This window comes from Cupressus sempervirens, chromosome 4 (assembly GCF_028749045.1).
Source record: "Cupressus sempervirens isolate cs-2001-9-10 chromosome 4, ASM2874904v1, whole genome shotgun sequence".
In the NCBI taxonomy this organism is placed as follows: Eukaryota; Viridiplantae; Streptophyta; class Pinopsida; order Cupressales; family Cupressaceae; genus Cupressus; species Cupressus sempervirens.
Window position 1 is genome coordinate 750070898 of NC_143121.1, and position 72089 is coordinate 750142986.

General features: G+C 34.9%; 2 pseudogenes; both read right to left on the reverse strand.

Annotated features, from left to right (window-relative positions):
• Positions 1-25872: 25872 nt before the first annotated feature.
• On the reverse strand, positions 25873-33148 carry LOC149563533 (putative inorganic phosphate transporter 1-6; annotated as a pseudogene).
• Positions 33149-70530: 37382 nt separating this feature from the next.
• The window catches only part of LOC149563534 (putative inorganic phosphate transporter 1-8), a 1661-nt pseudogene continuing 102 nt past the window's right edge, over positions 70531-72089 (reverse strand).

A 72089-nucleotide genomic window follows, 5' to 3' on the forward strand; every position in this document is an offset into this window, starting at 1 on the left:
ATTAAGAGTTTAGCGAGTATCACTATATGTTTTAGAGTTTTAGGTCACTTTAAATGCCCTTAGGATAAAATTAAAGTCTAAGGTAACCTCCATAAGGTAATGAAAATATAATTTCATTAAGATGCAATAATGATATTATTGATAATGGAGATAATTGAAATGTAAATAATAAGCCTACTTATTTAGGAAAGTAAATAAGAGACAATGATAAGGAGTAAATAAGGCATCACCTAAACAAGGTGGAATTACATGTCCATCAATAGTCAGTCATCCTCAATCATACAATGAAATGTGTGCCATATGATGAGGATGAGAATGTGATATGTGCCACTTTGAATGCTCTTCACTCTAATGTGAACTCTCTACATGCGATAGGCAAGGGATGAAATATGGTTTTCTTTTGCTGACCATGAGAGACTATATTTGTACTTTCTATCTCTCTTACATATTCTAATTGAAATACCCTCTCTGTGATGTGTATTGAAAGTTTGTAGGGTTCTACCATGTAATTGTAAAATCTTAATACAATGTAGTATTCCATAAAGTTCTAGTGGGCCAATTGAATTTGAATTCTGAGTTGAATTAATTGTTTAGAAGACACAAAAATCTAGGAAATGAAATTCTTGAAATTTTATGAGAAACGGGTGCCAAAAAGAAGTCTAAAAAGTGTCTATAGTCACAAAGTGGGGACCCCTTGGTTAAAAAAATTTCCTGTGAGGCATCTAGTTTGAAGCCTTAGTCATTTTATACACTCCCTTAGGTCTAGCTCAAATCCTGACCTCTAATTGGAAAGGGTTAGGCTAGGCAATCAAATAGAGAAAAAATGTCAAGTTTAGGACTTCATGTGCTTAAAGTGCATGCATGCGTACATGCACAAGTGCACCAAGTGTGCACATGTGCACTTCACCCTTGCTTCGAGGATGTGCATAAGTGCACCATGCATACCTTATCAAGGTGTGGATGTGTGCTAGTGTGCAAATGCACACTTTGCCATCTCCAAGGAAAATTTTCACACCTAACACACTCTAGAAGGTGTGCTAATGCACAAAACTAGCTTTTTGGGGAAAAAAATTCACTGTCTTATCTTTTTTTACTAGTGTTGACGCAATTTTTGATAGTCTAGGTCTTCTAGAGTCCTCTTTAGGGTCTTCCAACATGAGATAACTAATGTTTGTTTCTTGTGTAGATAAAAAAACATCCTTAACTTCTTGAGGACATCACTTTTCACCTAGAGCTTGAAATTCAAAATTGATTACACCAATGGAAAGAAGAACTAAAAATATAATTTCAATCCCTAAAATAGCACACCTTTGGCTACCCAATTTTAGAGACCAATGAAAGTTTCAAATTAAAATTTTGAGCAAAAGGCCTCTCTAAAAGCCTATTAAAAAGATCTAGAAAATCTGCTTAAAAAAGATATGAAAAAGTTTCAAACATTTGATCATTATGAATAATTTGGATAACTTAGTCTTTGACCAGGAAGGATCGCATAGTCAAAGAGAAGAAAAAATCAAGGAATATACTTCACAGTGCATGAAGATGTGCATAAACACAAAGGTGTGGTGCATAACACAAAAGTGCATACATTATCATGACATTTTCATTATTAGCAGCAATAGAGATCTCACCTAAGCTAGTAACCTTCACCTTCAAAGGAGTCACATGTAAGTTTTGATTCATGAATTTGCACTAAAGATCAAAGATACGAAGGTTGGACATATTAACCAAAACAGATTACTTATCTTATGTAACTATTAATGAAAAGATTGAACACAAGTTCCTTGGGGTTTCAAATAGAAGAAGTAGAAGGAGTTAAAATGTATGAAATTCTTTGTCGATAAAGAGGGTATAAATCATCAAAAAGGGAAAAATAAGTGCACTATAGTGCTCCTAGACCTCGTCTAAGAAAAATTCAGAAACTATTTTCAAAACTGAGAACTTTGATTTTTTGGTGAATTGAGCACCATGCACAAATTTCATCAAGATGCACAAGTGTGTAGGTGTGCTATTCATAGAGGTGTGGCAACTGTTAACTGCTAGTTCCTAATTTAGAGGTTTCCATGCATTGAAAATGCATTCTGATGGTAGTCCAACTCTCAGAAACACCTAGAGAAGGTCAAGCTTCCATTTTTAGAGTTTTCAGTAATTCTCAAATCTCATGTAGCTTCCTTCTTATTGTCTACTACTTCTGTCTTACTTTGAAGTCATGTAAAAGCTCATGCACCCATTAATTGATATAAAGAAGGGTTGAGTCCTATTTTACCACCATTTAGAGAGTTAGTTTGTACATAATTATATTGTTTTATTAGTTTTAAGCATATATATACATGAAGAGATCTCTCACTCTCAACACAAATTGAGGAGATGATTTCTTATAAATTGAATAATGTAACTTGTATTCTGGGCTGTTATTTTGATACAATAATATATGTCATTGGTGCTCTCATTTTGAGTGTAGTTATTATTATCAAAGTGTGTTATTTTTGTGGATTCTTGTTCATGATGATAATGGAGCAAATAGTTTTGTTGTGTTGATTTGATAAATATGGTATTTTAGTTCTGGTGTTTGCCACATGTTGACTAATTCCACTAACATACCAAGTTGGAGAGAAGATGACCCTATTGTTCCTACATAGCTTCTTCTCTTGCATGAGTGCACTTTCATGACCTTGTGATTTTCATAAGGAGTGAAACATCTTTTGGTTTTACTAAGTTTCCATTTACAATTGCATTAGTGGATTTGAGGAAGCATTGCTCCTATTTTCATTGGTTTGCTACCCGATCTTTTCAATGATTTAACTCATAGACATGTTGTTACTGTGTTTTCTATCCATTTGGAATTTCCCTTTTATGCTATTTAATTTCATCTCTTGTTACCTTATCTTTGTTATTTTCTTTGCTAACCCTTGGTTGAATTAGGAATTCATATAGTTGGATTATTAGATTGCATTCATTAAAAAAATAGAAAATACCAAAGAAAAACATTTTTATTTTTGTGGTTAATTTTTGAAATAGAAAGCAGATTAATCATCTTATCTAAAACTGGTACAAACCAACAAAGGCCTCTTTGTGAACAAATACATTTATTAGTTAAGCAAATTCTAGTAGGTTGCAAGATCACCTGGAACCTTGGAGTTGATCCCAGATCAACTTTTCATGAGAGGAGTTTGAAAGGATTCCTACCATTAAGCATTGTGCAAAATGACAGCTCAACACTAATCACTAGTGTCCATTCAAATATTTGTTTACCAAAATTAATCTGAAGATTTTTTATTTTAATTATTTGATGATTATTTGATAACAAAAGATAGCACAGCTAAGGTTCAAGTGTCCATAGGGTCAATCTCTATTGTGGTTTGTAATTGAGAGTTGCTAACTTTGACCCTTAGTGAAATAGTTTGGCTTATTGCCTATAGTGCTTACAACCAAGAGTCAATTTTTTAAAAACGTTTGTTCTACAATCGAGGTTCAAGTCTCCACAGGGTTGCTTTCTACTGTGGTTCTTAAATGAGAGTTGCTAACTTTGACCCTTGGTGAAATAGTGGGGCTTATTTCCTATAGTGCTTACAACCAAGAAATTTTAAAAAAATTGGTTAAAAACCATCCTGGACAAACCGATTAAAGTGGAAGGTGAGGATGGGGGAAAGGATGTTCCTAAGAAGGAGGATAGCCATGAGCTTGAAAAGGGTAGCTAGCCCTATGTCTTTTCATTTTTTTCTTGTTTATGATTTCACCTATGAACTTGGTACCCCACGAGGTCTTTATGTTTATGTCATTTAACAGAACTCATAGAAATTTTTTTTGCAAAGGCTACTATTTTATTTTAGAGTCTACTATGGATATTAGTTTAAAGATTGCTAGAATTGTTAAGATGACTATGAACATATACTTTTTTTGAAGTTTAAAGTTGGTATTCGTTAGTTGATAGGGAGATTACCTATGGCTATTTATTCATCCTTTTTGTACTTCGGGGTCAGTTCCCCATCTTGTTCACTACTATTAGTTACTTCAAAAACAAATGATAGCACAAGTAGGTCGTGTATCTAAGTTTCTTCGATGAGTGTGACTATTAACATGTTTTAATCATTTGGAATACATGTCATACTAGCTAATTTATGTTTAGGCCTATTAGACTCTATGTTTTCATCATGACATGATGATCTAGTTTATCTTATGATTCTCTCTACTTTGTTGGGAATGAGATTACAGTTTCGATCTTTTGTTTCTTCATCCTTGTGGCCATCTATTCTATCTTGATTTTTTAATTTCAAAATTTATTAGCTTTTGTCATGATCTATACTTTTATGTCTTTTAGTAAGTCCTCTTTTTCTCACCTTGTTTAGTTTTCCCCCTGTCTTTGGTTATTGGAGGATATAATATTTATTGAAGTTAATTACTCCCATTGTAAAGTTTTGACTAGTAATTAAAGGGTACAACCTTTTTACATTTAATTTCCTATAGACATAATAGGTAATATTGTTCTCATATCCTTTTCTTGAGTCTAAATCAAATAATACTATATTCTTGATATACCCATCATATAATATGGCTTGCAAAGTATACATTTATCTATTCATGCTAATTTTAATGGGATCCAACTCCTAGGTATCAGTCGTAATGTTAACTAAAATCTTGATATCATTAGACTCCTTGTAATATGGATCAAAACCTATGATATCTCCCATCAAATTTCCTAGTCACTTTACTATTTGATTGTAGAATAGTTAAAACTGAACTTTTTTAATAACTACCCATGTTGGGAGTACTAATTTATTCAGACTTTCTATGTCAAATTCAGTATCTATTTTATAAAATTAATGCTATATCCTCTATAAAAAAAATATAGAGTTTCATTGAATAATTTACATATACTTTCTTCATTTTTACAATATAAATAAGCTAAACAATCAAGAGTAGTGATACCTACCTAGCTATCGAAGGCTCTTTGCAATGAATCTATAAATTTTGATTCTTATACCCTAGGTCCATTCTAAAATGAAAATATAACTGATTCTTTACAATTAAACCATCAATCTTCACTCAAGTAGTTCCTAATGGTTAATGTGTCGTTATTTTCATTTGAGGTTGAGGTGCTTGATGGATAATTATCCCTGTTCGAGAAGAATTCCATGCATTATGAAATTGTAGGGATTGGCATTGATTTTGGTGTAATCAAAGAAAGATTTGGTGAGGGCATCATAAAAATGAGTATGGGATGTGGTAGCTAGCATTGGAATTTGATTATTTCCTGAAGAAAAGTTGATAGTGTGAGAGTTTATTGGTATAGCCCATAATTTGGGCAAATCTGGAGGGTTTGGTGGAATGGATTTGTTATTTTTCTTCCCTCAATTGTTGGCCTTTGGCCTTTCATTCAAATCCTGAAATCTTGGTTCACTTAATTTTCACTGTGAAGGTTCCCTGGTCGAGTCTTGGCAGGGATGATTTGCATATTTAGTTTTATGAAAATAGGCTCCCTGCTTAAATATCTTTTTATTAAAACATTTGTTACGTTTAGTATTTTAGTTTCTTTGATAATGGGCTTGAATGATGTAGTCTTCTTTATGTGTATTTTCTTGTGCTCTATGGTTAATAAAGCCCTTTAATTCTTTAACACATATTACATGAGCACAAAGCAATTTTATTACTTCTATAATGATTCTGAGTAATTGACCAGTGTTTCCACACCACCTTCTTGAGAAAGCACAACAAATTGATTACTAATTAAATTTAATGCGGTTCCTCTTTCCCTATACGATCTGGAGCTTGTTTTTAAAAGATCTTCTTTCTTGGCTTTTGGATAGTGATTGTATATTTCTACCCACACAATTCTTGAAACTTCCCTGAGTCTTCTCAGTTTTCTTAACAAATTTTTCAAGCTCTTCTTCTTCTATCATGCATTTGTTCCTCATAACTTTTCTTTTGCTACAGTAGTCTACGGAACCATAATTATTGTTGTCCATGCTATTGTCCGTAAGTCGGGAATCACTATCAAAATCTGAATGGCCAAACCTAAAAGATTACCATAATTTATCCCTTCTATTGAAATAATGTATAACCTGAGATTTTGATTTTGATTCTCTCCCTCCATACTACACATGTCCTCACAAAATCTCATTTGCTCCTATTATTGAGTTCTGAAGTAAGATTACTTATGCTCCTTAGTTTTCTTCTTATATAGCATTAGCTTCCATCCCATCTCCCAAGTCTTAGCCTGATTATTGACCATGTATTTCAAACTAGATGTTTCAGCCATGGGTTTTGATCCATCATTCCTTCCTTTGCCTTTTTTATCTCATTCATATGACGCGGATCTAGGTCTAGTTTGGATTTTTCCTACCGTGGTTGTGGCTTATCATTTAACTCATGAAGTGCAGCTAGTTTTTAAAAGGGTTCAATATTATTTCTAGAGCATGTTTAGTTTTGTGGAAATAGTCAGATTTGGTTTTATGATAATGAGGAAGTGTGTTCGGGTTTCTCTTCTCTTCACTATTCTGCTTAAATTATGACAGTTTTTAAATATTAGACAATTTTATTTTATTTTTAAAATAATAAAATGCATTTAAAATTTTCATTTTTTATGTTTTACAAATTTGGAAAAATTAATCATTTTTAAGGATTGAGTACATAAATATTTTTATAAATAATTTCTAGACTTTATCCATAATCTATGAATTCAATGAAATCAAAGAAAAGTTTAAAACTTATTGCAACCTATTTAGAATTAATTCATTTAAGGGAACTATATGGAGATTGAAGAAATTGAAGTCTCAAATAAATAGATCACATTTTTTTAAAATGGATGAAAACAAAAATAGATTGATGTAGATCAATAAAAATTAGAATAAATAATAACATTAAAAATAATTCAGTGTTCTTTCCTTTGCATTTTTTATCTCATTCATATGATGTAGATCTAGGTCTAGTTTGGATTTTTCCTTCCATAGTTGTGGATTGACATTTTCCTCTTGAAGCATAGCTAGTGTTTAGAAAGGGTTTGATATTGCCTGGGTGTATTTATATTTGTGGAAATAGTAAGGTATTATTTTATGATAATGTGAAAGTATGTTCATGTTTCTCCATTTTTCACTATTTTTCTTAAATTGCACCATTTTTAATATTGGACTAATTTTTTTATTTCAAAACAAAATTGTATTGAAAATTTTTATTATTTATGTTTTACAATTTTTAAAATTTAATTTAAAAAAAATATATTGATTACATAAATATTTTTAAGAATAATATTTTAGATTTTATTTCATGATCTATGATTAGAATGAAATCAAAGAAAAGTGTAAAGCTTATTGCAACTTATTTAGAATTAATGCAAGTGAACTGTATGGAGAGTGAAGAAATTGAAGTCTAAAAAATTAAATCACTTTTATAAGATTTTTTTGGTGACAACAAAACTAGATTATTTTTGAAGTATTAGATAGCAGCCAAAAGAAAGGGAGGCTAACTCCAAAGTACAAAAAGGTTGAAGAATAGTCAAAATTCACCTCCCACTTATCTAACCAATACCAATATTACACTTCAAAAACCAAATAAAGACTAACTCCAAAAAAGAGTGATCCTTATCAGCAGTCCTATCCCTAATAAGCGTGCAATACGGAAAATTATACTAGCAGCATAAAAACTTATCGCTGCTACTATAATCCATGATCTCATAAACATAATAAAAGCCCCATAGTGCACCAAGTTCAAAGGGATCCAAAATATATCAGAAAAACAAAAACAAAATGACACAAGGGCTAATTGCCCAATTTCTCTCCCTGTTCCTCCTCCTTTTCCTCAAGCTCCTCCCTATTCAAATCCAACCCTTCCTCTTTGATGGGTTTATCTAGAAGTGTCTTTAGCCATAGTTTCACTCTCTTTGCCAATATATTTCTCATCCTTCTTCACTTGTAAAAAATAGAGAGTGGTGGCAGGAAACTGCATGACCTTCGTGAGAAATTCCACCAAGGTGCCAAAAGTCATGGGAAATGCCAATATGGAACTTGTCTACAAGCTCCTTAATCAAATTCTCTACCCTCTCCAACTGAGCCTTGCTTTGTCTTTGTCTATGGCTATGTCTCCCTTTCTTCCCCCTGCATTTTAGAAATTTCTTGATGGGGGAGGTGATATCCTCCTCCCTACTTCTATTTGGGAATGGGATGCTTTCTAAGGTCTTTGAGATGTGTCAAGGGCTAGGAACTTCCTTCATCCTAGTATTTGGGTGTTGTTTGTTAATTTTGGTGGGCTTTTTCTCACTCTTAGTGGACTTAGAACTAAAATCTTGTTTAGGGGGGATTTTGAATTTTTCCATTTAGAGCTTTTCACTAACTCTACTAGAAGTTTTCTTGCTCCTCCTCATTTCCATGTCAAACTCAATGATACTTATATTGATCTCACAACCTGGGTTTTTATTGGGGGTTTTTTATAGCCTAAGCTAGAGCTAGGGTCTGTGGAGACTTGGGGAGTAATAGTAGCTAGCAGACTAACAAGAAGAGGTAGATTTATGGCAAGGTGGTATTTGTAAATTTTGTGCATGATTTTTGTAGATAAATAAAGATTTGAATAATATATTTCACCATAAAAAATGTACTTTCATACAAAAATTCCATGATTTTTTTGGATATGATTGTGTAAATATTTTTCTAATAGTGTTTTAGATCATATTCCATGATCCATCATTTGAATGAAGTGGGTCAAAGAAGATAATAATTTACTACATTATTAGCATGAACTGGTCAAAGAAATTTAAGGCTTTTATGAACAACTCACACTTAAAATACTTGGAAATGATAGAAAAACTAGATCTATATAGAGGCAATGTTAAATAACTAATTTCTTTTAACCAAAATATTTCTTTCAAAATTATTTTTCAAAATTTCATGGATATATGATTGTGAAAACATCTTTTAGTTAGAATTTTGGACCATGTTCCATGATACATTAGTAGAACCAATGGAAGTAAACAATAAACTAACTTATTACAAACTATTCATGTTAACTATATCAATGGTAGAACAAATGGAAGTTCTTAAAAGAGAGTTAAGATTTGGAAGACATTCAAATTATTGTAAAGTAAGAATGATGCAGAGGAAACATGGAGTTGAATTACTAATTTTATTAAACTAAATAAAATTTTGTGGTTGTGTAAATAGTTTCTATCATTTCAAATTATATTTCATTATCTATTATCTTAGTGAAATGTGTCAAAAAGTAAGTTACTATAAATTATTTAGAATATGGCATTTTAGACTGAACTATATTAGTGGTCAAAGGAATTAGAGGAAATAAATAACGTTTGTTTACAAAACTTAGAGTAATATTGTGGATAATATCTTAAAAATTCTAACAAGTATTTACAAAACACTAAGATCTTATTTCAACTCACAACCACCATTTTTGAATAGTGAACAAACAAATCCAAGATATATTTGACACTATAATTTCCTAGTCCCTTTTTCTAATTGGGTTATTTTACTCAACCAATGTAGATATCTTTTAGAACATTCCATGAATGTTTTTTATTAAGAAAAATAGGTTTTACAGGGATCTTGAAACCAAAAAGTTCTTAGAATAAAGGGCTGCAAATTATCAAAATAAGCCCAACAATAGAGTGATGGCCAATAGAAAGACCAAAACAAAAAATAGGAAAAAGGCCAAAAAGAAAGAAACATACAAAGACAACAGAAACCAAAGATAGAACTTGAAAATTCTTCACTTACTCCCCTTCCTTCGTATTGAGGTCTTGGATGGTCTCTGCCACTTCATAGGTTCTTTGAATCTCCTCTGCCATGAGCTCCTAGTTCTTCTCATAGCTCTGATCCAAGTGGCTTTGGGTTATGTCCATTATGGTTTCCTCTTCCATCCTATCTTCATCATTGTCTTTCCCATCCTTCTCCATGACAAACCCCCTGGATTTCATGTTACCACCAAGATTGATAATGTTTTCATTGAGAGAATTCAGAATAGTGAACATTTGGTTAGCCATGTTGTGGTTAAATGTTTCCAGGTTCTGCATCCTTTTTTCAACCATCCTGATTCAATCCCCTTGGTCTATTGGGTTCCCTTGCTAAATCTTCTTCCCCTGGCTTTCCAACTATCCTAGTCTTTTACCTCCTCCAACTTGTGAAAAAGCCATTTTATAGATCAAAATTTATCAATCATGTTATTTTTTGGATTTTTGAGAAAATTCATACCCACTTCCCTCACATTGTCTATGATGGCCACTAGCACCAGTTCTATTAGTTCCTCCAATTGGATCTTACCCTCTTTTTCTTCAAGGATTTGGGAATTAATAACTTCTCTCACAATTCCCATTTTTGAGGTTTTGGCATTGAAGTATTTCCATGCCATACGCCTATCTTTTATAATGACCTTATATCTTATAACAACCTCACCACTTCCCTCCTCCATTTTCTCCTTTTCTTTCTCCTATCGGGGAATGGGAAGGGGAGGGAGCACAAAGATCTTTAGACCCATATCATTTTCACCCTCTAGAGGTATGTCCTCCTCTTTATTCCTCTTCTTCTTCTTTTTGGGGTTACTAGCCGGCTCCTCTCTAGTCTCAACATCCTCCCCCTTATTCTCCTCATCCATTTCCATGTCTTCTCCTTCCTCATTGTTGTCTTCTTCCCCATGATCAGTAATTTTGGCCACATGACCCCTAGGGATTTTCCTACAAGGAATTTTACTTGGAGTAGGAGTATCCTTGTCTCTTCCCCTACTCTTCTTCCCCAAAAAATGATATTCTTCCTCCTCCTTTGAGCATAGATATCTCTGGGCCCATATCATTTTTCCCCTCTAGAGGTATGTCCTCCTCTTTATTCCTCTTCTTCTTCTTTTTGGGATTACTAGTCGACTCCTCTCTAGTCTCAACATCCTCCCTCTTATTCTCCTCATCCATGTCCATGTCTTCTCCTTCCTCATTGTAGTCTTCTTCCCCATGACCAGTGATTTTGGGCACAAGACCCCTAGGGCTTTTCCTACAACGAACTTTACTTGGAGTAGGATTATCCTTATCTCTTCCCTTGCTCTTCTTCTCAGAAAAATGATATTCTTCCTCCTCCTTTGAGCTTAAGCTTTGTATTTACTCCGTGTATAAGAAGAAATTGGAGCTCCCCGTCTCCTCAGAAGCAACCACAACATGAGACAGTGCTTTACTCCTAGATTGAGCTTTAAAATATTCATAGAGAAAAAGAAGTAACCCCTCATGTAGGGCAAGGGTAGCACTATGTTTTTTCTTATACCCCGAAATATTCTTGTTCATGGAAGAATATAGGTAAAAAGGAAAATAAACCATAACCCCATAACATAAATGATTGAGCAAAACAAAATGATGGGTTCTAACCCTATCAAACCTTGTATCTAGAGAAATAAACTCAATGATGGTCCTCGACACATACCTCTAGAGCTTCTTAATCGAGTCCATCTCATAGTAAGTCTCACTCTTCACTAGCTCCTTCTTCTCATCTGTGTTCTTGCAAAAATCCTTTACCACATTCGCAAAAACTTTTTTCTATCTGTAGAACTTTAAACCCTCATTAGGGATTTTAGTGACATGGGCGAAGACCTCCACATTAACCTGATGCGACACCCAATCAATCTTAACCCTACCATCCTTCCAAGAATTTACCATGGGATTGGTAATCACTGAGTCATATCCATGAAGCTTGGAAATGTAGTTTTTTTTGCCTCCCTTTTCAAGTTTCTCCTAGACCTTGGTTCTATGTTTCCATTTCTTCACCTCTCCAACTAGTTGTCTTTTGCTCCATTCTCCCACCATCATGGTAACCTACATGATAGCCTTTTGCATAAACATAGTCCTCTCTTCACCTTTCTTTGTCCTCAATTTGCTCTATCCAAAACCTCCTTTTCTTTCAATTCCAATGAATTAGTAAAGAAAATAAACAACCCATAAAGCATGGTGATTAGACATAGAATGCGTCATCTGCCAGTTCCTCCCATATTTTCCATAAATGCATTGGCTTTTACACATATTTGTTTTAGTTTCCATAATTAACTAGGGATTTCACCCATGCATCCCTGGATCCTCTCCTAATCAATTAGGCCTTTTGTGACTGACAGAATATTCCCTCTGGTGTTCCATATCATTGTCATTTCATTCCTAACTACCTCATTGGAAAACCAATCAGCTACCAAGTTAGACTCCCTATACTAATGGCTGACATGAACACTCTCAAATTTGTTGAGGTTTGTATGGATTTCTTCCACTATGTTTGAAATGGTCCAAGCACGTTGAAGAACAACTTTTATGTATTTGATGATATTGTTTGAGTCCCCCTCTAGCCATAAGTTTTTGACTCCCACTTCTAGAGCCAGTTTAGTAGTGCAGAGAGTAGCATTGGCTTCAGCATAGTGATTTGTCTAGAGTCCCAACGGGTTGGAAAGAGCAACAACACCCGCACCATGACTATTTCTAATGATGCCGCTACATCCCAAAGGACTAGGGTTACCTTTGGCTGCTCCATTAAAATTGGCTTTATGGCAACCTTTGAGGGGGCGTTTCCACATCACCCCCTATCTTTTTATCCTCCTATCCTTTTCCTTGTCTTTACTATTACCCCCTTAATCAAGATCTCCACCCTTCCTTATACAAAAATTTTCTCTCATATTTTTGTTGAGTTTATCTATAAGCACATTAGTAGGAGCCTCCCCATCTCTAAAAATTCAATTGTTTCTCTCCTTCCATACTCCCCAGTAGAAGAGGGGCAAAGTCCATGTGCTTATACTATGCAAATGTGTGCCTTTGTACATGCTATCCCACTAACAAAAAAGGTCCAAAACATTTCTTGGCTTGCACCAACAAACCCCATACTTCTTGGTGAGATATTTCCAGACCTCCGTGGAATAAGGGCAATGGATGAAGATGTGATTAATTGTTTCCAAGTGATACTTGTAAAGAATAAATTTGTTAGGGATATACTAACCTCTTTTTTCCAAATTATCTAGAGTAAGAATTTTATCTTGAAGCATCAACTAGAAGAAAATGTTGATTTTAGGGGTAAGGCCAGGCAACCAGGCCTTAGCCTAAAGAGGTTTCTTCTTCAGGCTCGAAAGGGAGTTGTACCCTGAGGCCATTGAGTAGGATCCACTAGGATTGCCCTCCCATATCAAATCATCCCTATTATTATTCAAAATCAAATAATTTAGCATAACCATTATCAGCTTAAGATCATTCAAGATCAAATATAGGTCTCTCCATCCCTAGTCCATTCTATAGTCTCTTACACAACTGGGTGAATCGATTGGGCATGGACATTGTACCTAAAAATTTTATATGCTTGAAATGGAAAGTAATGATGAACTTCCTAAAGTAGTGTGTAACTGCCATCATATTAAGCAAGTGATTTTGGGAATTTAAATAGTGAAACATTAGAAAATGCCTCAATATTATTTCCTTTCTTTTTGTATTTGTAGAAAAAATTATATAGCTATATATAAAGAGAGCCTTCAAAAAAATTGTAAGTTCAAGTACACAAAATATAGTCTTGGTGGTAAAAAGGCCTTTAAGTGCATGGAATATAGCCTTTAAATTTTTTCTTCTATGGTTCCAAGAAAATTTGTATAGGCTCTTGAACATTTGATATAAAGAAAAATTAAAGAGAAATATTGGATTGAAAAAAAATCCAATTAAAAGGAAATATTAAAAGAAAACCTATAATACATATTGGTTGAATACTACACTTCACTAGTCATACGAACCCATATCCGAAGCCTGTAACTCAAGATAGTTTGGCTAGGGTAGATCAAAAACATGAGAAAATTGCCAGAGCTCACAATCATTATGTCCTTATTATAAATATCATAAAATTGTGACATTTCCTTTGTTGGTATTATACAAGAAGTCCATCTCAACAAATATTGAGAGATTTGAAGATAAAGAATCAACAAAAACTCTAATATAAGATCAAATTAAATAATAAGCAACAAAAAATCTAGTCAAATTAGCATAACTTAAACAATGAAAACAACATGTGAGAAGATCTAACAAGATGAGACCAAATTATTTTTCATTTATCAAGCACTTTATACCATTGGCACACCATTTTATACAGCAAACTCTTTAATTTACCTCCACCTCAATCTATGCAAACAAACCTTATGACAAGTAGAAGGACAAGTGGAGGTCTAGATATTATCAATATAAAGAAATACATAATGAGAATTATGAAGCCATGCAAGAAAGAGAGGATCATAGCCTGCCATATACCTTGTTTACAAAATGCCACTTGTAATGTCAATCACATTTTTCTTAATATATTGAAAGAAAAAATAAAAAATGCTATTGGGATAAATGCCAGTAGCCAATAATAAAAAGGAAATTTATATTTCTAGAATGGATGGAATCCCAAAATTTCTTTACCACTATCATTCTTTTCATGATTTTCCATCTTAGATGGTTCCCGAGAATGAAACTAATACTCAAAAAGTAGTTAAAGACTATAGTCTCCTACCTTAATAACATGAACTAACAATTCATTTATAAATGGTATTTTCTTTATAACATTCCGCTTATATCAAGAAGATAGAAACAAACAAAACAACAATTACTACTAATATATTCTTTTACATTTCATAGGCACGTTTAATCTTCATTTTTCTTTTCTTAATTAATTATGATTTATTTAGAGTGACATTATAATTTGGTGATGATATTTGCATTTTAATTGCAAAGAAAAAACTTGGATAGTACATTCAATGATCATATTCACATAATTAGCAATTGTCAGACATTAAACATTCTAATGTGATGTTCGTATTTTTATAGAACACATAGGAAGAAAAAAAATATATAATATAATACAATACATTACTTAAGGTAAGAGTTTGTAACTTTTTCTTGCCTATAAATCCAAGTGGAATGTCCCCTTCTTAAAGAAAGTAGAATATCCCTATTCTGAATAAGGCCCAACTAGAATATCCCAATTCTTAACAATGTCAAACAAAACTTTAGTTTAACTTCTTTCAATATTAGCTAGAAAAACCATTCCTATAAACAATGCTTTTGGACAACTAAATATATGCTCCATTTTTCCCTTTTACACCATATTGACTAGGCTAGGCTTTGATTTTAGCAAGATCCACCTCATTATCTTCCAATGATCTTCCCTTTGTTTTTTATATTAGAAAAGTGGAAAAGAAACCCAAGAAACTTGCCATTGCAAGAATAATCAAGGCTATGTCCACTCCTATACGTATTGGATAAGAGGTTTCACACTCAAAGGGGTTCTTATTCAGATCAGTATGTACCTCTTCTCATTCAATGATGTCCTAATTCAACACACATTAAGAGAAGGAAATTGTATGGCTTATTACTTGGCTACCTGGGGCTTAGCCTATGAAAAATGGCATCATGTTACTACTTTGGATTGTACACATGAACTAAAGGATAGTGTTATAAATGATAAAAGAAATAGTCAAGGGATATGGTAGAGAAAAAAAGGTTTTTCCATTCTAGAAAGATACATCTAGAGATTAAAAAATCTTTAAGTGTTTTACAAAAGGATTTTGTTATATATTTACCTAAATTATAGAAAAAAGTGGTCAAGTGTTAGAATTAATTTTGACCTGAAATTTTGGGTCTAAAATTATTTAAATCTTTTATTCATGGATTTTAGAGATATTCCTTAAAGAAATATTTCCTCTATATAGATGATCATTAAATTTTTAGCTAGCATGAATACTATAATGGTGATAATAAAGCTTAAGTTGGGTAATAGTGCCAAAGTCAAGAAAATATTGATGAAATATTTGAAGTAACTTTTAAAAGTAACAATGTATAAGCTAAGCCTAGTCTTTATTAATTGCATGTGCCCTATCATAAGCCAAAATGTTAGCAAATTAGTTGATAGGTATGCCTCAAAAATGTAGGAGGTGTGTTTTAATGGGGATGATAAATATATAAGTGTCTTAATAATAATTATGCATCACCTCATCTCTAAACTTATTGATTCTCAGCTCTCTACAAGCTTTCTTAATAGAAACCTTATTGTGCTAGTTTTTGTGGGAAGCTTATCATACAAAGAAAAACTATTTATTAAAGTATTATGAAGATTGATACTGACTTATAGGAGAGAAACCAAATATTTGACAAAGCCTAAATTATGGGTGGATATCCAAAAAATTTTGAGCCAAGAATTTGCAAGGAATCAATACAAAACAAAGAAATTTGGAATTACTTCAAAAGAGTAGGGCTGGATAATTGCATTCAAGTGATGAGAGGCCACAAAATTATGCTTTCTTAAAAAGAAATTTATTCTTGGCACAAAGGTCAGGTGGCTATTGGGAGTGCTAAGTTCATGCTGACACTGGAGCTTATTGGAGAATACACTAGTCTCTTGTGTGAAGGGGTGAAAGTGAAAATGAAGGGCTCCATGTATTACAAAAAATTCAAGAACAATTTTTTTGAGGACACTAAAGATACGATTGGGGTTAAGTCAAATAATGGCTATGAGCACTTTTAACTCCCCAATCCTTTTACTAGTGTTTTCATGTGGGTTACGAAGTGTTTTACCTTGGAAGGATGCTTCACCACCTACCATGGGTCTAAGTTTCCTTTTCTCAATATGTTAAGGCATGGTAAGAATATTGATCTTAAGGCTTCTCTAGTTAATAGCACTACCAATGGCACTAATACACTCATTCATAAAGGCCTTATTTTTTCTTGTATCATGATATTTTCTCCAATCACCCTAGTTTGGGTATGTATCTTCTTGGAAATGAAACTCCTCCTCCTAACTTGAGGTCCTCTCTTGTCATTGAAGAAATTGAAGCCAAAAATATTACCAAGAAAGCCCTTCCAGACTCAAAAAAATGTGGTAAAAACTTGAAAAAAACCAAGGTTTCCAAGGCTAAAACCTAAATCCATGAAGATTCGCTATTAATTGTACCTCTTTCTAAAGAAAAGAATGATTCTAGTAAGTTTAGACCTACAAAAACCCCTAAAAGGAGTATAAATTTTGAAGAAATCATTGAATTATATACGAAATATTTAGAATGTAATTTAGATGATGAAGAGGGAGAAAATAAACTTGTGTTTCAAGGTTATAAATTTTATTCTAGTTTAGGGGAGAGAAGATCTACAAGACTGGGAAACAAAAACCTTAAGAACTAGAAAGGAGAAAGCAAAGAGGATATCGAGGAAATTTAGAATGAAAAGGTGATATATGAAACTAAAGTGGAGGAAATCCTAAAAAAGGTGGGGAATAGTGCTACTAAAGAGGAGGACTACAAAGCAGAAGAAGATGTGGAGATAGATGATGGGGAACATGACTCTCAAGAGGCTTATATTGAGGTAGACTTGGGGATTCATGAGGATGTCTCATTGCCTAAGAAGTCTGAGCATGGGGAAATTATAGAAATAGAAATTTCTTTGTCCTTTATAAAAAATAAGATTTATAATTTGGAGAGCTAATTCATGACCAGGATCTTGGAGCTCTATGACAAAGTTGACATTCTAAACAAGAAGTTTGTGAGAGCTAAAAAAAGTATCAAGTTAGACCTAGTAGTTTCTTCCATTTGTACATTTTGGAAGGAAATGATGAGGAAGGATTTATTTGGCTCCATCAAAGGTAAAGGAAAACTCAAGATGGTTTGTCTATTGAAGGATGATGATTGTGAGGAGATCAAGATCCCTAAGGATGTCACCAACTAGATGGAGCATTGGAAATTTTAATAACTTTAGTAAGTGTTACTTTTGATATCAAGTAAAATTTTTTTTGCATATATATTAGAAGAGTTTGTTTTCAAATCATAGATTGAAATGGCATTTGCAACTAAAATGTTGAAAGATAGCAATGCTCAAATTGTGAGGAATCGCCAATGTCATCCAAACATCAAGAACAATGTAAATATTGAGTTTGGGCTGAAGATGATATTGGCACCCTATCGTCAATTCCACTCAAATTTCTAACTATTTAGGATGTAAGATCCTACTATTTGTGCAAAGTAGGAGATATTGGAGATTTTGAAATGAGGGAAACTTATGAGAAGCTATACAACAGTGGAGTATTGAAAGATCGGAACAAAATCATTTCTCAGAAAGGACTTACCTGTGCCCTAGGTTTTAAAAAATATTTCAAGGTAGAGTGGATAAAAATCATATTGAGCCACATCTAGGATATGAAGATATGGTTAGAAGGTGGATCAATCAAAATTAGCAGGGACAGAATACATTGAGTGACTAGTTACCCTACCCTAGATCAACCAAAGAGAATAAGGAGTGTAGTGGGGAATTGGAAGGAGCAAAACAACCTACTAAGGCCGATGAATGAAAAGTAAAAGAATCGAGCCCAAGGCAACCAAGTAGAGGAAAGTAGAAATTATTGATCCAAAGGTGAAAGATGATCTTAAAAATAATGTACAAAAGGTTATCACACCTCAAAAGCCACAAAGAAATATCGTAACAAGATCAAAGACAACCCAAACCCTTGTTGTGAAAGAAAATGGAGGTTCATCTAAGAAGAGACTGACCAACTAACCAATGTAGAATATGTGAGAGAAGTTAAGGAGAAACCTGATCATGGATCAAGAGGAGGAAGAATATGATGAAGAAACTTAGTCTAATGAACCGAGAAAACTACCAATCCTGAAAAGAATCCATCCAATGATTGTGAATCAAGTCTGTGAAACTATTAGAGAATCAACAAATGTTGTAGGACTCAAGGATATTGTATATGATTGTTTGAATAATGATGATCAAGTGAAGCTTGAAGAAGCTATTATTGATATGATGAGATCAAATTTAGATGTACATCCTTGGAACTAGGAGATGGTTTCCTAGTAGGATTGTATAAATGGATAGATACTAAATGGAAGTGGGCATTATCCATAGGGAAGAAAATAAGAGAAACTACATTGGCGCAATATGTGAAATATTAATGGAAGACACATATGTCTATAGTCCTCAAAGATTTTGTAAAGAAATTCATGCCAAGGGATAGGGAATATAAAATTTTGAAAAATAAATCGCATGAAGTTGAGCATGATAGTACTAGAATTTGGAAAGAAGCATTTGGACTACTTACTCCAGTAGTAGAAGTCAAACAAGGTAGAGATGAAATTGAATTTGAAGATGTATATAAGGAAGAAGTTGCTAAACTAATGCAAGAAATTCAGCAACAAGTAGGCCCATGTGAACAACAAAAGGTTGTTACAATCAAAGATGTATCTGACACAATTCCATAGAATCCAAATGTATTAACTGAGGAAGACATGCATAATCTAATGTTGGACATAGCTCTACTTTCTACAAATCCATTTTTATTACAAATTGTAGGTTATCCTAAGATTGATGATGCACAAACTGATAATGTTGAAGTTATATCAGAAACTGAGGATATAGGTGCCAAGAAATAGGAAAAGGATATAATTATGTTTTCACAATTTTCTTGTATGCCTATTCTTCGGACAAAATTGAAGATAGAAGAAGAGAAGACAGGAAAAGAGCAAGAAGCTTCACGAGCTCTTGTACAACTATTGAGTGTAAATCCTTCTGAATCAATGACAAGGAAACTTGAACAATAGGTGACACCTACTCTAGAGAGGTAGGACCAGACATCTAGATTGATTGAGAACAATAAAAATTTGTAACTATCAGTACCTACTAATACAACCCCAAATCTCAACTCATGACTCAATCATAAAACATGGTAGATGAGTTAGTAAGTCTAGATGAGGTAATTATTTGCCCATGTATGACTTGAATAATTTGATAATGGAGCACATGCAAAAAATAAAACCCTCATTGAGCCACAAGGTAATATAAGAAAAACTAAGGAAAGAGCACAAAAAGAAATAGGTATTACACACTGTTAAGGATATTTTTGTGGATGCATTTGGCATAACTAACTTAAATAATTAGTATCAAATTTTGGACCAGTTAGTGTATATAGTTGATAAAGTACAATCAAAAGACATAGTGAGAAATGATAAATTGATGTAGTGGTCTGAGATGAGATTTGAGCATAAAGTATTGGAGAAAGTCTCTTGTGAACTTGTAAATAGACAAGCAGAGATTTCCCATTTAGTCACACAAGTAGAGGCAATTTTGAAGACTATTCATTCATTATACATGAGGCTATGAAATTTTGAGTCTTTTACAATAGAAAATCAATGTTCTATTGACATATTACATGTTGATATGTGGGAATTTATTATTTCATTGGGAAAGGATGAAAGTTCAACCTTACTATCATACAATAAGTTGACATTTGGTCAGTAGAGGTTAGTCGAGCTCACGGCTAGAGATAGTGAAATAAGGAACAAGTTGATATTAATTCAATTCTAGTTGTTACCTCACTTAGAAATAATTCAAAAAATAGTGTCTATAGCACAAAATATTTTGAAGAAAGACACTCATTTTCCAAATCTTGAAGGTCTAATTGATCTAGCTACTGAGCTATAAATTCAATTTCATGTTTTAGAGAAGGTAAAGGACTAGTGGAATAAAGGCTATGCAAAAATTTTGGCAAGCCACAAATAGATTTTCTAGAAGCATAAGCTAACCCCAAATAGCCCCAAGCCATCAGTGACAAAAACAAGGGGGAAATGAGGAAATGAAAAAGAAATCAGATGTAACAAATTCATATTATAGATCTAGATTATAGTCTCAAGGGGAGTTTTTTTATTTATTTTTATTGATATGACTATTCATGACAAAGTAATTTTTCCACTAGTGCCAATGAGAGAGATTGTTGATCTTTATAACAATGATTTCCTATTAGTGTCCAAACACTTAGTCATTTACTAGGAAAGGTTGAATAGTCATCATTACGACTGAGTCATCTAGTAAAGGCCAAGCATATAAGACTTGTTTATTTTGGATCATGCTGAAAAATTTAGTGATTGCCGAGCACCCTAGTTGAGGCCGAGTGTATTTGAAGATAGTTATTGTTGAGAAAATAGTAAGAAACATGAATGTAGAAGCTAAGTGCCAATATGAATGTTATTTATGACTAAGTGTTAGCATATTCAAATGCCGAGTAGACTAGTTTTGAAATATGATTTTTAATTGCACAAACAACTATATAAATTATTTTAGCCAAATTCTATATAATATTTAATGTTTGTAGAGATAGTTGAGATGGATATTATGCATCATTATAGAAGCTAATGATCCCAAGGAATGCAGTTCAATCAATTTAAAAATTAGAAAGAAACAACAAAAGAGGATGAGTTGTAAATCGCGATAATGCTATCAAGATTTAATTGTATGATTTTTGAGTCAAACTCATTGACCCATGTTTCATGAGTAGTGATTCAACATTAATCCATCTCTCATAAGAATAAATGGAACACTTAGCACTCATTGGATCTAGGTGATGCTCACAGGGGTGAAGCACCAGGACTTCTTGGGAGGTCACCTATCCCAGTTCTACTCTAGCCTAAGTGCACTTAACTACAGAGTTTCGTCCATGGTTAAACCCAAAGCTTGCAAACCCATTTGCAAAACATTCACCAAGTGTTGTGCCTTATGAACCATTTATTAGAAAGCCACTTAAGCTCATCAATTGATAAGTACAAGATAATTTCCATAGCAAGTCATATTGTGATATTGCTATCAGGATGTAACTATGTGATTTTTGAGTCAAACTCATTGACCCATGTTTCATGAGTAGTGATTCGACATGAATCCATCTATCATGAGAATAAATGGAACACTTAGCACTCATTAGATCTAGGTGATTCTCATAAGGGTGAAGCACTGGGACTTCCTACCCATCCTAGTACTACTCCAGCTTGATTGTGCTTAACTATAGAGTTTCCTCCATGGTTAAACCCAAAGCTTGCAACCCCATTTGCAAAATCTTCACCAAGTGTTGTGCCTTATGAACCATTCATTAGATAGCCCCTTAAGTTCATCAATTGATAAGTAGGAGATAATTTCCATAGCAATTCAAATTGTGATATTGCTATCAGGATTTAACTATGTGATTTTTGAGTCAAACTCATTGACCCATGTAAATCATTATTTGTTATCTAGAAATTTTGAAGAATACTTATTTAAGGAGGGTTTTAACTCTAAGTTCATAAGAAGAGGAGGAGATGGAATGCATGTGAGACCAAATGTGTGAATGTGCAAGTGAAGGAGTGAAAAAAGATAGAACAAAGAAAGAAAGGTTGAGTTTAAAAAGAGATCAAACAAAGAAATCTAAGCAATGAAGAACAAAATGGTAGGATCAAATTAAGAGAATAGATAAAGACATTGTATAGAGGAAATCCAAAATCATCTTATAGAGAAAACTGAGGATCAAGTACTGAATCAATTTTAAAAAAGATTGAATCAGGAAAAATCTCATAACCTAGTGATCCTAACATGTTTACGTAAATCTCCTAATAGAGTCCTTAATTAATTACAAGTGTGAAATACTTTAACAAGATAAGACCTAGTAGTCTTGAAGCTTTTAACAGGACAGACCTCACATAGGGTAGATCATATATTATGATCAAACATTGTTACCCTAACAAGTTAATTTTATTGTGGCAATAGTGAAGATTTGTGGATTTCATCCCACCCTAGATTTACCTTCACATTGAAGTGTTTGTGGGTTACCAAATCATTTGTGTTATGTGTTGAATCTTTTCATGTATATGGTCTATTAATTTACAATTCAACTTTACAATTTAGGATCCTAATTCAAAACCCCCTCACCCTGCTCAGTATCTTGTTTCCCATTAGTCCTTCCAACATGATGTAATTTGTGAGTTTTTCATTTACCTTGAAAAACCCTAATATGGTTAATATTAAATGGAACTCAAATGATAAGCTCAAAACAAAGCCTAATGGCCACAATAATTGGATTGAACACTTTTAAAAAGAGGGGCTATGTACAGCACAATTCCCTACCTTTGGTGGGCTTAGCTAAATGAGAAGATGAACAAGAGGAGCACTAGAGTATGAGATGTTGTTTCGGACATAGCTAGGTGAGGATACTATTTGGGATATAGGTAGGTGAGGATAGCTTATTTATTGTAGATGTGGCCACATGTTCAAGATAATAGAAACTCTTTACTAATAGATCTTTGGTTATGCTTCTACTTCACTTACTAATAGGACCTTTTCTTATTAGTATAACACTTGGCAATACAGATGCAATATGTGAGCATAGTATGTGTGCTTTTCAACGCATCAAAGGAAAGGAAAGTTCGGTATTGATGCCTTGACATAAATATCTAAAGACACTGAGAATGCATTTCAAGTGCACAATTCATTGTTAAAGTGATAGTCAAGTTATTGTAAAAGATAAAATGAGATATTGAATGATCTAGACAATTCATGATCTGAAGAATGCATAGAACATGCCAAATCTACATATCCAAAAGCTATTCAAGAAGTGACAAATCTACAGATCCAAAAGGTATTAAGAAGTGGTCAAATTTTAGTTGCAATGTGTATGCTCATATAATGTTTGGTTGGACATGAATGAATTAGGTTGAAGGTGCCGACCCCAAAGGAGATGGGTTATTTTGGGGAGGCCAACCAGACCTGTTTTGTGACCGGTGCATTTGAACCCAAGGGTTAGAACCTAAAGGAGTACAACTGGTTTAGGCCAACTAGATTGAACTGTTGAAGAGAGGGGGTGAGGGAAGGTAGTAGTTCCGTTTTATCTTGATGGCTCACTTGGTCATCGAAATCTTGGCCTACAAACACTAGAACGTATGCAGAATTGCCTATCTAATTACAAAGACTTTCTCTCATTCATGCATATTGTAAGGATTTTAATCCTTGACAAATTTTTACCAAAATAAGAATTTTTTTTGAAATTGCTAAAGTAAACAAATTTAGAAAATACAATAAAACTTCATAAATGTAATCAACATCAAACAATTGAATAAAGTTAGAGCATAGTTTCAAACTCCTGTATAATCTATGGGATCGTTATGGAGGAAATGTCTCTCAATTGGTTTTAACCTCTTATCTATTGCAGCCATTGACTGAGTCAATACTGCTATTGTAGCCATTGATGAGCCTTAACACTGATAACTAGAGGAGCTACAACTGCGAAGAACAAAGTTCAACCTAAAGAGAAGAGTGTAGTGATGAGGAGAAATGTAAAACCTGCCAGAGCGTTGTTTGTGGCAGGCAACAAATAGTCCCAAAAGGGCCACGTCATGATTTTTCTCTTTACAGGAAGATCAACGAGAGGAAAGTGATTTATGAAAACGAGATGAAGAAGAATAAAGGAAAGAAAAGAAAAATGAAAACTAGAAAGACAACAAAGAAGTTCAACAGTTACACGAAGCTTGGAGGAAAGAAATAGAGATGCTAGCAAATCTTCTCAAGTGTAGGATCTTCCTAACTCTGGAGCGTGATATTGAATGTGGAACATATTTCCTTATATAACGTATGAGCACCTGCAGATTCATAATAACAGAAGAATGAACAACATAAATTACATGAATATTTTTCATGCACCTATGGGGAATAAGGATGAACAACATAAATCACACGAATAGTTTCCATACTTATGAGGAAATTAGCTTTCTTCCTTGACAATTAGAATTTCTGCAGATTTCCTTTGCCTGTGACATTCAAACAAATTGAAAATCTTGGAATTCTGAGGAAAAAAAAAATGAAGAAATTATAAAATTTCTCAAAATCAAAAAGTTGAGAGCAGTAACAAGATTGTTGCACATAGAACCAGATAAGAGAACACAATAAAACAAATATACAAGCTAAAATAGAGTACCGTTAAAGGAGGAAACTAGAAGTTATTCCTGCTAGTGTGCAGGTGGAAGACTAAGATATTCCATGTAGTGCCAAAGCAATGTCAACCATTTGAAGAAAATAAGCAGAGGCCATGGAAAAAGGAGATTGAGATTAAAAAAGTAATGTCAGGGAAACATGCAAAGCGGCACGTATTGTAGGCTATGCACAGGACCACTAGAACGCAAGCTTATTTTTATGATTGAATTTTATGCTAACTAAAAATAAAAGACTATTGGAAAAAAACAATATAACCATTGGAAACCCTAAGAAATTCAAAGAAAATATGATGGAAAATCAAAACAAGCAAACAAAATGGAATTTGGTGGGACTGTTTCAGCGTTCGCCGAAATCCTGAGGCAAGTTTTAATGCCAAAGTGATGTGAAAACATTAGTCCCCACCTATGGCGGCAGGGACTAATAATCATTGGTAATATTTTTAAATGGCGATGTTTATGTAATATTTAATGTTAACAATAAATTTATTTTATGTATTGAATTGTGATTTTTTTTTACATGTTTTCAGTAAGGTGTTATGATTTTTTTTGCTATGTAATTAGCTTTTGATAGTACTTCATAAAAGAGTCTTTATTTGTTAGTTACTTTGATTTCATAGAGTTAGAAGCACGAAAATAAAGTTTCAAAGAAAGTATTCATATAGATGAAATAAATTTTCCCTCAATTTGCACTTATATAAATGTAAACATAGACATATATCTCAAGTTGTGAGTACAAGAGAACTAATTAGTTTGAGGCAGAAATTACTAAAACATAGTTCTAATAGTTTGAACTGAAGTTTGGATGAATAGTAGTTTGGAGGCTACTAATACCAAAGCTAGACAATTTTAACCACTATCTGAATCAATTAACCCATCCTCTACTAAATAGAACGATAGAACCTAGGCTGGTTCAATCTCTTTAAGAAAAGTTAGTAAAGCATAAAATTTTTTGTCTTATTCATATCTTAGTGCTTTATGGAAGAGATTTTGGTTGTGATTAAGTCTTACTACATTTACCCTCTCTATTCTAAGTCAAACATGTATAATTTTATTACATTTCCATTTCATAGCTTTGAGTGTTTTGATTATCTAGAACATTGCTTGATCATCAATTAGGATATTATTATTATTATTATCATAATATCATGCATACCTTGATTACATAATATCATAGATTATGACAAGGATGCTTGAAAATGCTTTATCATAAACACATTTTAACCACTTGATATTGTTATAAATATCATCCTGAAATAGATTAGCACTATAGAATGAAATATCCACGAAGAACCAACCGGTCGTCGTGCCAAGCAATTCTAACCCATGCCACTTCACAAAATCCATTGAAAACTATCCAAACTGCGGGGACCAAATTTCCATGGTGAGAACATCCAATTCATCTTATGGCAACCAAAGTGGTATACCGGGTGGTTTTAGGCATTTTCATCCGCCAGTAATATGTAAAACCGGCAGGAACGGCTCCAAGCATCAAGATAATCCTCCAAACCATGTCCTTCTACCTAAACGACGGCACATCGCCTGCCAAAGACTTCATACTCTTCGACACAATGATAGCCACAATACTGCTCATCAGAATACCAAGCCCTTGCATGCCAAATACTGCCATGATGAAATCTCCTCTGGTTCTGGTATTCGTGTACTCTACCATGATTGTTGCAAATAGAGGATACTCCCTGTTGTGACCATCAATCACAACACGCCCAAGCCTGGGACCCCCTTCTGTTTTAATTTGCCAGCTGTTTCCTTTTTGTGCGGAGCGCAAGTCAGCCGTCTGCTAGGAATGGTCAAACTGGATGAAATCTTGAATGGTTTTAAAACTTTGCCTTTAACTCTCTCTGCAGCGGGATTTTAAGATAGTCATGGAATGTTGGAGAAGGACAAAATCCGCCAGTTTAGAAAAATCCCGACTCGCAAATCATGGAGCACAGTTTTAAGGCAGTGAAGGATATTGTGGAGAGGATAAAATCCTTCATTCCATAAAAATCCCGCTTTCCATAATCCGTGGAGCGCAAGTCAGCAGGAGTCATGGAAACATTTCAGAAATGAAAAAATCCTCCATTCTGAAAAAGGTCCGATCCCACGAATCATGGAGTGAAATTTTAGTTTGGTAGAGAAATAATTGTGAGAGGCACTAACCACTTCCATTGTTTCAAGGATAACATTTGCTCTTGTGGGAATTAGTGGTGATGTAAAAGAACAACTAATATCATATTGTGCTTGTCCCTGCCTAGATCATGTATACATTTTCCTAGCATATTGTCAGCAAAATTGGAAACTCACGGTGCCAGTTGTTGAATTGTCAATAGTTGAACATGCACTAATTTATCTGTGTTCTCATTGATGCACGCTTATGCATCAATACATCATAAGTTACTCCGTTATTTGTTTGGCTGTCTGCAGAATCTTTAAAACCATAAAAGGCAACAAGAATTGTGCTCTTCATTGTGCAAGATTTGTCCTTGGTTACTTTTCTCAATATATATAGTTGAAATAGGAGTCACAAATAATATGCGGAATGTGTTTCTAAAACAAGAGCCGCAATAGAAATGCTACTTGCTAAGTTTATTTTGTTCTCAAAATCTTTGATATCTTGCCATCTGCAAAGCATGATTTAGTGTGTTGGTTGTCTTGGTTTGTTCCTCTAGTGAATGATCCTATTGTCCTAGAATCACATGGAAAGTGTGAAATCCAAAACGCACAAAGATATTGGAGAGTGAAAAGCAGGAATACTGAAAAGTGGGAATATTAGAAAATTTTGAGAAAAATCTGAAATTTGAGGAAAAGAATGAAATTCCTTATGAAATGAAAAGTTGGATTCAGAGAAAAGAAAAAAATTGATTTTCTTTCAAAAGGATTTTTTTTTTTTTTGGATTTACAAAATTAAATATTAGTTTTACTGATATTTAATTTGGTTGTTTAATAATAAATCCAAAAATAAATATTGGAGAGAAGTTGCAAAAAAAATTTGATTTTTCATTAAAACATGGAAATTAATTAAATATTGATTTTAATTGATATTTAATTAATAAGAGAAAAAAGAAATAAAATCAAAATCAAAATGGGATAAAGAAATACTTAGCTTCATCATGAAGCTAAGAGCATCAAAATAGCAACTTTTTGATACAAATAGCAAAAAGTGACAAGTGGCACAAAAGATGGAAACCTTGATGCCTAAGTAAAGCAACTGCCTAATTTTAGTCTACAACTTTAAAGGCATCTTTTTTGAAGGATGATTTATATAAGATCCTCTCATTCATTCAGGCTCACGCAAAAATTTGAAAAGCAAATTGAGAATAGGAGTGAGATTCAAGGAGTTCAAGGAAGCAAATTTTTGAGAAATTTTTTGAAATATTTGAGGAGTTTTTTGAGAATTCACAATAGAAGATTTTGAATCCTATCAGAAAGGAATTCTTTTTGTAGTGAGTTGTGAAAATTGCATATTTCTCTCAAAAGTATTGAAAAGTGAATCTTGAAAGGAGTATGGAAAGTTTGGCGCAAATCCAAAATCATTGTCTTATGGACAAGTTGTATCTATTTGTTTTAATACTTTCCTTGCATAGTCTTATGTGGATACATTTTCTATTTTGCAGGAAAGGAGAATGGTAGAGCCAAGGGGAACAAGAGAAATGCGAGGACAACTAATAAAGAATGAAATGAGAGGATTCTATCCTAAATCCAAAATTGTATCAAAGTGGACAGAAATCGGAGATACAACTCTTGGCGGCCTTGATTTGAAAGATTTTAACTGGAGAATGCTTAGGTATAGTGACTATCACCTGACACACCTAGCCACCAAAATTGTGAGAAGTGGAATTTTCACTACAGCTAGTTTCCCTCCTTCTTTTCAACATCTAGAGTTGATTGTGGAATGTACCAAACACTACAGTCCTAGAGATAGAACCATCAGAGATTCTAAATGAAATGTTCTGGCAGATTTTTCTTTGGCATCCATTTCTGAAGTGTTTGGAATTCCTTCTCAACCAAGGATGGTCACAAAGAAACAGGAGCAAGCACTGAGAATCTACACGTTTGGAATCGATTTCTGTAAAGAAATAATCAACAAGAGATGGTTGAAAAAGAATAGATCACATCATTCCAAGATTCCTAAGGAAATAGTATGGCTTGACTTGCAAAGGGAATATAGTGACATGGTCATGATGTTTAGTCGCATATTTGACATGCCTTATTCTTATAGGTTTGAATCTTGGATGTGGTATTTTGTTGAGCAGGTGATGGAGGAAGGCAACAAAATAGATTGGGTTGGGCTCATAAGTGATAATCTAAATGAACAATTGATGAATCTAGAGAATACAAGGAAATTTTACATGGGCTCCTATGTCATCTACATGCTAGCATGGAGGACAAATTATGATGGACTACGATACAAAGGACCAATTGGAAGCAGAACCCAACACCTCAAAGTCCATGAATGTTACCCATAGTTGCATTTGTATTCAAAGGATGATTGCGTGAGGGTTAATGATATATTTTCCATGCACATAGTAAGAACATTACAAAAGAGGCCACATATAAGAATGTCAATGGGTGTAATGAAATTGGTCGAGGAATATGGTGCTTGGTTCATTTAGTTTCCCACCTTTTCATACATTCGAGTTCAAGGATTCTCCAGGGAGCCATACAAACTTCCCAGGTACCCAACAGATAAGATGGTCTTGTTAGAGTTTACTCGACAACTTACAGCTTATGACAAGATTCAAAAAGGGAAGAAGAAGTTGGGATTGCAGTTTCCAATTTCCATAGGAGAAGGAAAAATTGAGATATGCCCATGTCTAAAAGCTGTAGAAAGATCATCAGATGAGCTCCACTTCTTTCGCCTTCCACTTTATCCAAAAAGGAATGATTTTGATCCTTACAACAAGATTTCATCAGTAGGAGGATCAAAGTACCAACACAAGGTTCACCTTGAAGACTTTTGGGAAAATGCAGCAGATGAGAATGAGTTTGGAAAAAGGTTGCATTCAAGACTATCATTGAACATTATTAGAACATGCAACATATTCAAGGTTCCTGATCAAATGGAGGAGGACCCAAATGTGATGCAAAAGGGATTCAATCTAAAAATGATAGCTCAACCATATGATTGGAAGAAGAAAGAAATTACAGAGCTCACAGCTATTTCAAAACTAGTATTAGATTTTACAAAGTGGTGGATTGAGCGTAAGCTTCAAAAATTAGTTGCACCAGCTAATGGATTCACATATAGGTTGCTTGGTCATAGTCCACTTAGGGATGAAAGATCAAGACAAATATCTAAAGGGACTGTTGAGGAAAGAGGAACTCCATCTGAAGATGTAGGAACCAAGAAAGGGAAAGAGGTACCTCAAGAAAAGCATCCTAGGATTGAGGAAGTCATCCAGGAACCTCAAAATAAGAAGCAAAAACGTGGATATGCTCCCTCTTCTCCGAGTCAAACTACAAGTGTCCAAGAGATAGAAACATTTGAAAGACAGGATGTAGGGACAAGTATAAGGAGATTTGAGCAAGAAGAGAATTTGGATAGGCCAATTCATGATAGGCTGAGTATAAATGCCTATGAAAAGTCCATGCAAGAAAGAGGGAGAGATCAAGATATTTCTACAGAGGAAAATCTCGCTACAATCTTAAAGAAAAAAATGATTAATGACGAAGATGGTCCACTAGAGGAAGAAACTCCAGGAGTAGCAATACATCTTCCAATTACTGAGGCCATAGTTCCTGAATTTACAATGGATAGTCCAGGAGGTGAAGAGGAGATTGACATTCGAGTAGTCCAAAGGAAAGAACAATTGGTAATTCTGGGGGACCAAAGTATACCCATTCCAAAATGGTTGAGGGAATGAATTCAATTGTGTCAACAAAGGGAGGTTGATCCAGAAATTGAATTACAAGAAATTTTGGACCGATCAAACCAATCAGAAGAACAAGAGAAAGCAAGAAGATATACTAAATTCGTCAGAGGAGAATCAGGATCTAGAATCTTGCAGATTGCGACTCCCACAATTGACAAAGGAAAAAATTAGATTGCTCTAGATGAATATCATGTTATGGAAGTAAATCTTGGTTGGGCCTCCCAAGAGAAAATATTGGAAGAATTTGATGACTCCACACAAGCTTTGAAGGATAGGCTTAAGAAAGTAGAAGAAGGGTATGAAAAGAAAAAAAGAAAAATTTGGGCCTTATGTCAATACATCAATAACTTGCCTCATCCAGTAAGAGAGGAAGGTCCATCATTTGTCCCTCCAATAGGTGTTTCCAATGAAGTGGTAGGTGATATTGATAGAATCATGCAGATTGCTCTGGGTGCAAAGATTTGGATTGAAGGAATTCAGGAGGTAGCGTTCAAAAATGCAGAACAATTAGTGCAAGTGCACAATAGGGCATTGGCTGCAATCTCTAGGATCCAGTGCATGGAAGAGTCATGGGTGGATGAGAATATTTACCAAGAAGAGGTGATTGCCGACATTCAGAATTTGATGACATTCAGAATTTGATGGAGACCCCAAAGCAAGAATTCATTGATGGTCAAGTTATCAGCAAGGGGGATGTCTATGATTTTATTTGATGGTATAGTGTAGTGATTATGGCTAAAGAAATGTTTGAAAGCTTTACTAGGGAATTCAGTCGATGAGAGAAGAGTGTTGATAACATCAAGCAAGGAATATCAAATGCAGTTGCTTCCTTGTTATCATAGAGATTGGTGGAAGAAGAAATGACAATTGATAATCTGAAAGTCAAGTTAGAGGAATTCTTTCAACTAAATGTATATGGAAGAGATGATTTTGAGAACTTTTCCATCTTCTCAAATACAATGCACACTACTAAGGACTTACTACCAGATTGGGATGAAAGCTTGGGAAAAGTGGAAAGAGCAATTGCTGTTCTAGAATTCAAGCAAGAATCTGCACCAAGCATCAGTACACAGGAGTTAGAAATAGTGTTAGATCGATTTCAATACTTTAGGCAAAAAAATCAAGGATAGATGCATTAAATGCATAGTGGATGTTCTTAGGGATAATTTATTACACCCCACTCCTTCCTAAACAAGCATGTAGAGTGGGCATTTATTACCCACTATAGTAGTGGATTCCTTGTGGCATTAATGTAGATTCCTTTCCTTTGCCCTAAACCTAATTAGGGCTTATGTGGCACAGTCTTGGCCATTAGTTATTATGATCATCTGGTCCACCCGTTGTAATCGAGGACCTATATAAAGGCCTCATTTCTCATTTGTAAAGGGAGATTTTTATGAGATTGTTGTTATGAGCTACTAAGATAATAAAGTTTTCATTGGATTTTGGTGAATACTTGATGTGTCTTAGTGCTTGATTATTCTCCTAAATTTATTCAATTAGATTAAGTTTAGCCTAGTTAATGTGTGGTGATTGCAATGAAGAATATGATGGTGTATTGATGAGTTCCTTTGGTTCATACTTTTGACATTTTAGTGATTCTAATTCATCATACAAAGTTAGCCTGAACCCCTTTCATGCATATGCTTAACTTCTATCATTCGTATACATTGTTCTTTATGATGGTGTATGCAATGATATGAAAATCTTTGGCATAACCCTTGAAGATTGCACCAATTCATGCTTAGTTGTAGTATAGCTTGGCAAACCAAAATTTGGTAAATTGAGGAATTTGTCCACTAGAGTACTATTTGTTGTTATCACTACCCTTAGGATTAGAATAGAATTCCTGAACCCCATCTTATTTAATTTTTGCATATTTTGTGAAAATTCCAAAAAGTACTTCATTCCAAAATCTTAAGATAGCTCCCACATCCAGTATGACTTGAAATGAATCTAAATAAACACGTAAGGCCCCTTGTGATCATTAGAAAATCACATCAACCACCGATCTGATCCATAGTCAAGACTTGGCATTAAAGGAACCTTGAAGTCATTGTATGATCTTCTAGCAATCTTAGCATACACAAGACTTTATTCAAGAGAGGATAAGATATTTTGGTATTTTGTTCTACTATTTGGTGAGTCATAAAACACACATGAACAGAAACTAGCGCTAGAAGGAGGGCTTGACTAAAAGATTTTATAGCAATTTCACATACTGGAGAACATTAATTCATCCTCACCCAAGGTACATCGAAGATCCTAGAGATTCACCTTGGAAGCACACGAATTACAAGAGTTGAGTTTTGATCCAAAGCCTAGGTGAGGAAATAAAGAAGCATCTACAAGCCAGAATTCACCAAGTGTAGCTGATCTCACAAGGATATTCCAAACTCCACCACCTCAACATCAAGCACAAGGTTCAATCCCAGGAGGAGTTCCACCAAGAGCCACACAAATTCAACAGTTATTTGTGCAAATACCTGTACAAGTTGTTTAACCTGCAACTGTCCAACAACAAGTTCTAGTGATGGCCCATCAATGGTGTTCGCAGAATACATCACCCCTTGCAACGTTTGTCACATACAACAATATGCTGAAGAATCTTGAACACCTTTTTTCTAAATTCTTTATAAATGATGTGAACCGCACTGCTAATGAACACATTAATTTTTTTGAAGATATCCTCCAGAATAGAAATGTGCAAGATGAGGATGTTGCATGTAGACTATTCCCTTATTCATTGGTTGATGAAGCATTTTACTAGTATATCAACCTACCTTCAAATTCAATACAAACTTGGCAACAATTGAAGGATACATTCCTTGGGAAGTTTAGATTGCCTATCACCCCTGCAAAATTGTATAGGTAGTTTATCGAGATAAGGAGACAAGAACATGAATCAATTGGTGCTTTCAATAACTGATTTCAAAGGGCTTATTCAAGATTGCATGATCCATATCACATAGGAGATGATGTAGCATGACCTATCTACTATGCAGCCCTAGACTGTTTCATGTCTATGTTTTTTCAAAAAAACTCATCCGGATCCTACAAGTTTGATCCAAGCATATGCTAAGGTGGAGAAAGTTAGTTTACAATCACCGAAAACTACAAATGGACCACCCAACTATTTTGGAAATGCAAATACATTGAATCAAGGAGCTTTGAATTATGCTCTGACTATCAATCCAATTCTTGCCCCTTCAAACCAGTTGGTGTTGCATCCTAGGGAACCTATGCCACAGGAAATGCCCACATAGCTAATTTATCTCCAGAACACGATAAATTCTACAAGGACCCAAGAGGAAAAAGATGATATGAGAGATTTGATTAAACAAGTGAAAAAGTTGTCCACTGAGCTCACTTACCTTAGAAATCAAAATAATTAGTTGCAGAATGCACAGAGGAATTATTAGTCATATCAAGGTAGCAACCGAGGTTATCAAGGCAATCCCGCTCCACATCACAATAGTAATCAAGGATACAATCAAGGATTCAATGAAAGTAATCAAGGATATCGTAATAATAACAAAGGTCATCAAAGAAGATCATGGAACACTAATCCAAATAATGGGGTTGTACCGTCACCATTTGGTAATCCTCCATTTGAGAATCACCCAACTGATAAAGTTTTCTTACTAAAAGCTGCACTATCTGGATGGTGTAGATTACATGAGACTAGTCAACATTCTGAATTATAGTGTCACAAATTTCAAAGAGCAGTAGATATTTTCAAGGGAGAAGTGAGGAACAATACCACATATGAGAATTCTCCTCCTACAGGATATGAGATGGTACCCACACCAAGATATGACCAAGCATTGGTTTTTGATGATTTTAAGTTTCCTCCTCCCAATTCTCAAGACTACATGCCAATACAAGCTAATCAGAAATTCCCACCAGCTTTAGCAAATGGTCATGTAGAGATGCCATGTTATCAAGTCCCATAAGAAAATCAACCTCCACCAGTATCCCAGAATGAATCACTACATAAGGATGGATTTTTATTCCCTCCTCTATATAATAGTATCTTGGTGGAAGGGAAAAGTGAAGTGCAAGGCTTTCAACAAACATCTGGTAATACTCCAATAAAGACATATCAAAAAAATTATAGGAACCATGACCCATTAACATCATCAGTTCCTCCAAATAACTTTTCAACTCCTCCTCATCCCAGTGCGAACAATAATCCTAATCCTCTTAGAGACTCCCCTGAATATCGACAACTAACAAGCTCTCAAGGAGAACAAAGGCAATGTGAAAATCTAGGACAAAAATAGAAAGGAAGTCCTCTAAGAGAGGAATTGAAAAGATTTAGTTCTTATATATTAGAGGAATTCAAAAAAATTAAAGTGAGTCTTCCACTATATGAATTGATGAAAAATTCAGAAATTAGAGATACATTATTGGAAAGCTTCAATGAAACCCCCACGAAGATTGTTTCTCAAAATGTATCACATCCTCCAAGAGGGGTATCCAATGTCCAACAATACAATTTTGCACAAAACACCAATGTTGCAGATGATGTACCAGCATATGCATCTAAGCTTGCTCATAATCCTTCAAGTTTCACTAGAATGATGCAAAATCTCAAGATGATTAGAAGGTTACATCAAATGGACAAATATTCTTAGAAAATCCACCACCAGGAAATGATCAGAGATAACTCTCTTATAGTAGAAAATTTTGTTACAACACAAAATGGGAGAAATTCTATACATAATAATGAGATATTTGACTCAAAAGGGTAGAAGCCAATGGTTTTTTATCAAGGGAAGGAGGAACCTCCACCTTTCGTCGTATCTGTAAGAATTTTTGGGAAAATGTTACATAATTGTTTAATTGACTCTGGTGCATCAAGCAATGTAATGCCATTGGACATATGTAGAAAGTTGGGATTGATTCCACTTCAGACTGACAAGAAGGTTACACAATTGAATAAAACTAAAGTTCCAATCGTGGGAGAGTTAAATAATATTCACATGCAATTAGCCTATGATCCACGTGTTCAAAGTTATATTGACATATCTATTGTGGATAGTCCTGAAGGGTATGGCATGCTTCTTAGTAGAGATTAGGCAAGGAAATTGAATGGTTATATTGCAACGAACTTTTCACACATGTGGCTCCCATGGAAGGGAATTCCTAATTAGATAAGGATAGAGAGCACTCTGAGGCTCTGATTGTTGATCACTGAGTATGGTGAATGTAATGAGATCCTATTTATAGAAATTGCTTTGGGATCACATGCCCCCAAAACTGGAGAGGCTTTAATGTTGCAAGGTTATGTAATCAAGGGGGATGTCTTGATGTGACTCCAACTTTCACTAAGGTACCATTTATGAATGATTCAGAACCATCACTGAATGAAGGAATGTTTGAGAATTTTAGGAATTTTGTCCACTCAAAATTATTTGTTACCAAACTGGTGTAGAGCACATAATGCTTTTCATTCTAAGATATCATGCCCCATGTGCAAAGAAGAAACTACACAAGTTTCCAAAATGGTTCCACAAGCATGGATAGTAGAAAATGTGGTCAAAGTGAATCCATCCTGTATGAAAATTTTAGACTCGCAATAGGAAATAATTCAAGAAGGTGAAATAGGACAAGAAGAACATCAAAAAGAATCCAAGGATTCAAAGGTAAAATCACCCATGGAATATGAAAATGATCAAGTGTGGACCCTATCCTTTGATAGATCCAAATCAAAGAAAAGTAGTGGAGCTGGTGTTGAACTCATTAGCCCAAGTGGAGAAACATATTTGGTAGCACATAGGTTGCAATTCCCTTGTACTAATAATGTGGCCGAGTATGAATCATTGGTCATTGGATTGCTCCTCGCTATCCAAAAGGGTGCTAAAATCTGACATGTATGTGGAGATTCAGACATAGTGATTGGATAGGTATGCAAAAAATATACATGCCATGATAAAATATTGGGTCATTATTGCAATAGAGTTTGGGACCTAATCGAAAGCTTTGATGCTTTCAATATTAAAAGGATAAGTCAAACAAGAAATCCAATAGCAAACTCTTTAGGTCAATCTACAAGTTCATTGGAACCATTCGCTATGGATTGTGTGAAGAAATTCATGGTTGAGCTAACTTTAGTACCATCAGTTCCTGAAAACATCACAAATTTTCAAATGTTTAAAGATGATAAGCATATTCTTGATTTTCTGACAAGCTCAAGGGTATTTGAAGCACAGGTCATAGATGAAGGAGAATAGCAACAAGCTCAATTTGAAATCAATGAGATTGTGAATTTAAGAACAAATACCATTCCAAAAGAAATGATTGAACTAGAGAGAATTTTTGATGCAAACATACTAAGTTCCCTCAAGTACCAAAGTACTAAAGGAGGGGAATGTGAAAAGGTAAACTTGAGAACGAGAGAAAATGTCAAGAATATATTCATTGGGAAAGTTTGTACCCCTAGGGAAAAGGAGGAAGTATTGAAGCTTATGAAGGAATTACCTAACGTGATTGCTTGGGGATATGAAGATCTGAAGACATATGATACATCTCTCATTACACATACTATTCCATTAAAGCCAAACAGTAAGCCATTTAGACAAACGCAGAGACCAATAAATCCATTGTTAGAACCACTAATACATCAAGAAGTGAAGAAGTTATTGTTAGCAAGAATTATATTCCCAGTTCGACACTCAACGTGGGTCGCCAACCTTGTCCCTCTCAGAAAGAGTAATGTAGAGATAATGTTGTGCATGGATTTCAGGAATCTCAATAGAGCTTCAGAGAAGGATAATTATCTAGTGCCATCATTGGATGAAGTAATACAAGTTGTTAACAGTTCTGAAATGATGTCATTTTTAGATGGTTATTCTGGATATAACCAAGTGATGGTAGAAGAAGAAGATAGACTAAAGACTGCATTCACAACTAAATGGGGTACATTTGCTTATAGAAGAATGCCTTTCGGTTTGATCAATGTAGGAGCCACTTTTCAAAGGGCCATGGATTATGCTTTCAGAGATTTGGTAAAGAAGTGCATCATCATTTACATGGATGATCTCATAGTATTCTCTCGACGTAGGGAAGATCACATTAGTGATTTGAGGAGAATCATCAAAAGATGTAGAAGATATGGGATTTCCTTGAATCCAAAGAAATGCATGTTTGTTGTCACTATAGCAAAATTGTTAGGACATTTAATATCAAAATGAGGAATCTCAATTGATCCTGAGTGCATCGAGGCAATATCAAAGAGAGGATTGCCAGCTAGTCAGAAAGAATTAAAGTCATTCTTTGGGAAAATTAACTCCGTAAGGAAGTTCATAACTAGATTTCTAGATATAGTAAGGCCATTAAATGACATGTTAAAGAAAGGAGCAAGGATAGATTGGACACCTACAACAAGAAAGGCATTCAAAGAAATCAAGCAAGCAATCATAGATGCTCCTATTTTGTTGAGTTCAGATTACACCAAGCCCTTATATATATATATTATTTTGCCTCAGAACACACTTTTGTAGCTATGCTTACCCCAAAGGTAAATGATCAGGATGAAAATCCTATTGCATCATGAGTTCACCCTTGAAAGATGCAGAATTGAGATATCCAAATGTTGAAAAACAAGCTTATGCTTTAGTAAAAGCAATAAAGAAATTTTGAAATTACATCTTAAGAAGCAAGGTTTATGCGATAGTTCCTAATGCAATAGTAAAGACTTTGCTAATGCAGAATGAGTTGGGAGAAAGAAGAGGAAAGTGGATGGTAGTTATTAAAGAATATGACATGGAGATACAACTAATGAAGTTAGTATGAGGACAAGCTCTAGCTGAAACCTTGTCTACAATTGGTCTTGGGTTAGTACACCAAGTATATGTGTTAGAAGAAGTATCCCTGGATGAATTGTATGATGATATTGTTCATTATTTGCTAAACAATAAGTCTCCATCACACTTGAATTCTATTCAAAAGTGTTCATTGAGAATGAAGAGTCAAAATTTTATGCTTCAAGGATCTATGCTATATAGAAAGAATCATGATGGGGTTTATTTAAGATGTGGTTGAAAGGAGGAGGCTAGACGCACCATCAATCATTTTCATAGTAAATATAGAACCAGTCATGGAAGTGGTTTGGCTATGGCTCATCAAATATCAAGAGCAGGGTGTTATTGGCCAACCTTTTTTAAAGACACTTATTAACACATGAAGACTTGTCACACATGTCAGATAGTTGTGACACATGAAAGAAATCTTGCTATGCCATTACAACCTATTATTGAAGTAAAACAATTTGCAAACTGGGGATTAGATTTCATTGGTCCCATCAATCCACCATCTTCAGGACACCACTAGTATATCCTGACTGCTATAGACTATTGCACTAGATGGACTGAGGCTTAATCACTAAAAAATTGTACAATAGAGGTTGTTATCAAATTTCTTGAAGAAAACATCATTACCAAGTTTGGATGTCCCCATGCATTTGTATGTGATAATGGGCCAGCATTTAGATCCTTGAAGTTCTCAAACTGGGCATTTGACTATGGGATAACACTAAACTTTTCATCAAACTACTATCCACAATGGAATGGATTTTTAGAATCAACAAACAAAAATCTATTGAGTGCAATGAAGAAGTTATTAGACAATAATCCTAGAGATTGGCATACACAGCTGAGATTCACTCTTTGGGCAGACAAGATTAGAATAAATAGTTCCTTGGGGACATCTCCATATCATTTGGTCTATGGAAAAGATCCAATTTTCCCTATCCAATTGAGGATTCCAACACTACAATTCATACAAGATTTTATGGAAGGAGAAGATAGAGTGCAAAGACGTTTGACTCAATTATTGCTCTTGGAAAATAAAAGAGATGAAGCATTGGAAAAGTTTGCTAAACATCAAGGAGTTGTTAAGAGATGGTTTGACAAAATGGCAAAGGTTAAAGAATTTTGAATTTTAGATCTAGTACTTCGCTGGGATAAGACACATGAAAAGAAAGGTGGACATGACAAGTTTGATAATCTGTGGAAAAATCCTTATCAAATTTCTAAAATTTTGGGAGATAATGCATTGAAGCTTAAGACTCTAATAGAAAAGGAAGTCCAATTGCCCATCAATGGGCAATTCCTCAAGAATTATTTTTGCCCTTAAGTTTTATTTGTGAAGCCTAAATTGTACATAGTTAGTTTAGGTTTTCCTTTGTGGTGTGTTTTTCTTTTTTCTTTTCTTTTAGTGAGGTGGGGGTTTTGGTTTGTCTCCCCTCTCCTGGTCAGGAGTTTTGGCTTTGCGTAATATAGGTTTCTTTCCCTTGTTGGTTGTGTTTTCTTTTTTCTTGAGTTGTCTTCCTCAGGTGGTTTGGTTTTTGCTTTGGTTTTGGCTTTTGCTAGGTGGCTCATAGATGTGAGAATCTCTCTTGCAAGTGGAGTGGTGTAGTGATTTGGTTACTTCATCTGAAGATTTCACCAAGTTTTGTTTATTTCATTTCTTGGATAATTGTTATGAAGAGCATTAGAATCTTGGCCATCCTTCATATATTTTCAGTGGGTTAGAAAACATACTTGACTTGGAAGGTTAATCATACATTGTGTCTTGACACATAAACTCTGAGGTTACCACATATTTAACACTCTTAACTATTGCTATACGTCCATTTATGTGTCTTTGGGAAAGATCATAACTTCTAAAAATTTTAAAATCTTGCTTCAGCGCCACTGTAACTCCTAAACCCATGGTAAGCTTCATTGCTTACAAGCCAAGAGAAAAGAGAGAAATGAAATACCAATTCAAAAGGAATAAAAAAAAAAATAAAAGATGAAATAATAAGATTGGCTTTGGGGATATGTAGAAATCTCCATGGGTGTTCAAAAGAATAATTTTCCAGAAGTGGAGCAATCTCTGTTGGTTTTACAGAAATAACTCCGTCGGGGCTATGGACACCTAACTAGTAGTGGGGCAATGTCCAGGACTCATGCGAGTGCTACAATTCACTAAGTCATAATATGCAAAATTTTCTTGAGGTATGATGGCATCCCAACTACCTCCATGTTCCCGTGTCAAACATATCAAAAGGTTTCCCAACTATCTATTGATCACCTCAGTTTTCCCATCCATTTGAGGATGATAGGCTGAATTGAAAGACAAATTGGTGCCCAATTTCTTCCATAAGATCCTCTAGAAGTGACTTACAAACATTTTGTCCTTGTTGGATACAATGGTCAATAGAAAACCATGAATACAAACTATTTCTTTAAAGAATAACCCTACAAATATAACTAGCATCATTAGTGGTTTTACATGGAATAAAGTGAGCTATTTTGCTAAATCTATCAACAACCACAAATATTCTATCATAACATGTCTTTTTCGTTGGCAACTCAAACACTCCCAAGGTCTATTCAGTATGGGTAAGGGTTGATATAGTCCAGCATTGGTTGAGAATCCCTTTTCCCTTTGACATACAAGACAACCTTCCACAAACTTCTTGATATCTATTTGTATCTTGGGCCAATAATAAAATATTTGCACTAACTATAATAAAATATTTGCACTAACTCCAATGTCTTGTTGAGTCCAAAATGACCACGAAGACCTCCACAATGTTTCTCTTTAATGACATTTTCCCACAAAGAGCATTTGGGAATACATAGTTAGCTACCCTTAAATAACAATCCATCTTGCATAATGAATTCAAAAAAATTAGAACGAAAACTATCTTCGAACTTAGTGCAAACCTCATATGCTTCCTGAAATCTCCATCTTCCACATACATTCCCTTTAGTGCATCTACACCCATGCTTTGGAGTTGTACTTCTTGCATTGTTAGCACTCTCCTACTAAGTGCATCAGCCTATCCTTTCTTATGCTTAATCATAAAGGTATAAACCTACAAACTCTCAACCCATATCATGTGCCTATGGTTAAGTTTTTCTTATCCATTCAAGAAATTAAGGTCATGGTTGTCAGTAGACACAATAAACTCCTTAGGCAGCAAATAATACCTATATTTTTTTAATGCTTGGACCATGGCATACAATTCTAAATCATCAGAAGAATATGTCTTCTTTCCCTCATTCAGCTTCTCACTGAAAAATGCAGTAGGTCTACCTTCTTGACTAAGAACAACCCCTATTGCAAAGCCACTAGAATCACATTCTATTGTAAAAACTTTATTAAAATTTTATAAAACAAGAATAGGATACTTGGCTACCTTTTTCTTGAGTTCCTCAAAACTCTTATTTGTTGCACTGTTCCATTCAAACTTCATTTTACCTCCTCCTTTAATGGTGTGTAAAATTGATGCACAATTGTTGCTTAAGTTCCTTATGAACTTCCTGTAGAATGTGGCCAAGCCATGGAAACTTTAAACCTCTCCAATAGCCCTTGGTGTTGTCCAATTAATGATGGCCTCCACTTTAGATGGATGCATTTTGAAATCTCCCTTGGATATCACAAATTCGAGATATACTTATTTCAAAAGGTCACACTTCTCCAAGTTTATCTTCATTTTTTTTTCCTATAGCCTTTGCAAACCATCCTCAAATGCTGAAAATGTTGTTCCTTATTCTTAATATACATCAACATGTCATCAAGGTAGACAAAAACAAACTTCCCAATTAAGTCCTACAAAACTTCATTCATTAGTTGCATAAATGTACTAGGAACATTAGATAAACCAAATGGCATAACCAACCATTTAGACAACCCTTCATTAATTTTAAAGGTCATCTTCAATTCATCCCCCTCTCATATCTTTATTTTATGATACCATCTTTTCAATTTTTTTATAGAAAAATATGAAGTTCCCACCAAAAAATCCAACAAATCTTCTATTATAGGAATAGGAAATCTATATCCTATAGTTATCCTATTAATGGCCCTAGAATTGGTACACAACCTCCAGTTACCATCCTTCTTTGGAGCAAGAACTAAGGGTAGGGCACATGGGCTAAGACTTTTCCTTACCAACCCCTTGTCAAGAAACTCTTGTATTTGCCTAGCAATCTCTTCATTTTTCTACAGTGTCATCTTATACGCTGCCTTGTTGGGTAGCACTACTCCAAGAATAAGATCAATCTAGTGACTTATGTCTCTTATCGGTGGTAGAGACTTAGACATTATTTTGACAATTATGTCCTTGTACTAGTTCAACAACTCTTCAACTTCTTTTGGGCATGTTGTTCTACATTCCTTCTTCCTATCTTCTTTAGGCTTCAAGACCAATGCAAAGCCTATTCCATCTTCTTCTTCAAGAGTATTAATGAACTCTTTCTCATCCACCATCAACACACTTGGTCCAACTTGACCAACCCCTTTCTCTTCTCCTTCAAAATTTAGCTTTTATTTCACTCTATCTTTTTGGAAGCTATAAGAATTCTTCTCACCATCACGGTATGCCTTCCTGTCAAATTGCCAAGGTCTACCCAACAAGAGGTGGCAAGCATCCATGGGCAAGATATGACACAATATTTTATCCTTATATCCCCTTATACTAAACTCTACCCAAGCTTGCTCATTCACAAGCTTTTGTTGCCGTTTATTCAACCAATTGACCTTGTATGGACAAGAATGTGGAAGTCTCTCCAACTTCAATTTGTTTACAACATAAAGTGAGATGATATTATCCATGGAACCCAAATCAATTATCACCTTGCATTGAACTCCAAAAAAGCCCTCCTTTGAGTGGTATCCTCTTTTGCCGGTTCCTTAAGAAGTGTCCTCCTTATCATGAGACTTTCTCCTTTAACCTCTATCATCAAGTGAACTTTTGGTGAGTCCATACTCACGTTATCTACTTGCACATAAGTGATCCTCATTTCACCATTGTGAGAAGTAGACACCCTTTGTGGACAGTTATATTTTGGGTGCCCCATTTGACCACAATTGTAGCACTTCATACTCAAGAACCTAGATCCTCTGCCTAATCCACCAGACCTTCCTCCATTAGATGCCCTTCCACCATAGCCTCCTTTGCTACTTGAGTCACCTACTTACTCCTTGGGGTTAGACTTGCCTTGGGACCTCTGGGCTTGTCCTTTATAGTTGAAGTTTCCCATACCTTGATCATTCCTTCCACTTCCCCCTCCTTTTTGCTACTCACCCTTCCACTTCAGCTTCTCTTCAACTTTAAGAGCAAGTTGAAAACACTTCCCCAATGTATCTAGGGACAAGAGGCTAATCTCCTCTTGTATGTTCATTCTCAGACCATTTAAATACCTAGCCACTCTTTCTGGTTCCTCCTTTTGTTTCTTTTCCTTGAGAGTTAACCTATGAAACTCCTTTGTATAGGCATTCACATCCATTTCTTATTGCTTTAAGCTTTGTAGCTTCTTGAACAACTACACCTCGTGATCTGTAGGCAAAAATTGTGCCTTGATTTTTGCCTTCATCACTTCCCATGAAGAAATCAGAATTTTATTATTTTGTATCCTTTCTCCTTGAACATAATTTCACCATGAGAGAGTGGATCCTCTTAACTTTCCTTTTGTAATCCTTACCCTATTATTCTTTGGAACTTCATTCAAACCGAAGTGTTTTGTGATTGCTTCAATCCATTCGATCACTTCCTCACTATTGAGACTACCTCCATATGTAGGTAGCCTATCAGTAACATCTCCTTTTATTGACTTTAAAGCATTAATGAATACCTTTTAATCTATAGGCAATTCCATTGGTGGATCTTGGTGTTGTTCTCCTTCTTCATCTACATTGGCACCTTCTTCCATGTCATTCTCCTTATCCTTGTCACTAGACTCCTTCTTGAACTCCTTCAACTTCTCTTCTAGATGTTCCTCCATCATCTTTTTGATGGTATCTAGAGTCATACTTTTCAAAGACATTATGTGAGCCTCATCTTTAGCCTCTGATTCTTCTACAAACATACACTCCCCAACAAGACCTTGTCTCGCTCTGATACCAATATGATGAGGAGAAATCAAGAATAAAGTCTATAATTGCTTCAGTATGAGATGGAAAGGAGAAACTAGAGAAAACTACAACGATGTCATGAGATGAATGACAAAAACTTCAAACATGAACAACACCTTATAGTTTGTATCCATTCATTTATGACAAGCACATAGAGATGCTACCACACGTGTGCCACCTCTATTTGCGGCCAATTCCTACACTCAACCAAAAGCAAAGTATGGTACATTCTTCCTACCTGTTCTTCAACATGTGCTGACCTATTCACATAAAGATTACACAAGCAGGAGACATGATGTGTCAAAATATTTTCTAGGTGGCAATTCAATAACCTATCACCTATCTACAAAGATCTCATTAGACACAAAGAAGTGCTCAAAGTTTTATTTCATTCAACCAATGGATAAATCAATATAAAATGAAAATTTAAAATTTAAAATATTGGGACTGCACAGACAAAGATTAAACAAAAATAATAATAATAACAATTGCAGGTAAACCAATATTTTCTAATCTCTTATTTCATTCCACAAAACATGAACAATATCATTCAACTTCTTGCTTAGTCTTCTTCCCACCAGAAAAAAGAAAAATCATACTCTCCTAGAGGTTTTGGAGAGAATATATAAACAATTAAAAATTATTTTTGGCAACCACCAAACTCATAAAGGTTTTATTTAATCCTTTACTAAAGTCATGACAAAATATTAAAACACCCATAAACATTATTCCTTTGCCCAGCACCTATAGCTGCTCCTGCAGTACCAGAACTTGAAGAAACACAAAGTGCCAATCACACATTCTCTCGATCTACCAGTGGAGAAGCTAGAAGTGAGAGAACTGAAGAGCATCAGAGTGAGTGTGAATCCGTAAGCTCTCTTTCATCAAATTTTGTCTCCAACCCAACCAAAAAAGAGTTGACCAGCAAAGGCCCCGCATAGGGCTATTCCATTAACGAGGGCTTTTATCTCGATGGGTAACAAGAACTTGTGTGTATTGGCACTATAATAGATGTTTCCCAGTAGATTGGAAATGGGTAGGATGCAGAAGAGATCGTAGGCATCCATGAAAAATCCCATTCCTACGATAAATATCACACTGAAATTATACAGCTGTGTGCGCGCCGAGTCTAGTGTAGAAAGAACCCTGATCGGCATGTTTTTTTCAAATCCAAACTCTCTGAACTAAAAATTCATAATTTCCATCTTGGTGAAGTTCCAAGGCTTATTAGGGATCAACTCTTGTTCAGTACGAAAGAAACAAAGCCTTTAACAAAGCCTGAATTGTGACCAAATTTAATAGAACGAATACCCTCAAAAAGATTATTAATCAAAAAGGTTACATGAAAGTTGAACCTTCCTCATGTTTTCAACAAATCCTTATGCATCTTTGATGAACCCAATGTGTTATAATATACATGGCCAGAGGTCACTGTTCTACCATCCCTTGTTTGGTTTTATTTTTTTCCTTGTAGTCCTAGATGTGCAGAGATATCAGGGGTAAAATGGTAGGCTGTAAGTCCAGAGGATTTCCCATCTGACTTCCACTCGATTTCTACCTTTTTGTAGAATAGCTACTCCTCTCTGGAGGACAAGGATGATATGAAAGAGTTCTCATGAACTTCCTCTCATGGGATGTTCGAGGTCTTACAGACCTCCCCAGAAAGTTCTATGTCTGGGATACCCATCATAGACTTGAGAATTTAGATTTTCTTTGCCTGCAAGAAGTTAAGATTTTTGGTTTCATGCTTTCTGCTACATGCCGCATCATTTGGTAGGATAGCATTATGTTTTCTTCTCAGCATGAAGCTGGCAGAGGTGGTGTAGTTACTCTCCTGTCACCTCATCTTCATTTTTCTATTATCTCGTACGGTTCTGACCCCACACACCGTATTATTTGGCTTTTTCTTTCCATTAACAATCATTCTTTTGGAGTCATTAATGTTTATGCCTCCAATGATGCTATGGAAAGGGCTCACATGTGGGTTTGGTTTGCTGACAACTTGCCGCCAGCTACTTGGGTCCTGTGTGGAGACTTCAATATGGTTGAAGTGGCCTTTGACAAAGATGGCATTCTGCCTTTTCGTTGGATAGCTAGGGAAAGAGAAGCATGGTTTTACATGCAACATAAATTGGGTCTTTTTGATCCCAATACAAACCGCCGCCATGGTAGTGGGGCCTGGCACACTTGGTCCAATTTTTGAGCCAGTCCTGACCACATTTTGAAACATTTTGATTGTGCTATGATCTTGGGGCAATCTTTTTTCTCCTTTTCTGAAGATCATGATTTACCTATCATTCCCCTAATAGATGTGACATTGTCAGACCAATATCCCATTTATTTTGGCATTTTTTGGCAAACAGTTGTCCCCAAAGTGGCCAAGTCTCAATTATTCCTCAACACGTCTGTGTTGTTGCATACTTCCACCATCTCCCACATCCAATGTGTCTAGAATTTGGAACCACTTCTGCATTCCCATTGAGGTTGGATTTAATAGTGGAATGATGCCATTACCAGAATGGCTCAATTTTTGCACATCTACGGGTGTCAATTAGCAATCTTTAGAAAACGGTCTTATGAAGCCAACACCCTTGCCCTCAAAAAAGCCTCTGAAGCTCTCACCATCAACCCCTTTGATGTGGATTTACAAATTCAACTTACCAAGCTTCACCATGATAAGAAAATTGCTGATAACTATGCTGCCCGAGGAACCCAAATCAAAGCCCATCTCCATTGGTTGGAGGTTGATGACAAAGCCTCGAAGGAGTTCTTGCAGGGTCTCCGAGCCCATCATACCAATGTTGGGATTAAAAAGATAAAATAGGGAATTGATGTTCTTTCTAGTCTACCCGACATCCTGCAAGCATTTGTTCTTCACTGTGAGAACGTCTTTGCTTCGCAGGGCAATTTGGTTGCTCAGGAGAAGGCTCTTAGAAAGTGTATTTTTGTTACTCCAAACTACGTCGCGGTTGAGCAACGTGCTTTTTGTAAGCAACTTCTTTCCCTCTAAGACCTGAAAGAGGCAGTTTACTCCATGGCAGATGACAAATCCCCTGGGTGTGATGGATTTCCTTGTGAATTTTACAAACATCTTTGGGAGAAAATTGGTCCTGATCTGCACAAAGTCTATCTTGAAGCATATCATTCTAAAATCTTAGGAGCGATCATAAATAAAGGCAATATTAAATTCATACCTAAAGCTAGTGATCCTAAGGACATATGCAACTGGAGGCCCATCACCCTCCTAAATGTGTCTTGGAAGATCATTGCCAAGGTGCTCTCTCTCAAAATCTGCCATATGCTACCTTTAATTGTGCGGCCTGAACAAACTGGCTTCATCAAATCTAGATATATTCTTGACAACATCATTGCTATCTGGGAAGGTATGGAATGGGCCCGTAAGTCCGAGTAGTAGGCTATCTTTTTAAAGATAGATTTTGCTAAAGCCTATGATCGCATTGAATGACCTTTCATTTTGGTTATGGTTCAGGCTCTAGGTTTTGGTCCCAATTTCCTTTAGTCCATGGAGATGCTCTTTGGTGATGCTAATGCTTGCATCACCATCAATAATTCACAATCTAAAGCTTTTGGACTTTTTTGCTCCATCAAGAAAGGTTGTCCGCTAGCTCCAGTGCTTTATGTCCTTGCTGTTGAAGGTTTTGGTTATTTACTTGCTCACTCTGTGTCTTCTGGACTGGTTCGTGGCATTTCCTTGCCTGATTCTTACTCCCAGTTAGTCAATGGTCATTTTGTTGATGATTCTTTTCTTACTCTTCTTGAAGATGAAGAAAACATCAAAAATGCTTTAAATTGTTTGGACACTTTTTGTCAAGCCTCTGGCTCTGCCATTCAATGGCATAAAATACTCTGTTACTGCCAGTCTTTCTTGCCAGCTCCACCTTGGCTCAACCAGTTTCAATGGAAATGGGTTACTCATGAAGAAATCTTTCGCTTTCTTGGCATTCCCTTTACTTTCCAGGCTTCCCCTATGGAACTTTGGAATCTTGTGCTTACAAAGATTAGCAAAAAGCTTGATTATTGGATCACTAAGCCGTTTTCTCTTACTGGTAAATTCTAGATTTGTTCTAAGATTCTGGCTACCACCCATGTGTACTATTCTTCCTATTGGGCTCCCTCCAAAGCTTCGTATCTCAAACTAGAACATTTTCTCAGAGATTTTCTTTGGGCCTCTCGTTCTGACCATCATGGTTTTCACAGAGTTGCTTGGGATTTTTTTTGTCTCCCAAGGGAATCTGGGGGTCTCGGCCTAATTTCCAGTCAGAAGCAAGGCCTTGCCCTCTGTGCTAAATGGATTATTAGAGCTATTTCTAGACATGAAGCCTGGAAGATACTTGTAAGGCATTTCATTTCTTTCAGCTTCCCTATTAACAGACCGGCATGGAAGGGGATTGGTTTTCAAACCCTTCTCACTATGCGTGAACTAGTGGTCATACAAGGCTCTTTTGTTATAACAAGCATCTAGAAAGCCTGGGAAGCTGTTAAACCTTGGTTTTGTTGGGTTGGTGATGAGTTTTGCAATGGGCTATCATTAAATCAACAAAACATTTGGTGATCTCCCCTGTTTGCCATCCAAGGTACTCCTCTTGCTAAGACTCAAGGTGCCAGTGCTTTGCATTTCTTTAAACATGGCATCCACACTACCAAGGATATTTTTTCAAGAGTCACCATGAATTTTAGGTCATGGGAGGATATGCAAGTTCAGTACTGCCTTGTTAGTTCTGATCGCCAGACTTATGACCTTTTTTTGTCTTCCATCCCTAGCACACTTAGTTCATAAAGTGGGGATTCATTCTATTCATCCTTGGTGGCATGATTGGAAGTGGTATCCTGCCACTCCATTTACCAATTATATGCCCAATATGGGGTATAGATGGCTTTTGCCCCACCTTCCAATGATGAACACGCTTAATCAATGATGGCATTTGCAATCTTTTCTTTCTCAATGGAGAAAATGTTTCGACACCATTTGGAGTGCCATTACAGAACCTAAGATTGCCCACTTTGCTTGGTGCCTTGCCTTCCAAGGTTTTCCCCTAGGGCCTCAGCTCAAGCACATTGGGGTTCCTGATCCTAGATGCCCCTTCTATGGTCAACTTGAGTCCTTTTTGCAATTTTTTGGTTTTGCAAGCATGCTCAAAATTATTGGCACTAGATTCATGATTTTTTCAAGCCTTTCAGGCCTGAACCTTTTTCATGGCACATGATTCTGCTGGGTGATTCCCCCAAAATTCCTCGGAAGTTCTCCTAGATTTGGCATACCTTTAGGATGGAAATTATGTTTTCTCTGTGGAAAGATAGGAATGTAGTTTTATTCACTCACAATTTTTTGGATGTTAACATTGCAATGTACACTAAGGCATGCATTTGTAACAATGTCATTATGCAGATACAGGTGCAAGCTAATAAATTTTCCCTGGAAGTTGCGCACTTACAGGAATTGTTAAATCATTGGGGCAATGCTCCATGCACCATTGCCAAAGTGCCTCCGGATGCCTCGGTCGATGCCTCTTTGTCTCGCGATCACCGTTCCTGATGCTAGTCCTCTAGCCGCCATTCAAATACGTCGCGCTCCTAGTGGTGGACATGGCGATTGGAGCCACCGCTCCGCTTCCCCATCGCGTGGTGGTTCTGGCTGGTCCCTTGCTCCTCCCCCTGGGTGGGTTTCTGGCCGGTCCCCGACTCTTCCCCTTGGATGGGTGCACTCTGGCAAGTTTCCTGGGCTGGCCTTGGTAATTTCTCCTCCATGGCCAGATAAGAAGGATGCGGAGACTGCGACTACGCCAGATCTTGTTGATGCTACTAATGGTTAGACTGTTCCTAGTCCGCCTCATAATCCCACTGATGTGTGGGGATTTCCTGATAAAGATGATCCTCCTCCCTCTGCTGGTACTGCCTTGGCAGCCTGAGGTTGTTAAATTTTTTTTTTTTTGATGAATACTTAATAGATTCTGGCTAAGGCCATGTTGTTTTTTCCAGCTTCGGCCATGTGAACTCATTCGCGGGGTGATCTTGTATCCCCCGGCCCCTTTTTTGTGAATTGTACTCTTAGTAAATTTTATTAATTAAAAAGGACTATTCATCAAAAAGAATACTTAGAGATATGTTTTTTTTTGGGATGTCCTAAGAATATTTAGAAAGATACTGTTTTAAATTATATTGATTTTATTAGAAAATGAAATTCATAACTGCAAGGAAGTTCATTTGAATTTGTTCAGAACAGGGAAAATGCAGGGAAGGGATAGCTTTGTGGGGTGCCATCAGGAACATGCTTCAAAGCATCGCTTGCACAAAATATTTATAGATAGATGCGGTACAGTGTGATGAATAGGTTTTGGACTTTAATAACGATGGAAACTGATTAGTTGGAAAATGAGCAATGAATGTATCCTAAGAAATTGTCATCACAATTCTTTCTAGACAAAAACCCTTAGCAGAGTGTTGCAATTTTTTAAAACTAATTTATATTCAAAAAATTATAATTATAAATATGAAGTTATTGAAGTAGGTGAAGTAAAAAATTGGGTCACCAAAGAAGGTACAATTTATGTTTTCTAGATTGATTTGTTTGCTGTTAGGTGGATATCAAATCGGTTGGATGTTCATATTAGTATGTGAGAGTGGTGGAGCATTCTATTGATATATATGTTTGATAATTTCTACATTGATTTTTTCAGATTATTGTAATGAATGAATTAAACTAGAATTATATATTTATATTTATTTTCATTTTTTTAAGCTTTTTTTAATGACATATTTTAATAAATTTATTTGTTGGAAAATTTTATGTTATTGTGTCAAGTTAAATTTGTGTATCAATTTTTTTAAAAAAATTATTTTTTCATGTATTTATTTTTGTTATATCAAGTTTATTTTTAATAAAAAAGGTTTTTTTATAGGCAAGAATCTATAGTACAATGGTAATTTGTTAGCCTCTCAAGCAATGAGGTATATTGAGTTTGAATCTATTCAATCCTAACACATAAATATAATTAATTTCAACAAATACTAATAATAATAATTAATCTAGGCTTCAACCTAGTACCTATTAAAAAAAAGGTTATATTATATTTTTCTATATGTTGTAACATTTTCTACAACTTTCTCTTATATTGACATAACTATTTTAGTCCATGCTTAACTTCATGCAAAAATATCAATTTGACAATGAATCAAACAAAACCTTACAATTCTAAATACCACATTAAATATCAACTCCTACTCATTTGAGACCATCATAAATTTATTTATTGTACACTTTGTGTGTGTGTGTGTGTGTGTGTGTGTGTGTGTGTGTGTGTGAGAGAGAGAGAGAGAGAGAGAGAGAGAGAGAGAGAGAGAGAGAGAGAGAGAGAGAGAGAGAGAGAGAGAGAGAGAGAGAGAGAGAGAGAGAGAGGAATAAATTTTCTATGCATTTATTATCATAGAATCTAAATGTCCATGAAATCATTCTAAAGCATTTCAATGACTACAAAAAATTCTCTTTTCTATCATAAGCATTTCTATGACTATATATCTAGTCTACTAAAGAGGATTGATGAGAGAGAAGATGAATTCTTTTATCTAATAATTTATCTAATGTATTACTAAATACACCTATTCCTTCACAATTTATAAAAAGTAGAATATTCAATGAATTAGAGTGAAGTACTACATGGTCATCTAATTTAAACTTATAGTTGTTATGACTAGGAAACACTACATAGAAGTGACCTAGAACTATACGATTAATGAATCATAATGTTCATAAAATTGATTAAATATTATAATTCATTTTTTTTTCTAAATGAAAATATTTTAGTGTGGAATTAAAGATATGAATCATCATTCATATGAGATCTACATGCATTAAAAAATGCATTTAATTAGTTGTATAGGAAAGATAAGTGCTAGGTTGTGATTTTTTTTATTAGAGTATAGGATATATTTAGTTACTTCAAAATAGTTTACTAATTTAGTTACTTTACAAATTTGATCTATAGTGCCTTTTCCCACTCTAGATACATGCCCATCACCCCTCCCGCCCCCCACCACCCCCCCCCGCCTTATTCATGGTCCTTCAACACCTTGTCTCCTAGTGTTTTGACCCCTTAGTCTCTTCTCTATACCCCTTAGGTTTTGACACCTCTCCTTGTGGGCCATTGGGGGTTCCCTAGCTCTCCTCTATTTTCTATTAACCTATCTTTTTTTGAACCAACCTTTGATGCCCTCCCTTTTACTAAACTTGTGAGGACAAGAGAAAGTGTCTATATTGTTGGCTAGTCTATTGTTCTATCCTTCACAGATAAAGTTCCTAGATTTCATGTCTCTCCCCTCCAAAGAAAAAAGGTCCCTATGTTATTAAGGATAGTACTATTACTATTCATGATGACATTATTGAGGAATTAGTAAATGACCTTGAGTTTTCCTTGGTTGAAAGGTTCCTTCGTTTTAGGTCTTCCATTGACTAGCTAATTAGGAAATGGGCCTACACTACTTAGGCATTGAAAGGAATTGTGAAAATCAATGCTCTAGTTAATAGTTTGTTTATATCCTATTTTTCATTAAGGAGAACTCATTTTTGTTCTTTTCAATGGACCTTGGCCTTTGGGGTCCAAGTCAAAAAAATTCCTTAATGTTAAAAAATTGAAACCTAAGTTTAACATGGATTTAAGAGCAATAGCCCCTAATTGGGTTTGGCTTCTCCATCTCCCCCTAGAGTTTTGAAATAACAACATTTTTAGAGGTATTGCAAAATCACTTGAATCTTTTTTGTCAGTAGATAAAGTTACCCAAACAATGTCCCACCTTCTATTTGCACAGATCTATGTCAGTGTGACAATGAACAAGGTTCTTTCTATGACTATTACTATTGACTCTAAAGTGGGTTCTTATGTTCAACCATTAATTTATGAAAAGAAAAACTGTTTTGTGTAAAATGTAGGAGACTTGGACATGTTGACGTGCTTTTCTTTTTTCTCTTGACAAGAAGGAAGATCCATCAAAAGGTCTTGATAAGAATTCTTTGGGTTTTCTTCTCCCTCCTCTCAAGTTGGTTTCTTCCCCTTTAGTTGTTTCCAAGTCTTAATTGGGGAATGGGTAGCCCCAAGTTCAACAAACCCCTCTAACAATTGGCAACAACATATTTCTTATCCCTACCCTTGACAAAAGATTGGAAATGAGATAGTGAACTACCATTTTCCTTCCTCTATGAAGGAAAGTAGGAATGTTAGTCATTATGCCTCTCTTGCCCCATCAAGAGAGCTCATGTAATTTAGTTATGTTATCAATGTAATCTTCTCAAGTACAAGGGGTCAAAATGGGATTCATGACTCCACCTCTTCTTCCTAGAAGAATAGGCCTTCTTGATATCCTTTGGGATCCTTAGACTAACTCTAAGAATTACCTTTTCAATGAATTTCAATGGACAAAAATTGACAAGAAAAATAAAAATAAATTAAACTAAATGTTTTTAAGGATAGTAGAGTGGTAAAACCTTTTGGCCATGTTGTAGGGCCTAAGATTGTGGGACTATCCTTCCAAGAAAAAAATTGTGGAAGGTGGCCCACAAAGTCTAAATGAGATTTAGAAACTTCTTCAGTTTGTTGATATTTTTGGATTATTATACATTACATAAATTTATTGTAAATGTTTTAGTGGTTAGAATCCTTTCTTGCAATCTAAAGATAATTTATAATCAGTTGAAGAAGCATATAGTTAAATGTACTTTACAATAATTTAAGGTGGAAATTATGCTTATTTAGGAAAAAAATATGGTTAGGGAAGGTCTAGATAAGGTGTTGAAATGTATATTGGAAAAGGGCCCCTTGGTTATCTAGGGACTCCCAAGGAGCTTCAAGTGGGACAGCTATTATTTGTAATGTGATTAAGTTGTCAAGTACTCTTTTATACTCTTATGATAATTTTGTCATTATTTCTTGCCATGACCTATATAGGATGGTATTAGAACATTGTTAATGTCTACATCCCTAATAATAGAGGTTAAGGGAAACAATTCAAGGAGTCTTTATCTAAAATTATGAGAAGTAGGATTAATATAAAATAAATGATGGTAGGTTACTCTAGTGCCCCCCTTTACCCTTTAGAAAAACTAGGAGAAAATGAAGTTTTCTCAGAAAACATGGTGGGTTCAATGGGAGTTATATCTAAACATGACTTATAGACCTACTCAAAGAGGGGCTAAATTTACAAGGACTATTAGGAGATAGGGTAAGGGCCTCATTCAGGTTAGGATTGGCCAATTCACTATATCCTCTAATTATAACAAAACTGATGAATTGCAACTAGAAGCTAAACCTATACTAGATCTGATCACAATGCTATTTTCATGGATTATAAAGAAGGAAAAAAGAATTGTTGGGTCCTTTAGATTTGAAAATATGTGGATATATAACTACAACCTTCAAGATCTGATAATATCTTGGGGAAACACTCTTGATGCAACTTATCCTTTGATTAATATAAGCTTGAAACTAAGAGTTATCAAGAATAAAGTCAAAAAGTGGAACAAAGATTCCTTTGGAATATCTTTGAAACTAAGAGTTAGGCACTGATGACCCCCATGATCTGTTAGGTAGTATCCCAACAATTTTTTCTTCTAACAAAAATAGGGCACTAGTGAACTTAGTTCATAGGGATGAAGTCCAAATATAGGCCATCTCTTTCCAAGGGTTCAAATCTTTTGGAACCGATAGTTTCCCCTTGGTTTCATTCAATGAATATTGGGAGATAGTGGGGGAAGATATTTTTAAGGTGGTTTGTCATTTCTTCAGAACTAGTTCTATGATGAATAAGAATAATCAAACCTAAATTTCTATAGTGCCTAAAATAGATATTTTACTTTCATGAATGACTTCTTCCCTGTCAGCCTCTATAATACTATTTACAAGATTATAAATTGGTCTCGAAATATCAAAAGGGGTTTGAAGGAGGAAGAAATATAATGGATTTAGTTATTACAATGCATGAACTTATCCAATATATGAATTCTAATGATAAGGAAACCATGACCCTCAAGATGGACATATCTAAAGTGTATGATAGGGTGAAATGGTGCTTCCTTGATCAAGTCCTCACTAGATGTCATTTTAACAAAAGGTTCTATAAAATCATCATGAGTTGTCTTACCACTACAAAATATGTAGTGTTAGCTAATAGGACTCCCTCAAGGTTCTTCTCTACTACAACTAAGCTTAGACAAGGAAACCTCTTGTGTCCTTATATTTTTATACTCATGGTGGAAGTCCTAGGTAGAAACCTAAGCAATATATATCTTTCTAACTCTATCTCTAGAGTTAAGGATTCTTCAAGACTTCCTCCTTCCACCTATTGAAAAGTTGTGTATGATAAAATTCTTTTTGGTGCTACTTTGGTCTCATTTGTCAAATTATGCTATCTTTTCTAGACATCACATCAATAGTCACAAAGTACAAAATTATTCTTTAATATGAGGCTTGAAATAAAACTAAGAATCACATCTATGCTAGAATGCAACATAGCTACTATGCCATATATGTATCTTGGTATCCCATTCTGTCCAATGAAACCAACTTCTCTATACTAGAATGGGATTCTTCAGAAATTACTAAGGAAGTTGGAGAGATCAAAATGAAAGCTCTTACGTTTTAGAGAAAAAATTCTTCTTCCTAAAGCATGCCTACAAAGTACTAAAGATGCAAATGCACTTGAGAAAATCCAAAAATAAATTATTTGGTTTGATGCAAAGGAAAAGAGGAAAATGGCTTTGGTCAGTTGGAATCATGTCTATAAGCCAAAAAGAGAAGGGGGGTCTAGGAATAAAAAGTATTAAGGGTATGAACAAAGCTTTAGTTTTTGAAGTGGAGTGATCTAGTCTAGAAGGAATTAATGAGTGAACAAAGATTCTTAGAGAAAAATATATGTCATACAGTCTTGTTAGTCTCTTTCTTAACATGAATAACAATAATGGTTGCTTTGTTGTATGGAAGAATGTTCTAAAAATAAAATGGATTGTTGAAAAAGGGTAATAGAATGTTAATTGGTAATGGTAAAAAAAATCTTTTATGGGATGACATATGGAAGGATAAAGTCCCAATTAAGGAGGAAATAACCAACCAAGGTTTGATTAGGTGTCTTATTGCTTTAGAACAGGGTAGAGAATTTTTTAGAATCTAATAATGGTAAAGAAAGATGAATGAACTTTCTTAATATTTGGCAAAAGCGTAGGGAGGCCCAAAGGATTTTTCATATTAGAGATGATGTCTACTTTCTTAGGGAGATATTACTTTACCCAAGTTTATATAACAAGCTGGAGAAGGAAAAATGGGTTTGGAGACATAACAACACTAGTATTTTCTCAATAAGCTCATCGTACTTATCTATAGAAAAAATGGGAGGTAGAGATAAGTTATGTAATAAGGTCTAGATCCCAAACCTCTTGACTAAAAGAAATTATTTTTTGTTAGTGATGGCTCATGAAAAAATTCTTAGTTTAGATAACCTTTCTAAAAGAGGTTTTATATTTGCTAATAGATGTGTCTTATGTGTAAAAGATGCAAACTTGATAGAGAATCTATTTTTGCATTATTCATTAACTTGGGATTCATGGAGTTTAGTTCTACAAGAGTTTTAATTTAATCTAGTGATGCCTAGTTCTATCAAAGACTTCATATCTCTCTGGAACTACCCCTCTTTTCATCACTCTATTTCTAGGAACCTTTGACTTCTAGTTTTACCTACTCTAGCTTGGCATATTTGGAAAGAAAGAAACAATAGAATATTCAGGGAAGAAACTAAGGAAGTATTATCTACATTATATATTATCAAAAGAATCATAAGAGAATGCATTAATAATTTGGGTTTTGCTAAAGTTCCAAAAAAAATTGGAACATTAACCAAATCCTAATTAACATTAACTAGAAATAAAAATTTTGGAATATGAGAAACTATAGTAAGAGACCTCTAGATATGGATTGACTAAAATTTAATGTGGATGGTTGTTCTAAACGGAATCTAGGGATCACGAGAGGTGGAGGTCTGATAAGAGATTATAGAGGCATTTTGATTCAAAGATTTGTTAATAATTTGGGAACTAACTCTAATAACTTTGTTGAGATAATATCAATGTGGTATAGGATTAAAATATTACATGACTATGTAGCAAACAACATTGTGATGGAGGGAGACTTGAAACAAATTATTGATATATTGCACAACAAAGGTAAATACTCATGGAGAAAATACAATATTTTATCTGACTATAGACAACACCTCCTATCATTTAATAATGTTTTAATTCAACACACATTAAGAAAAGGAAATTTTGGTGCTTATTACTTGGCTACTAGGGGCTTAGCCAATGAAGAACAACATCATGTTACTACTTTAGATTGTATACACGAACTAAAGGATAGTATTTTAAATGATAGAAGAAATAGTCAAGGGATATGGTAGAAAAAAAAAGTATGGTGAATTCTAGAAAGGTACATGTAGAGATTAAAAATTCTTTAAGTGTTTCCCAAACGGACTTTGTTATATATGTACAAAATTATAGAAAAAAGTGGTTTAGTGTCAAGATTAATTTTGGCAAGAACTTTAGGCTCAAAAATTATTTAAACCTTTTATTCATGTATTTTAGAGACATTATAATGAAGGAGTATCTAGTGGTGTAAGGGTAATCCTGTGTCACCAAAAAATATGCTTAGTGTTAGATTTTAAAGATTTTTCTTTTGTATTTTTGGATACCCATTTTTGCCAAAAAGAGATTCCAATTCTCATAGTTCCACTATTGGTGTTCTAGATTAGTGTTTTTGAGCACCTTGGGTTAAGTTTGAGGATCAATGAGCTGGAGGACTATTTTGAGTATGAACATATCAAAGACCCTAATAGGGTTAAGTTTGTGAAGGCCAGATAGAAGGGATATGCCAAAATTTGATAGCAAGGGATTCAGTTAGAAAGGAATAGAAGAGGGAATGATAAACTCACAAGATGGGATCACATGGTTGAAAAACTAAAGAAGTAGTTTATTCTTATTGACTATGAGCTTGATTTGTTCAAGAAGGTGGAAGGGTTAAAGAAGGAAGTAAAATATATCCAAGAGTATATAGAGGATTTTGACCAAGTCCTTATTAAAATGGGGCATGTAGAAGAAAACAAGGAGAAAGTTGCTCATTACCTCAATGGGTTAAGACCTAGCATTCAGGAGGAACTAAGCCTAGTTAGAATGACCAAAATTGAAGAGGCATACCAGTTTGCCTTGCAAATTGAGGAGAAGCTAAAAAGAAGGTTTTTTTGGAAGGAAGAGAGGGCACAATCAAGGAGGAATGGGTAGTGGTAGGTTATTTGGAGGCTGAAATGAGGACTAGAAGAAAAATGAAGATGTGTGTACTAGTCGAAACTAGAGTAATGAGGGTTTCAACCACTCTAACAATCAAAAATTTGGAGACAAAAGAGCATGAGATAGAGAATGTGGACAAGGTTTGGGAACAGGAGGCTTTCATGGTACCTATTTTCATTGCAATGAAGAAGGTAATCACACCTATGAATGTCTTCAATGCCAAGGAAAGATAAATAGGAGAGCTGGTGGTTAACCAAAGGTTACTCACATGGATGATGATGCTAAGTCATCAGATTTAGAGGATGCAGACAAAGGAGATGTTATGGTTGATGAAGGGGTCTTGCTAAGTGGTGAGACTGAACCTAGAAAAAGAAGTGTGTTTCATACAAGGTGCAAATGTGAGGTTAAATGATGTAATGTGATTATTGATGGTGGGAGCATTGACAACTTGGTGTCAAACGAGATGTTCACAAAGTTAAGCTTAAAGAGGAAGAAACACCCCCGACCATTTCAGATTTCCTGAGTGCAAGATGATCATAAGGTCTTGGTTAGCAAACAATATTTGGTAAATTTCTAGATTAGGAGTTACCATGATGAGGTTCTCTATGACATCGTCCTAATGGATGTATATCATTTTTTGTTGGGAAGATCATGGTTGTTTGATAGGAATACTATACATGATCATCATGCAAGTACATATTCTGTAATGAAGGATGAAGTTTGTCACAAGTTAAAGACCTTGATCAAGGAGGGTGAAAAGGTATGCAGTAGTGCTAGGGTATGTCTTGTTGATGAAAGAATTTTTTTGGATAGCATGAAACATTAGCATATGTGTTATGCTTTAATTCCTAGAAAGAACAAGGAAGGTAGTAGTGAAGTTCCAGTTGAAGTTTCGAGTCTATTAAGTAAGTATGGAGATGTCATATCTAATAATGTTCCAGAAGGATTTCCGCTAGTAAGGAAAATAAGCCATCAAATAGATTTAGTCCTTGGAGCTAGTTTTCCTAACAAGGCTTCTCATAAGATGATTCCTACTAAGACTAAGGAGTTGAATAGATAAGTTTAGGTACTATTGAGCAAAGGTCTGATTTGAGAGAGCTTGAGTCATGTGTAGTACCTGCAGTACTGGCACCAAAAAAGGATGTAGTGAAGAATGTGTATAGACTCTTGGGCTATAAACAAAATAACCATCAAGTACCAATTTCCATTGCCAAGGATGAATGATCTTATGGACCACTTGAGTGGAGCTCAATAATTCACAAAGATAGATCTCAAAAGTTGTTATCACCAGATATGGATAAGAGAGAAAGATGAGTGGAAGACTACATTCAAGATCAAGGAGGGGCTATACAAGTGTTTAGTCATGCCCTTTGGACTGACCAATGCGCTAAGCACCTTCATGCGACTTATGAATGAGGTACTAAAGAATTTTTTGGGAAAATTTGTTATTTTATATGTGGATGATATTTTGATTTTCAGTAAGTCTTTAAATGAACACTTGTTGCATATTCATAGTGTCCTTGAAAGGCTTAGTAAAGAGAAATTGTTGATAAATTCTAAGAAGTGTAGCTTTTTCAAAAAGGATTTAGTCTATTTGGGGTTTGTTGTATTAGTTGAAGGTCTCAAAATGGACCCAAAGAAGGTGGAGGTCATCCTAGAATGGCCTACTCCAAGGTCTACCACTAAGGTGAGGTCATACCATGGTTTGGCTAGTTTTTATAGGAAGTTCATTAAGAATTTTAGTATTATATGTGCACCCCTAATTGAAACAATGAGAGGAGATAGAAAAGAGTTCAAGTGGGCTAGAAGAGTTGTAAGGAGTTTTGAGTTGCTAAAGAACAAGGTGATAGAGAAACCTATGTTGGCACTTCCTAATTTTAACGAAGTGTTCTACGTGGATTGTGATGCTAGCGGTAGCACTATTGGGGCTATGGTGAGCCAACAAGGTAATCCTATTCCCTATTTTAGTGAAAAATTAAATGATGCAAAGAAGAAATATTATGTTTATGATTAGGAGTTCTATGCAATAGTTAAGGCCTTAAAGAAATGGAGGCATCATTTGTTGCCAAAAGAATTTGTCTTGTATACTAATCATCAAGCATTGCAGTACCTAAATAGCCAAGGTAAATGAATCTAAGATATTTCAAATGGGTAGAGTTCATGGAAAGATATACTTTGTATTCAAACATAGATGTGGAAGGTCTAATAGAAATGTAAATGCATTAAGTAGGAGACAATTATTGTTGATAGAAATGTAGGTTGAAGTGGTTGGGTTAGATGAACTCAAGAATATTTACCCTAAGGATTTGGACTTTGCATAGGCTTGGAAGTCTTGTAAAGATCTTGTTCCTCTACATAGGTCCAGGTGGCTAGATTACATGATCCAAGATGCTATGTTGTTCAAGGGAAATCAATTGTGTATTCCAAGGAGTTCCATGAGTGAGAACTTGATGAAGGAGAAACATAGTGGAGGGATGGAAGGAAACTTTGGTCATGATAAGACCATTTCCATTATTAGTGTGCATTATTTTTGGCCTCAATTGTCATAGGATGTGAAGAAGTTTATGCAGATTTGTCGAGTATGTTAGACATCCAAAGGAGTCAATCAAAATAATGGACTCTATCAACCATTTCTTGTTCTATCAAAGCCTTGGGAGGACATAAGTATGGATTTTTTTCTTCAATTGATGAGGACACAAAGGGGTAATGACTCAGTATTTATTGTGGTTGATAGGCTCACCAAGATGACATATTTCATTCCATACCACAAGACCCATGATGCAATGCATATTGCAGATTTTTTTTTTAGAGAGGTGGTGAGGCTACATAGTCTCCCAAAAAAGTATTATTTTAGACAATTGGATACTAAATTTGTTGGGTATTTCTGGAGGACTTTGTGGAGGAAGTTGAAGGAAAAATTGAAGTTCATTTATGCACATCATCCATAGATTAATGGACAAACTTAAGTGGTGAATAGAAGTCTAGGAAATTTTCTAAGGTGTTTAGTAGAATTTAAGCACAAGGGATGGGATTTAATTCTACCACAAGAAGAATTTTCATACAATAACTTTGTGAATAGGAGTATTGGTAGACAATCATTCCAAATTGTGTGTGGGAGTAGTCTGAGGACTACACCAGAGTCGAGCAAGATGGAGCAAGGAGAGAGGACTAGTGCTAAGATACAAGATTTTGTTGAACATGTCAAGGACCTACATGAGGAGGTACATGTGCATATTACCATGATGAACCTATAGTATAAGGCTAGAGTGGATCAAAAGAGGAGATATGAGGAGTTCCAAGTTGTGGATCTAGTTATGTTGTACTTGAGGAAGGAATGATTTCTACTGGGCACCTACAACACGTTGAAGATGAAGAAATTTGGTCCTTGCAAGATTTTGTAGAAACATGATTCAAGAAATTGCATACAAAGTGGATTTTCCAAATGGGATCCATATTTCCCCTATTTTCAATATTGCAAACTAAAAAAAATATCATGATGATGGTGCAAAGGAGGGGTTGATGCTAAAGCCATGTCCCATTCCTACTTTTGAGAAGGAGGAGATTGAAGAAATTCTAGATAGTCATAAAGGTAGGAGCACAAGAAACATGTAGTATGAAGAGTACGTAGTGAAGTGGAAGGGATGACCATTGGAAGATTTGACCTAGTTATCGAATATGGAGATTTCCCATTTGTGTTTTCCTCTACCGGCTATAAAGTGATAGGGTCACTTTTTAATTTACCCTAGGTGTTTGATGCAGGAGAATCTAGTGGTGTAAGGTCAATCCTGTATCACCCAATCTATGTTATTTGTGTTAGCTTCTATTTAAAGTCTTTGTGTTTCTAGATACCTATTTGGGCTAAATAGAGATTCTGACTCTCATAGTTCCACTATTGGTTTTTTGGGTTAGTGTTTTCTAGCACCTCAATATATATGTCAATGTAGAAAATAGGTTATTTTGTAATTGAGCCATAATTATGATGAATTAGAATGTATAAGTTGGAGAGATGATTATATTTATAATTTGAAGCATTCAAAAAAAAGAATTAGGTCAAAAGGCTTTATGGTTTGAAAGTTATTGTAGTTTTAAGTTGCTTGGAGACCCCCAAAGAATGCTTCAAAGTCAGATTTGAGGCACTAAATAGCCTCATATGTGCCCAAAAAATGGGCAACAAGTGACACTCATCCATTGGGCTATAGAGAACTTGTAGTGCTTTCCAAAAATGTAAACGGTTTGTTAATTAGAATCCCAAACCAAAAGTTATTCCTCTTGGAAGTTGGACTACCATTTCTAGATTCGTGTAATTTTGTATTGAATTCTCACATGTCATCTAGAGGCTTCTACTTTGGTGGTGGATGCAAATGACATATTCTAAAATGTATTCCTAACCCTAAACATAATTCAGGTTACTTAAGGTCATTTCTTGCATTGTAAAGAGAGTTTTTTGTGGAGTTTGGGAGAACGTACTATGAAAAGGGTTTTTCTCCAAAATCTAATAACATTGTAAGACCATAGGGTATGTAGTGGAGTCTATTTTCTCTATATTGAATTTAATAGAATATTGTTTTTGATAATAATATTCTCCTTTTCCTATTGTGTTAATTTTGTCCTGGGTTGTGCCCTCATCACATTCCAAAAACAAATAAAGATTACCTTTTTATAGGTAGGGATTAAACTTTTAGCTGACATGAATACTATAATGTTGATAGTGAAACTTAAGTTGGGTAATAATGCCAAAGTCAAGAAAATCTCAATTAAATATTTGAAGTAACTTTTAAAAATAACGAAGTATAAGCCAAGTCTATTCTTTATTAATTGCAAGTTCCCTATCATAAGCCAAAAATGTTACCAAATTAGTTGATCTAGGCGTGCCTTGAAAATTTAGGAGCTAATTTTTAATGGGGGTGATACATATATAAGTGTCTTAATAATAATTATCCATCACCTCATATCTAAAGTTGTTGATTCTTAGCTCTCTATAATCTTTCTTCGTAAAAACCTTGTTGTGCTAGTTTTTGTGAGAAGTTTATATACAAATAAAAACTATTGATTAGAGTATTATGTGTTGGAATTACAATAGGAAAGGTAAAATTCTAAGAGGGTGTGGGGGTGAATCAGTAGTTTAAACTTTGACCCATAAAACATTCACCACATATCCATCTCATATATTCAATAAATAAATTGAAATACCATGTAAAGAATGTACATCTAAATCATGTAAACAAGTGAGCATTCACACATATATGACACTAGATATGATTACCCAAAAACCCTCCAATGAGAAGTTAAAACTAAGGTGGGGATGACACCCAAAAATCTTCACTACTTGAGTAATAAAGTGTATCCAATGAAGGTTACAATGTTTGATCATGAAACATGATCTACGTTGTGAAAGGTTTGGCCTATTAAAGGCTTACAAAGACTATTAGGTCTTACCCTATTAAAGGATTTCAACACCCTATTAAAAGTGTGTCTTGTTAAAGAATTTTAACTCACAATAAAGTAAGCACCTTGTTAGAGGATTTTAGTACAACCTGTTAGGACTACTCTATTAAGAGATTTAACTAATTCACATGTTAGAATTACTCAGCATTGATCCTACAGTTAACACTTTGTTGCTTGATGAAAAATCACCTCTAAAATAATGTATTCTTGATCCTTCTTAATAAATGTTTGTCTTCTATAAATTCTTTCCTTCCTTTATTCTCCTTTAATTGATTCTGCAATGTAATCTCAGATCGCAATACCTTAGTCAACATGAATGCTTTATTTGTGTGTGCAAAATTCTCTCTTTGATCCTTCCACACATGCATGGAGTTTATGGTTTTGTCTCATTAAGAAGACCTTAGGTGACTTAGGGTTAGGTATGAATCAATGGCTATGATTCATCCATTCTTCCACTTAAACCTTCCCTTTCCCTAATTGGATTTATGTAATGCATAGGGATTCCAACTTGAGATTCATCCTTATCACCAAAATATCATAATTCAATCTATAAGTTGGCTCAAAAATAGTTTACATAGTAGTTTGTGCCATTACAAACAACTATAAAAAAATTGTGTTACTCAGCATCTAAAGTCTCTAATGCTCAACATATATTGATTTCTATATTGAGACTCAGCATCTGAATGACTTGGCATGCACTAATTACTCAGCTTCTGTATCACTCAGCATACACTATCTTCTTGGTGCTTGAGTGAGTCAGCACATGAGTGACTTGGCATTCATTGTGAACTCGACATGCTCTATGTTACACATGTTGTGCTCAGCATATACTCCTTGTTCGGCATGAACTAGGTAAGTGACTTAAGTGTATAGACACTCACTCATCAAAATTAATCTGAGATCAACATTATGAAGATAGATACTAGATTATATGAGGGAAAGCAGATATTTGACAAAGCCTACAATATGGGTGGCCATCCAAAACATGTTGAATAGAGAATTGTAGAGAATTAGAACTATTTTAGAAGGGTAGGTTTGTATAATTACATCCAAGTGATGAGAGGGCACAACAATATGCTTTCTTGAATAAAAATTGATTCTTGGCACAAAGGTCAAGTAGCTATTGAGAGTGTTAAGTTTGTGGTCATTCTAGAACTTATTGGAGAAGACACTGGTCTCTCCTATGAAGAGCCAAAAGTGAAAAGGAAGGGTTCCATCGATTACAAAAAATTCAAGATCAAAATTTTCAAGGACACTAAAGAGATTATTAGGGTGAAGTCAAACAATGGATGTGAACACGTTTCACTCCCCAATCCTTTTACAAGTGTTTTCATGTGGGTTATGAATTATTTTACCCTTGAAGGATGCTTCACTACCTACCATGGTTATAATTTTCCTTTTCTCAATATGTTAAGGCATGGTTAGAATATTAGTGTTCCATTTTTCTATAGGCTTCTCCAGTTAATAGCACTAGCAATAGGGATAATATGCCCATTCACAAAGGCCTTATTTTTGTCCTGTATCACCATGTTTTCTTCCATCATCCTGGTTTGGGTTTGTGTCTTCTTGGGAATGGAATTCCCCTTCCTAACCATAGGTCCTCTCTTATAATTGAAGAAATTGAAGCCAAAAAGATTCCTGATAAAGCCCTTCCAAACTCAAAAACTATGGTAAAAATTAGGAAAAGACCAAGGTTTCCAAGGCTAAAACCTAAACCCTTAAAGATTCCTTTTTTTTTAAAACTCTTTCTAAGTACACAAATGATTCTGGTAGGTCTAGACCTACAAGAACCCCTACAAAGAGTATAATTTTAGAAGAATTCATTGAACTAGATAGGCAATATTCAAAAGGTAATTTAGATGGTGAAGAGAGAGAAAAGAAATCTATGTTTCAAGGTTATAAAGTTTATTCTAGTTTAGGGCGGAGAAGATCTACAAGAGTGAGAAACAAAAGATCCTATGAAATAGAAAGAGAAAAGAAAAGAGGATACTGGGGAAACTAAGAATGAAAAGGTGATATATGAAACTAAAGTGGAGGAAATCTTGAAAAAGGTGGGGAGTAGCACTACTAAAGAGGAGGACTATGAAGTAGAACAAGATGTGGAGATAGATGATGAGGAACATGACTCTCAGGATGCTCATATTGAGGTAGACTTGGAGATTCATGAGGAGGTCCCATTTCCTAAGAAATCTAAGGATGCAAAAATTATAGAAGTGGAAAATTATTTTTGCTCTGTACATAATAGATTTGAGAAGATGGAGAAGGACTTCACAACCAAGATCATGGAGCTCTACAACAAAATTAACATCCTCAACAAGAATTTTACAAGACACAATAGGTATCAAGGTTGACCTGGTAGTTTCTTCTATTTGCAAGGTTTAAAAGGAAATGATGAGGAAGATTTTATTTGGCACCATCATAGGTAGAGGAAAACTCAAGAAATTTTTTCTATTGAAGAATGACGATTGTGAGGAGATCAAGATCCCTAAGGATGTCACCAACTAGATGGAAGACCTCAAGTTCCAAGTTGAAGAAAATGAAAATGTTAAGGAGGCCTAGTTGTTCTTCCCCTCTTTGGTTGTTTGTCATTAGTGTTTTTTCCTTTATCAATACTTATGTGCTCTTCCTACTTTGGCTTGTCTTATGTTATATCACTTCTACTTTTGAGATACAACCTTAAAACCTATATATATATTGATGATCCCTACTCCTATTGGGGATAGAAGATTTTTTAATGCTTTAGTAATTATTGTAGTTTGCGTAATGTTGATAGGGATGAAATTGCTACTTCCTCATTGAACTTATAGAGGTTTTTGATCAATTTTGATATTTGATAAGACTTTGGCTATTTCGGCTAAAATTTCTCCTTTCTATTGCTTGGATGTAATGGTCCAAAGTAGTTAATTGTGAAGTGTAATGTTGTTATATGGGTTTAGGACCCTTCTAATGCCTATTTCGATTTTTTTTTTAAAAATGCATTTAATTTTCTTAATGAAGATTTGATATTTTTATGCGCCTTAGAATTAAATTTCTCTAAGGTGAAATATTTCAATGGGTTTTCATCATTTTTATCATTTTCATATAATTTTGGAGTATTTTAACAAAAATAATGTTCAAGATATTTATGTCCCAAGGTGAAAGCTCATCCAATATACTGAATAAAACATAATACCTATCCTTTCTAATCATGTTGACACTTTTGAATATTTTGGATATCATGTCAGTAATTAGAAAGGTTTTGATAACAATGACATTTACAAGAATCTCATATCCAATGGTCTCTCTTTTTCTAGTATTTTGGGTCAAATGTTAACATATAAATTATCTTATTTTGGTTAGTGTTTGTGTTTTACAAAATTTCAACCCACTTAAGTAATGTAGAGGTTCTAACAACTCCTTGAATCCCTGAATTCCTTCACTACTCATTGAAATCTTAAGTACATGGCTATAATTTGTGAACTTTTTGTTAACCTTGAAAACCCCCAATAAGGTTAGTATTAAATGGCATGCTAATGATAATCTCAAAAGAAAGCCTAATGGCCACAATAATTGGATTTCCTAAAACTCAACAAAATACCAAAAAAAATCACATATAAAATTTGTCATAGGAATATACATATTGGTAGCTAAGTGTTGTTTTAAAACTTATTGAAGTATAGACAAGGTCCATATTTTGTAATAGAAAGTGCAATGTCTTTAAATTGAAATGTGGTATGTTGGTAAGTCAAAGGGTTCTCCAAATTGATTTTAATAGTACAAAAGGTTAGTGAAAAAGGTCATTTTATTGATGAATTTGAAAGTCAAATAAAAAGAAAAATTTTGTAAGAAAAAGAATTCTTCAAATCAATTAAATCCTTGTGTTATGGTGTTGTCTTTCATAACTTTATTCATTGTTATATTCTTACTTGGTGAATAATTTAAGAAGGTTGAAGTTTATAATTATTACACACAATTGTTTCACTCCCACTCCCCCTCCCATAGTTGTAAGGTGTGAGTTGTGATTACTAACAAATATATATTGAATATTTTAGCACATATTTTGAAAAATATATTAAAAATGAAATTTTAAGTCCATAAATAAAGCTAACAATTTGAAAAATGTAGGGGTCAATCAATTAATCAATATTTCCTAAATTAAATCATCACTAAACCTTAGATTGTTTAATCAATCTTGTTCATCCTAAATAGAAAATCTTTATTAAATACAGATTTATCAAGATAATATTGCATTCATCTTGGAATGAATGAAACACATACTCAAAGAACCATCATTTTAAATTAATATAATATTTTTCATAGCTCCACTCTAATTTAAATGGTAATTATCTCGACCATGTTGCTAGTGCTCTCTTTTGTAACTAGTTTATTTAGTTTATGGATATTTTATTTATAAATGGTTTAGGTAGTGTTAATATTTTTAGCCGTCAATGAATTCTTTTTCACATTCACAAGTATATTTTTCAATGTTAACTCTTGCATCAATTACTAATTTAATATTGCACTCAACGTCTTTACTACCTATACATACTCTACTAATCTTCTACCTTGAGAATTCAATGGAAAACGACCTAATACTTTAAGAAATCCTTTCTTACCAAGTTGAAATGTGTTGGTTATTTTCACAAGTTATTGATGAATCACGGGAAATATTTTTATCTAGGTGAATTCTTCACAGACGCCTACGACTTTTGTGTGCACTGTTTTTTGATACCTGAAACAATGGGCATGCCTTTTGAGGAAAACGAAGTATAAACATCTCTGGCTGAAGTAGAACTTCAAACTGGGTTTCACATAGCATAGCTTAGTATGAAAAGGACACGTTACAATAAATTGAGTGTTGTGGTACAACTTCAGTTGTATAATGGAGAGAAGATTTTTATATTAATGAGTAGAGGGAAACCAGCTGCGAGAGCTTTTAGGGAGAACAAAATATAGTGTTTGTTTGAGTGTGTTGATTATCTAAGGGCATTGGTTGATCTTCAATTAGGATATTATTATTATTATAATGTCATGCATACCTTGATTACATACTATAATTGAAGATTATGACAAGGATGTTTGAAAATGTTTTATCTTATTTTTTTAATATTATATTTTAAATTTTCTATCTTGAAGCTCTTAATGTCACATCTTTATTATGTGAAAATAATGGATAATATTCACTTAGAGTAGTTTTTACTGATATAATGGAGATCTTGATATCATGGTTAAAAGGAAATTGTAGTAATGATATTTGATTCACCTTATAGATGAGATAATTATTTTGCATTTTTCAAGGTTTCATGGATGGGCTCTTTGCTTATATTATAATTTTGTGAGATTTATTAGATATTTTTTGAGTTTCGCTAAAAAGAGATGGTTATCTTAAAGTGACATAGAGATATTGACATCATGGAAACTTTTGATGATATTTACACACCCAAAAAATATTTACCCAACTTTGCAACTCATTTCTAATGTTTATTTAATGAATTTTTTTTGTACATATTGACATGTTTACACAACTCAATGAGATTTTATTTTGTCATCTTGAAGTGGTAGAGAAGAATACCAAAATATGTCAATAAATTGTGATCCATTAAAAAGATGAATAAACATTAGAGATGCGAAAATAAAACAAGAGCAATAAAATAAAGATTCCAAAATATACATTATTCATTATCAATTTTACCCTTTTCTCCTTAAGTAGATTTAAATTAGAATAATAGCTTCTTCTTTTTATTTTTCTATATATATAGTGGTGTTACCTATTATACTAGAATAACATGAAATAAGTAGATTGAAAGACACAATCATAAGCTCTAATTAACCTGATAAGATTATTTATTGTGGGACATAGCAGGTTAAGAATTGCTATATATGAAAAAAGTATTGAACGTTTAAACAGGAAAGTTGACATTAGCTAAGAATTTAGTTTGATATTTAACAAAATTATATTATTATATAATAACTAAATATGTTTATTACATAAGATAAGAATTCACAACTTCCAATTGCCTAATAATCCAAGTAGAATATCCCCATTCTTAAAAGAAGTAGAATATCCCTATCCTTACAAGGTCCAACTGTAATTTTCCTATTCTTAACAAAGTAAAAGAGAACTTAGTCTACCTTCTTTCAATATCACTGGAAAAGCCACTCCTAGAAACAATGCTTTTGGATAAAGATATGCTCCATTTTCCCCTTCCCCGCCATATTCACGAGGTTAGGCTTGAAGTTTAGCAAGCTCCACGTCATTTTTTTTTTTTTTTTCTATTAAATGCGTCGGATAAACTTTTTAATGTGACTGGTAGCGCTGGCGCAACATGCCCACCGGTACCACGGGGACGGGGGAGCAAGCTCCATGTCATTATCTTCCAATGATCTTCGCGTTGTTTCCGCCTCACTATCTTCCATTGATCTTCCCTTTGTTTTCGGTATCAGAAATGTGCAAAAGAAACCCAAGCAACTTGCCACTGCAAGACTAATCAAGGCCTTGTCCACTCCTATACCAGTTGGTTAAGAATTTTCGCACTCATAGGGGTTCTTATTCAGATCAATAAGTACAGGATCCTTCTTGTGCTTGGGTTGAGATGCGAACACGAAACCAAATGCTCCGATGATAGCGCCTGCTTTCCCAGCGGCAGCAGAAATACCATGAGACGTCGATCGCAAGCGAGCAGGAAACAACTCAGCCGGCACAGTGAAAGTAGTCGTATTCGGCCCAAAATTGGCAAAGAAAAATGTCAGAGAATAGATTGCCAGAAAACCATGAGACTGGTGAGCCCAAAAACTGTCGTGAGGAATGGCGAGGGCGAACAAGAAAACTGACATGAAGAAAAACCCAATTAGCTGAATTCTAAACCTCCCAATACGATCTATGAGAAGAATGGTAAATATGTACCCTGGCAGAGTCCCACACAGTGCAATCAATGCCTGAGCTCGTGCAGCGCGTTCAACACCCTCCAGCGGATTATCATAAACACATTTTAACCACTTGATATTGTGATAAATATCGTCCTGAAATAGATTGCCACTGTAGAATGAAATATCGACAAAGAACCAAGTGGACGTCGTGGTGAGCAATTCTAACCCATGCCGCTTCACAAAATCCATCGAGAACAATCCAAACTGAGGGGACCGAGTTTGCACGCTGAGAACTTCCGATTCGTCTTCGTCAATCGCCAGATTCAGAACCCTCGACATGTCAATCGTGGCCTGCGTGGCGTTTCTGGCAACCAAAAGCGGTATACCGGGCGGTTTCGGGCATTTTCATCCGCCAGTAATATGTAAAACCGGCGGGAATGGCTCCGAGCATCAAGATAATCCTCCATACCACGTCCTTCTGCCCGAGCGACGGCACATCGTCCGCCAAAGACTTCATACTCGCCGCCACAACGACAGACACAATACTGCCCGCCAGAATTCGGAGCCCTTGCATTCCAAATACCGCTGCGATGAAAGCGCCTCTGGTTCTGGTATTCGCGTACTCCGCCATTATTGTTGCAGACAGAGGGTAGTCGCCGCCAATTCCGAACCCTAACCAGAACCTGAAGAAACACAAGGTGCCAATCACACATTCTCTCGATCGGCCAATGAAGAATCCAGAAGCGAGAGAACTGAAAGACCATGAGAGTTAGGGTGAATCCGTATGCCCTCTTTCGTCCGATTCTGTCTCCAACCCAACCGAAAAATAGCTGGCCTGCAAAAGCCCCGCTCAGGGCTATTCCATTAACGAGGGCTTTTACCTCGATGGGTAACGAGCCCTTGTGTGTACTGTCGTTGTAATAGATGTTTCCCAACAGACTGGAAACGGGCGTGATGCAGAAGAGATC